This window comes from Miniopterus natalensis, chromosome 1 (genome assembly GCF_054644295.1).
Source record: "Miniopterus natalensis isolate mMinNat1 chromosome 1, mMinNat1.hap1, whole genome shotgun sequence".
Classification (NCBI taxonomy): domain Eukaryota; kingdom Metazoa; phylum Chordata; class Mammalia; order Chiroptera; family Miniopteridae; genus Miniopterus; species Miniopterus natalensis.
In genome coordinates this window covers 2,356,953-2,424,738 of record NC_142081.1, presented here as the reverse complement: position 1 = coordinate 2,424,738, position 67,786 = coordinate 2,356,953, and the positions used below count along the sequence as shown (strand labels likewise).

The window sequence follows — 67,786 nt, the reverse complement described above, 5'->3', positions numbered from 1 at the left end:
GATGCTGGGCGTCAGGCTTGGGCGAGAGCGGTGCCCCTGGAGGCTGTGCACCTACCCCCATAACTGGCCTTACGCACCTGGCAGCCGGCAGCAGTGTGGGTGGTGGAGCCTTGATGAGCTGGTGCCCCCACTGGCACTGGCCCCTGGGCGGGGGGCAGCCCTTGGGCACTTGCCCTCTGCTGCCTGCCCCAGGGGCTTGGCCCAAGGTGACAGCTTTCTCACCTGTGTCTGTCGCCCTCTTTCCTCTATCTGTATTCCTTTCTGGGTCTGTCTCTGTCTTCTCTCTGTGTCTCTTTCCCCAGCTGTTTCATCTGCTGTGTCTGTGGCCAGCAGGTTTCCTGTCTCTCCGTCTCTTTCTCACCTCGTCTTGGTCTCTGTCTGGGCTGCCCTGGGCTCCAGCCGAGGTTCTGGGTGCCTGGGATGAGATCCAGAAGGGGCTCATTTGGAGGGACAGACCTGGGAGCAGTGGGCAGGGGTGGGGCTGCCTTTCACGTGCCCTGGCATGGGGAGGGGGCACGGTGGGTATGGCTTGGTTGCCCACTGCCCCAGGATGCCCAGTGCAGCGTGTGCCCCCATCCCACCTCCCCAGGTTCTCAGTGGGGACTGAGCTGGCCTGAGCTGGGTGTTTGGTGAAGGAAACCTCATTTCCCAGAATAGCAGCCCTCCTCTTTTGCTGGGTGCCCACAGGGCCCCCTCCCCACAACCAGCAGGCCTCACAGACGGTCACCCTGCTGATCACCGCTCTCCCTCTGCCCAGCCCCCACCCAGCACTCCTGCCCTTGCCCGTGGCCCTGGCTGCCTCCCAAGCAGTGCCAAAGGGAGGTGTCCCCTGCCAGACCCCACCCCCATCTCTGCCTCTGGCCTAATGCAGGTGGAGAGGCTGAGGCTGGTGCGCCCTCTTCCCGGAGCCCCTGCTGTGTGGTCTCTGGCCAGTCCCCTGCCCTGGTGCCCGGCCTGAGTGGGCGAGACCAAGTGCAGGCAGGATGTCGGTTTCCCTTCAGCTCTGGGTTGAGGGCCGGGCTCTGGGTGTGTTGGGGGGTGTCTGTGCTCAGGAGGGGCCTCAGGAACTGGGCGCCTTTGCCTCCAGCTGACTTGAGCCTGGCTCCTGCTACTCCCAGCCTCCAGGGTCAGAAGCCGATTTGGGTCCCTCCACTCTCTGTGTCCCTCCCGCCCTGTTTTCTGACTCAGAACATCTTCTCTCCTCCTACCGGGCTGGCTGCCTCTTGCTCCCCCCCCCCCCCCCCCCGGGGCCTCAGATCAGCTGACCCTCTTCCAGAAAGCCTCTGTGGGCCTTAAGGCCGGGTCAGCCTCACCCACTCCCGCCCCTGCCCTCTGCAGTGCTGGGCACACTGCGTGGTGCCCGCCCAGGGCCCTCCGATGGCGGGCCGGGGCAGGGATTAGCAGTGACAGAGGTCCAGCTGGGCTGTGGGCGCTGGGCCCAGGCCTGGGTGCGCTGGATGTGGCTGGAGCAGTGTGAGGCCTCCGGGAGGAGGGTGGGACCCAGCATCCGGCCCGCAGCGGACCTGTCCTCACGTCTGTCTGTTCGCCGTCTCCGCGCAGCCCCCGTGGCAGAAGCATGAGTGGCGCCCCCCCCGCCATGCCAGGGCCATGCCCAGCCGAAGAGGCGGGAGGCCGAGCAGGAAAGGTATGTCGTTGGGGCCCTGGCGTTAGTGCCCGTCCTCAGCCTTGAGGGACAGGAGGGAACCAGACTCGTGGCCCAGCTCATGACTTGGGGATGCCTCAGTGCACCCACCTGCGCCGGGGAGGCGGCTGCTCCTGTAGAGAAGCCTGACAGAGAAAGTGACAGAAGGCCGAGCCGCCCCGGCTTCCTCAGCACCCCTTCGGGACCTCAGGGACCCCAGGGCAACCTTCTCCCTGCTGGGCGAGGCGAAGCCAGGGTCCTCTGCCCTCGGCTCTAGTTTTCGCAGGGGGGCAGGGTATCGATGAAGCTAAAGAGTGAGCTCCTTACACAAGGACCACGGTCTTTTCTTTTTTAATTTTTATTTTATTTTATTTTAAAATATATCTTTATTGAACTTAGAGAGAGGAAGGGAGAGAGAGGGAGAGAGATAGAAACATCAACAATGAGAGATGAGAGAGTCGTCATTGATCGGCTGCCTCCTGCACGCCCCTGACTGGGGATCGAGCCCGCAAGCAACCCGGGCACGGGCCCTGACCGGGAATCGAACCCTTGATCTCCTGGATCAACCGCTGAGCCACGCCCGGCCGGCCAAGGAGCACAGTCTTAAGGTTCTGAGTTCTTGTTGCTGACGTTGTTGGGGGGAGCAGGGCAGAGAGGCGAAGAGGTAGCCTGCAGCCTGTGGGTGCAGACACGGCTTCCCTTCCTGCAGGGCAGAGAGGGAGACCCAGGCCCTGGAGCTCCAAGCTCTGCTGGCGTGGACCTCCCTCACCCGAGTGGCACACTCCGGGTAGAGTGACACCCCTGGCCCCTTCTCCAGGCACTCGCGCCATTGGGGGGAGGTGGGCAGGGCACCAACCAGCCATCCTGCTAAGTAAAAGAGGAAGGGACCAGCCCGAGCAAAGGCACGGAGGCGGAGGCGGGGCCCGCAGGCCAGTCCGGGCTGCGGGGCGCTGGGGCCAGGCGGGAGGGCCGGGCAGTGACACTGGCAGCTGGAACCTCTGCCTCCGAAGGCCTTGAATGGAGGTGGAGGCGCTGAGGGCACCAGCAGGGCTTGAGGAGGCCCCCGCACTGTGGGCTCTGAACAAAGAGCCCAGGGCAAGCCGCTCAGGTGGCCATGGCAACAGCTTCCCAGCTCCTCTGAGCGGGTGGGAGACCAAGGACACAGCAGGGAAGACCCCAAGAAGGGGCCCTGCAGGGTACCGGTGGGGGGTGCACACTGACCGTGTGACCTCAGCCTCTCCAGCCTCAGGCTCCCGTCTGTGAAATGGGCCTAAAGGGGAAGCCCAAGTGGGTCCTACGGTGCCCCAACCCCTGGGGTGGGGTGGAGGACAGGCTGGGACCCTCTCAAAGACGTGTGTGTGAGGGCCCCAGGACAGGAGCAGGAGGGAGTGGGGAGCCCAGGGCCCGGCATTGCCCTGACCCCTGCCCACCCTTCCGCAGGCTGCAGCGGGTGCCCAGGAGAAGGGCCCTCGGCTGGGCCAGCGGCTGCCCTCTATCGTGGTGGAGCCCAGCGAGGTGGGTGCTGTGGAGAGTGGGGAGCTGCGTTGGCCCCCAGAGGGCACCCAGAGGGGTGCTCCCCAGAGCCAGGCTGCTGCTGGTGAGTGAGGGCTGCCGGTGGGGGTTCCCCCCCAAAGGAAGGAGTCAGAAGCAGGGTCTCCTTCCTGCCCACCCCTGCAAGCAGGGCCCTGCTCGCCAGCCCCCATCAGTCCACCCTTAAGCCTCTGCTTGGTGCCTAGGCACTGCCTGGCCTTGCCCGCTTCCTGCCACCATCCCCTCTCACCTGCACACGAGGTCCCTTTAGTCACTGTCACCCCGGGTCTGGCGCAGGGAGGTGAGCAGCAAGCCTTCGTTGGATGAGTGACTGCACTTCTCACCCCTCACCATCCTGTCCCGCCTCTTGCCTCTTCCCCCCTCCTGCATTGTCCACTAGGGCCTGGAAGGGGTGAGGGCATGGGCGCTGAGCAGGCCAGCCAGGTGCCACAGGTGGGGAGATGGGCCAGCCCACAGGTGCCCTGGTTAAAGGCCAAGGGGCTGCTGAGGCCGGGGAGCTTCCTGGAGGAGGTGTGGGTAGGAGGGGTCAGCAGGAGCCAGGGCTGAGGCAGAAGAGACAGCTGGCTGGGCTGTGGGGCTCTGTGGAGGGCACATGAGGGGCATTCTGTCCCCTGGTGAGATGAATTTGGCCTTAGCTGGAGTGGCTTAGCGCCCTGCCTGCCCTCTCCCCCTCCTCAGGTGTTACCCCTCCCACAGCGGCCCTTGCTGGTCAGCCACCCCCTGAAGCTTGGGCTCAGAAGGGCCTGTTCATGCCATATCTCACCCATGCCCCCAAAGCCGCCTCGCCCTCTGTCAGGTTTCACTCAGAACAGGGTGGGACTTGGGTTCCAGGGCCTCCCCATGTCTGCCCTGGAGCTCCCCCAGTCTGCCTGGTGGGTATGCCAGGGCAAGGGGTGCTCCTTCTCCCAGAGCTGGGCCTCATCCTTCCTCCCTGACCCAGATACGTGCACCCAGCACCCCCCTTTCACCTGTGGGGAACTTGTGGCCAGAGCCCCCAGGCTGCAGTCCCCCACCCCCACGCGTGTTCTTGCAAACCTGTCAGAAACGCAGCTCCACCCACAAGGAGGCCTCCGTGTTTCCACAGCCCCCTCCCCGAGCCTGCCAGGAGCACCCGGGGAGGCCCCAGACGACACTGGGAGCAAGTGTGCGAGCTCCGAGGACCAGGTCCCCACCGCCCAGTAACAGGACAAGGGCCAGGTTCTGCTGTCCCTGCCATTGCCCTCTGACAGCCGAGTGGCTCAGCCCCGGGGGGGCCGGGCCGGTGCGCGGGGGACAGAGCTGGGCCACCGCCGCCGGCCTCACGGAGGCTGGCCAGGCCCGTAGCCCCTGCGCTCTCCTGCCCACGGTCAGGGTTGGGATCACACCCCTGTGTTCCAGGGTTTGAAGCAGAAATAAAGGCTTTTCTTGATAGTGGGCGCGCTTGGTGGGGACTCGAGGGGCTGAGAGCCATACTGGTTCTGCCAGTGCCCTTCCAGACAGCTGGGAGCCCAAGCTGACCAGCCAGGCACTGAGAGACCGCTTGGCTGTTCTGTGTGGGGCGGAGGTCAGGGCAGCTGGGGGGCTCCCCAGGGGCGCTAGTGTTTGCCCTTTGGGCCCCCTACTCTGCCTCAGCCAGGGTTGCCCAGGCAGGACCAGCTTCCTGGAGGTCCCCTCGCCACCCCTCCTGCAGCCCTGGCTGGACCTGAGGGCAGGAGTCTTGCTATCATCTCCCTCTCCCCTGGGTACATAGGGCATAGGAATGGTATAGGGGGAGGGTGCCCTGTTCCAAACTGGATCTCATTAATACCTACAAAAGTCCCATTTTACAGGTGAGGTAACTGAGGTGTGAAAGGAAGTGCCCAAGGCTATAACGGGATCCCTGAGGCTGGGAATCCCCCAAACTAGACACAGAGCCCACGTGGGAGATTAGGTGGCACCTTTTCCTGGGCCACGTGAGGGTCCTGTCTCTCCATAGGGCCCGGCGACATTGTCTCTTGGCCCTGCCCCACTGCTGCAGGACAGGGGAGCCCTGCTGCCTGGTCAGGTTGGCATGGGGGCAGAAACCTGATCGCTGGCTCGGCCCACTCCCCAGGTGTGCCATCCTCCCACCCTGGCAAGCCTGACCATGAGGCCTGAGGAACCTGAGGGCCTAGCAGGGGGCAGAGTGGCATAAATGTTAGCTCAACAAAGCACACAGGCCCAGGCAGGGTGGGACCAGGCCCGGGGAGCACAAACGGGGAGGCAGGAGACAGAGGCCCTCTGTTCCTTCCTGCAGGCCTTGCTAACCTCCTGGATACATAAGGCACCTTCTCCAACCCTCCTTTCTTGTGAAAATAGCTCCCCCTGCTCCCCACATAGGGGAGGTGGGAGGCCGAGGCGCCCAAGTGTGCTGGCAGCCTGGGAGTCGGCTTTAACTTTAGCCTGGTGACCCCTGGGCACCACACACAGGCCCAGGGCGTCTCCGTGGGCCTTCCCCAGGTCTGCAGCTTGGGGAGGTGTCGGACTGTCCTTCAAGGCCCCTCCTGTCTGGTCCCCAGGCGGTAGGAAAAGGGGGGGCATTTTACAGGAAATGCTGTCAGGACTTGCCCACACCTGGAATGAAGGGCAAGGCGCCTGAGTGAGCAGGTGCGACTTCCAGGTGCCCACTGTGGAACGCTGGGTGGGCAACCGAGCCACGCACAGACGTTTCATCTGCACCCCTCCCAGGCAGCGAGTGCGACACCCGCGTAAACACAACTTTCCAAGGTCCCACAGCTGACAAACAGCTGAGCTAGGAATCCCAGGTGTGCCCAAGACCCAAGCGTGGCAGTGCCCACGATGCCACCCTGGAGCTCACCATGTGACAGGGCAGGTGTTGGGTGGAGGCCACTCAATCTGAGGTGCCAGGACCTGGATGTGCCCCTGAGCTGGAAGGAGGTGGGTGAGACCCAGGGAGGGAGCCCCGTGGGGGCGGGCAGAGCATCTCGACCCCATCCTGGAACAGCTCAGGAACCTGCAGTCACCAACCCCGAGCCTTAAACCCAGCACGGCCCCAGCCCACCACGGACACTCGCCCACATTGACGGTAATGGTCCTCTGGTGCCAGAGACAGACGCCCACCCGGGGTTAAGCCCTGCCCCTTCCCCCTCACTGCCCAATGGGCTTCCGGGATGGGTCACCCCTTCTTGGCAGTACTCACCTTGGAGCGACTGAGGCTCAGACGGGGGCACTGTCTCCTGCCAGGCCCACAGCCGGTTAGGGGCACAGGATGGAGCCCAGGCCCCCTGCCCTCAGACCCCTCTGTCCTGGAGCCAGCCGCAGTATAGGTGGGATTTGCCACCTCTGGCCTCTGCATTCGGGGTGAGAGGGCCTGGCCCCCCAGGAATGTTGAGGACAGGCAAGCATCTAGCGATCAGGGTCCTTGTCCTGCCTTCCCGACCTGGGACCAGGTCCTCCACTGAGGTGAACCCACGGATCCCACAGCAGCCCTATTTGGCAGAGGAGTCAACGGGCTCAGAGTCAGAGGTGTCTCTCTCAAGATTGTGCAGCCAAGCTCCTGGCAGCCACCTCCAGTCCGCCTTCCCCTGGCCCAGGCCAGACCAGCCCTTGCCCCAGGCTCCTCTGAGAGGCAGGGGCTTTTCCAAAGGGATTTACCAGAATGTTGGAGGGAAACAACATGGAGATAGAATAAAGGAAACATTTCAGCCCCTTGCTGAAGGGTGGTCACAGGCTTAGGCAGATGTGGGGTGCTGGGACTCAGGGAGATGTCCAGGAGCAATCCCCAGGCCCTGGGCACCACCAACTTTTCAGGGACCTGCCTCTTGAGTGGAGATGGCCCACAATTGGAGGTTCCAGGATGTGCCCTGTGAGCTGGGGTGCAGGAGAGTCAGACTGAGGGTCCCCCAGGTCCTGCCACCCCAGAATAACTCCATCTTCAGAGGCAGAAAACTGGGCTGGAGGCCTGGTCTCTCTCTCTCTCTCGCCAGCTGTGTGGTCATGAGTAGGTTCCTGCTTTTCTCTGAGTCAGTGTCCCAATGCAACCTGGATAGAGATCATCTACCCCACAGGTCTCCCGGCAGGACAGAGGTGCCCCAGGACCTCCACTCAGTAGCCCTGGGAGGTCATCTCGTGGGGATGGGCCCTCTGTCTCTTGAATTGTGCTTGCCCCTCCCATCTGTCAGTCTCTGACTGTTAGTGACACACGGAATGGGGGCCAGCGAGCAGGCCAGCCTGAGCGAAGAGGAAAGGCCCACCCAACCAGCTGGGTGTCTCATGGGCTTGAACTGGGACTCTCATGACCCCACTTCACAGAGGGGAGCCCGGAGCTCAGGGGGCTAATGGCTCAGGTGGTAAACCAGAGGGCTTCCTGGAGGAGGTGCTGGCATCTCTGAGGTCAACTTGGCCCACCTGCAGATGGCAGTGGGGTGCTACAGCATCTCAGGTGCCTTACAATCTGTTATGGGCTGGATTTTGTTCTCATAAAATTCTTATGTTGAAGTCCTAACTCCCAGTAACTCAGAATGTGACTATTTGGAGATAGGGTCTTTAAGCACGGTTAAGATGAGGCCAGGAGGTGGGTCCTAATCCAATATGACCGGTGTCCTTATAAGAAGAAGGCACCAACACACACAGAAGGAATTCCATGTGAAGACACAGGAAGAAGACAGCTACCTACAAGCCGAGGAGAGAGGGCTCAGGAGAAGGCTGCCCTGCAGGCCCCTGGATCTCCGACTTCCAGCCTCCAGGACTGTGAGAATAAATGTCTGTTGCTTAAGCCGCCCAGCCTGTGGTTCTGTGCTTGGCAGCCTTCGGGCACCAACCCACAAGTTTGTCTCTGTTCTCCCAGCACCCAGCCCAGGGCACCTCCCCTGCTTCGCCCCCCCCCCCCCCCCCCCAGTGACATCAGCCCAGGTGGAACAGGCCTGGATCTGCCCTCTTTGGATTTTCCCTAAGTTTTTTTCCTAAGATGCCAGCTGCGGAATCCCCCCACAACAGTGTAGAGTCTCCCTCTTCTGGGAAGTCTCAGTGACACTCGCCACAAAATTCTCCATCCTGATCCATGGGGGAGGAGCAGGCTGTGTTCCCACCCATCCAGCCCAGGTCCCCCCGCAACACCTGTGCTGACAGGCTGACCTTGCCCAGAAGCCATCCCTCCTCAGCCGTGAGTGGAACCCTGTCGGTCCGTTAGGGCCTCCCCGTCTAGCTCCTGAAGCCCTCTGCAGTGGCGCGTGTCTCACAGTGTTTCCTTTGCTGTCACTGTGTCCCCCCCACCGCTGCCAACCAAGGCCCGTGTTCCTGCTCTCCTGGCTCTTGGTACTAGGCAGGGGCTCTCAGAGTGAGCTTGGAGGACAGGCCTGGGGCTGGCACCTCTGTCCTGGAGGGAGGGGTGTCCTTCCAGGCTGCAGAGCAGTGGGCTGGGTGGCCCCCCACAGGCCTGGGTCTGACTACAGGAGGAGCTGGCAGTCAGATCAGTATCCAGCAGGGTCACCACACCGCTTCAGAGTCCACTCTCCTGATCCTTGAACCTCCGCCTGAGCCTTGGGCTGTCAGGCACCAAAGGTTGGAGAGATTGCAGCTGGAATGGAAAGGGTGGGAATGTTTCCTGAAATCGAAAGTATGGGGTCAGGGAAGGAGGGTGGGGCTGGGGGTGGGGCCGGTGGTCAAGGCAGTTGCTGGTGGCTGCCGGCAGCTGGGAAGTCCCAGCTGTTGGTCACTTGCTTTGGCTCCACCAGAGGCCTCACCGCCTGGGCTGGCTCTGAGGGCCCTCCTTGGGCCTTTCCTGGTGGCCCTGCTCTGTCAGGGCCCCGTGTCTCCCTACTCAGCAGGTATGTTCCATGCAGGTGGAGCAGGAGGGCCACGGGGTGCTGTAGTCAGTGGGCGGTGACTCAAGGGACTGAGGACCATTCCAGTTCTATTAGTGGCCTTCCGGGCCAAGGGCTTCCGCTCGGATCCCAGGCCAGAAGACCAGCTAAATCGCAGTGGACACATACACACACACACATGCGGAAAGTAGACAGACAGACACAGACATAAAGATATGTGTGCAGGGGCAGACAGACACACAGACTCAGAGACAACCACTCGCAGAGCCTCTGAGGCACGTACATTCTAGATCAGACACACACACAAGCAGACACAGGCCAACACACAGAGGTGCAGAGCCCCCACACACAGAAGTGTGGACACGCCCTGAGGCTTGCACTCCTATATTAGGTTGCTTATCCGTTTTCCTTGGGTACCTGCTGTGTACTAGCCCCTGAGGGGGTCCTGGGCAAAGGGGAGATGCCCCAGAGCCTGTAACTGTCCCTTAGTCATGGGAGAAGCTATGCCCAGGGCCAGACTCAGAGCAGGAGGTGCTGACCGTGCTCTGGGGTTCAGCTGGTCAAGGAAGGCTTCTTGGAGGAGGAACCACTTGTGCTGAGCCTTGAAGGAGCTGGTGGCTGGAGAAGGTGGTGCAACTGTTGGCAGAGGCAAGAGCCTGGGCAAATATGTGGGGGAGAGGTGAGTGCTTCTGAGTGGTTAGAGGTGGTGAGTGAGAGGCGCCCTGAACGCCCAGCTAAGGAGGAGTCTGTGCTCCTCTGAGAGTGATGGCAGCCCCGAGGGCTTTATGTTTTTGTTGCTATCGAAGGGGAGTCTTTTATGTGCTTTTGTCTAATAGGCTTTTCTGGGGTATATAAGCAGACAATCATCTCTCCTATGAATAATGACAGTTTTATCATGTCCTTCCCAATATTTCTACCTCTTATTTTTCTTGCCTTATTGCCTTATCAGGAATAATAACCATATTATTATTATTGGTTATAGGAGAACACACCTACCTTGTTCCTTATTTTTAGGAGAAGGCTCTTAGCTTGTAAGGAAGGGTTTCAAGGGAGGTTTATGTTTTGGCAAACTCCCCCCCCCCGCCCCCCCAACTGCTTGCTCCGAGGAGACAGGATCCAAAGGGTCCAGGAAGGAGTACAGTTAGGACCTGTGATCAGGTGATGGGGGACGGCAGGTGGCAGGTAAGAGGGAGACACAGGCTACCTGGGGTACGGCCCAGGGTGCAAGTAGTCACCTGCTTGAAGTGGCTAGTGTGGAGCTTTCAAGGATGGGGAGATGGCTCAGGCCCAGGGTAAGTGGGGGGGTTAGGGGTGCAGTGGGCACAGAGAGATGCCTGGGAAGATGAAGAGGATGGGAGGCCAGGTCTAGGAACAGGGAGTGGAAGCTGAGACTGAAGGTAGGAAGGGGAGGAAGCCCAGCCCTGACTTCTTGGTCATAGGTAGGGTGGCACCAGATGGGAGCTCCCAATGACCACGTCTTCTAGGTGGCATTCCCACCCCTCCTGCTGGCTCTGCAGCTGTGTTGGCCTAACTGGGGAGTGTGGGACCCAGGGCTTAGGCAAGGGCTGGGTATTCTGGGCCTTGAAGTTCAGCTAGTGCTGAGCCCCAGAAACAGAAGCCAGGGCCTCTGGACACTCAGGGCAATGGGGCCAGAGAGCCAGAGAGAGACCCTATGGATGTGGGGAGGCAAGTATGGGGCAGGGGCCAAGGTGGAGTCAGCAGAGAGCCCCCCCCCCCCAGCAGACCCAACCATGGAGCCCAGTCAGGCCAGACAGGGACAACTCTGAAAACTGCTAGTTCACTCCTCCAGGCTGGCTCTGGGGTTACGGGGAGGCAGCAGATGATCAGAGGCTCTCCAGCCAGGAGGAGAGCCCCATCACAACGGGGACAGTCCCAGGTGTCCCTGAGCAGGCAGGTGGTGCAGCACAGTCCAAGGACTCCTCTGATGGAGGTGGGGGCACCGGCACCTGGGTCCTGAAATCCAGGTCAGATTTGGAGACCGGAGAGAAGGCGGCCAAGAGAGGGGGCAGCCTGGGCAGAAACGGGGACGTGGGACACGCTGGGGGACTGAGAGGCACCGGAGCTGGATGGGTGCAGGTGAGGGAGGCCCCAAGGGAGGCTGGAGAATGTTTGCTCCTGGATGGTGGGCTTGGAACGCCAGGCTGTGGGCTCGGGCGTGGCCTGAGGGCTGTGTGAGTGTGTGACCGGCTGACTCGTGCTTTGGGAAGGTCAAGAATGGCTTGGGGCCCTGGCTGGTTTGGCTCAGTGGTTAGAGCGTTGGCCCGTGGACTGAAGGGTCTCAGGTTCAATTCAGGCCAGGGGCATGTATCTCGGTTGCAGGCTTGATCCTGGGGCGTGCGGGAGGCAAACCAATCGATGTGTCTTTTTCACATCAATGTTTCTCTCCCTCCCTCCCTCCCTCCCTCCCTCCCTCCCTCCCTCCCTCCCTCCCTCCCTCCCTCTCTCCCTTCCATTCTCTCTGAAAAGCAATGGAAAAAATATCCTCGGGTGAGACTTAAAAAAAAAAGAATGGCTTGGGAGGCTACAGGAGCAGGGTCACAGGGGCTGGGGGTACCAGCTGGGCCCCGATGGACCCTCACTGCAGTTCTGGTTTGGGACAAGGGTGGTCGAGCAGGCTAGGTGGGCTCCAATAACCTCCCATGAGACTCAGCCACCAGCTGCCCCTTTTCCCCCAGAATCTGCCTCTGGATTTCCGGGGACACCTTCAAGTCTGCCCCTACTCCTGGCAGCTGGGAGCTGCCCCGCCTTGGGTCCCTCCACCTGGACAAAGTTTCCTTGGTCAGCAACCCCGACTCCCTAGTTCTGGGACACAGGGGAGTCCAGCCTCTGCTCCCAGGTTTCTAGACAGACATGGGCTGGTCAAGGCTCCCCTTCCCTGAGCTGTGTGGCCTAAGGCAAGACCCTGCCGCTCTCTGAGCCTGTTCATCTATGAAATGGGGTGAATGACATCCTGCGGCTTTGTTCTCACAGGGATGTGATGTGTGCCAGGCATTCGACATTAGGCACTTACTAAGTGTGAGCTCTTCCCAACCAAAACAGGGCCCAGCTTGTCCTTCCCCCACATTCCCCTGGTGACAGCTGGAGCACAGGTGGGCACAGCTGGAATGATTCTCTTCATCACCACTCCTGCCCCTGCTGGGTGCTGAGGGGCACCAGGGAGCCGGGAATGCAGGGGACACCGGCTCCTGTGACAATGATCCCATCCCCACCTTGTGTGAGTCCGTCGGAGTCAGGGCAGGGTCCCTGAGTCCTTGCACCTGGGGAGGACAATGACCTGTGGCCAGGGTGGAGCTGATAAGGCCCCATCAATCACCTGGGCCTGCCTCTGCCTCAGCCGGGCCTCCTCCCAGCTGTGCGGTCGCCTCTGGGAGAGGAAGGTAAGCCTCCGATGACCCCCTGCATGTCCAGCCCCTGGAGAGACATTTCACTGGATGGAGGTGGGTGGGTGAGGGTCTGGGCCCTGCCCACCCAAGCAAACCAAGGCCTGGGGGGAGGCTGTCCCTGCCCAGTGTTGTGTAAGGATCAGGTGTTGGCTCCTGGCTGGTCTTTGTCCTGGGGACGGGAGCGCTGGGAATGAGCTGGGGTTCAGTCTCTTGGTCAATGACTTCAGCAGGTCCTGCCCTTCCTCTGGACCCAGTTTCTCCAAGGCCAAGGTGAAACCTTGTAGGCCTAAACCCCTACACCCACCCCTGCTGGGACCTCCTGCCCAGGAGACAGAAAAGGCCATCTCCTCCCTCCCACCTGTAGCTTAACCTAAAGCCAAAGAGTCAGGCTCAGCCATGCCGGGCTGAAAAGGAATGTGGGCAGAGCCTGGGGGGCTGCGTGGGGACAACTCAAGCTCTGGGTGGAGCAGGGCCAGCCTCTGATCTGTACCTCCATAACTGGGGGACCCCCTCCTCAGCCCAAATGGGATTGGGGCTAGAGCACAAGGTAGGGGGGTGGGGACAAGATGTCATGGGTGAGAACCTGCCTTGGGCACCCTCAGCCCCAGGTTAAATATAGACCAGTGGCTCCTCCCCCATCTCTCCCAGGCTGACTGCAAGTCCGAGATAAGCTAGCCTCCTCCAAGGCCCTCAAGCCTGACCCCTCCTCCCTCTAGTTCTGATATACCCTGGGGAGGGAGTGGCCCAGGAAGTCCTGGATGTGGTTGCTGGGTCCAGGGAACTGTGGGCTGTGGGGTGGGCTGGGCACCAGAAACTGCATGCCCAGCTCCCCTCTCCAATTCTGATGGAAGGTCTAGCCTGGCAGAGCCCGTGAGGATGGACACCTAGGGGAGGCTCTTGGAAGGTGGTGTCAGGGAAGGCTTCCTGGAGGAAGTAGCTGTCTGCATCTCAGTGCTGGCTATAGCCTGGCTACATCACTGGCCGTGAGAGCTGCCTGGTGACACTCCATTTTCACAGCTCGGGGATCACCTCCTGGGGGAAGCTTCCCTGGCCAAGCCACTGGGCCCCCACCAGGCCCAGCAGGACTCTCATGGGTTTCTGTCCTGCCCCCCAGGGCTGGGCACCCTCCAGGCCTCCTGACCCTCCTTTTCGCCCCCAGCTTTCCTGTGGCTAAGATGCCGACACCTCGGACATTGACCTTTGGGCTGGAGCTGCACAGACCCAAGGAGCCCATGGAGCCACAAACCCCAGTGCAGAGCACTCAGCAGACAAGCAGTGGGGAAGCGCCCAGCGCCCACCATGAGGACTTGAGGCTGGGCCTGGGCACCTTCCGGCGAGCCTTCTCCCGAGTGAGCCAGCGGGCCTCGGGCCGGGCCGTGGAGGAGGACCCCGGCCTGCTCAGGCGCAGCTCCCGCTTCCTGTTCCGGTCCTTACGACGCTCCCTGGACGACAGGCCGGCTGCTGACCAGTGCCAGGCCACCGCTGTGCCAGGGGCAGGACATGGCCCGGAGGTGCCCTCCAGGGTCACTGATGGTGTCAGCCGGCAGTTGTCCACCAGGGTGGAATCTGAGGAACTGGAACCCGAGGCAGGTGAGGGCTTCACAAACAACACTAAGCATGGGAGTAAACTAAGGCCAGAGGGTGGGAGAGCAGAGCCCAGGCTTCCCGACAGGCTCTCCTCCCAGCTCCCCAAACCCCCGCCCCCTGCACAATTGCATTTTAAATTCTTCCATATCTCTGCAAAGGGAGTTCCCACTGGGGACATGAGAAAAGTGAGGGTCAGAGAGATTAAGCGACTTGCCTTATCTGACAGCTGGGAAGTGGAGAAATGGAATTTGAATCCAGATTTGCACAGCTCAAGAACCTGGCCTCTCCACAGCCTTCCTGGCTCCTGGCTGCACTAGGTGCACAAGGCATTGGCCCTCTTAGGTCACAGGCTCACGGAGCTTGCATAGGAGCCATGGCTGCCTGGAGGGGAGGTCGGGGGCTGCCCAGGAGAGGACACGCAGGAGCTGGGCCCTGAAGGGGGGGTGCAGGGGGAGGTAGAGGGCTCCCAGGGATGGGCTGGCTCAGAGCAGGGAGCAGCACAGAGTGCTGGGGCAGGAGCCTGGGCATTGTGTGACTCACTGGGCCTTCGCTCTGACCCCCTGAGCCTGCAGTAAGGACTGCACTTGAGGCCACCAGGTCGGGCGCACAGAGTTGGGGGCGATGGGGGAGCAGGGGCTGAGCCACACTGCTGTCTTCAGCCAGGCTTGGGGTCTGTCTGGGGTTCTGCCTCTTCAGACGTCATTCTGAGGACAGTTCCCAGCAGTTGAGGATGTTGCTCTAGAGCCAGGCTGGGTCAGACTGGTGGCCTCCAGGCCTCCTGGGGCGGTCCCCTCACTGCCCCTCCCCTTGCCTGTCCTCGCAAAAAGGCAAATCTGTGGCAGACCTCATCACCGAGAGGCAGCTGCTGGCCGCCTTTGAGCAGCTGCAGCGCCTGGAGACGGCGCTAGTGGCCGAGAAGGCCTCGCACACCTTCGAGGGGGACCCCACGGGCTTCGCGCGGCGCGCCATGGACGTGTGCCTGCACTACGACGGGCTGGCCGCGGAGATCCGCGCCATGGTGCGCGAGACGCTGGGCCCCGACGGCGTGGACGCGGACGCGCTGGCCGAGCTGGCGGGCGTGGTGCGCGCCGAGGAGGAGGCGCACCCCGCGTCCCCCGCCGACGGCGACTTCCTGCGCACCCCGCGCCGCTGGCGCCAGCTCTGGGAGGACGCGGTGCGGGGGAGCGCGCGGGAGCGCGTGCAGGGCGCGGGCGCCGGCGAGGCCCCGGAGGCGGCCGAGCGCGCGTCGGACCTCGCCAGGGTCCTGGCCGAGCTCGGCGGCTTGGTTCGCGGGGACCTGCAGAAAGTGCAGCTGCAGGTGCAGCCCGCGTATGCGGCCGCGGGCTTCCCCGCGTGGGAGACCTACCTGCGCGCCTACCACGGCGCCGTGGCGCAGCGCCTTCAGGAGCTCGCGCAGGACGCCCGCGGCTGCGAGCAGCTCTACATCCTGCTGGACTGGGCCGCCAACGTCTACGGCAGGTGAGCCGGCCGGGCACTGCCCACGCCCAGGCCTGGGGAGCCCGCCCTGAGGAGCGCGGGGCACCGGTCCTCGCCCGGAGGGGCCGCCGATTGGGCGTGGGCATTCCCGGGGCCAGCCCCGGGTGGGCCAGGCTGGGGGCCTACAGGCCTTCCACATTCTTTCCTCCGCGTCCGAGGCCACACTGCGCTCTAGCCGGGCTTTCACAGGGGGCCACCCGTGCGCCGGCTCTTGAACCTGGGATGCGTCGGAGGGGACGTTCCCACCGAGGCGGGGAACCCAGTTAGAGGGCCCACGCTAGTCCACAGGGTGCCTTTAAGTGAATTAGGAAAGGGCCCCCCTCCAGGCAGGACACAACCGCGGGCTCAGGGCGGCGTGGCCTGGGTTGGATTTCACCCCCACTCTCGCTCGTCTCTGGATGGCCACCTAGGAGCAGGGCACAGGCGGACCCACCTCCCGCCCTGCGGCTCTGCGCAGGGCGACGGGCTGAGCGCTCCCGGCCCCACAGGCAGGAGAGCGTGTGTGTGTGTGTGTGTGTGTGGGGGGGTGCCTGGAGTCCTGGGCACGTTAACTTGCTGTGTGTCCTCAGGTAGATACTCGGCCCTCTCTGGGCTTCCCTGGTGGGCGGGAGAGTGGCAGTTTCCTGAGACGTGTGGTACTGGGGCGCTTAGAGCTCAGACCGTGAGGGCAGAGAGGTCCCTTCTGAGGAAGCCTGGCCGAGGTCCGCCGGGGCAGCCGTTCTATGCATTCTCGCACAGGGGTGATTGCTGGTGCCAGGAAACCCAGCAGTGAGAAGCTTGGGGGGGGGGGGAGTGTGATCAGAGACCGGGGTTCGGGACCCTGCGGTGATGGTGATAGTGGTACCCGCTGAGCCCGGTCAGAGGGTCGGGGAGTCAGCCGCTGCCTCATCAGCCCCCGCCCTGCCTTCCAGTCCTAACTTCCTGGGCGCCCCGGATCTGACCCTGTCCACGGAGCCGCTGCCCCCGCTCCTGGCACCCGACGTGTGGGCCCAGCTGGAGAGCGACTACACCCGCTTCCTGGAGGTCAGGCGGGGGCGGGGCCGGGGGCGGGGCCAAGGGCGGGGCCAAAAGAGTGGGCGGGGCCAGGAGGGAGGGGTCAGGGTGGAGGGGCGGGGCCAGGGGCGGGCGGGGCCAAGAGGCGGGGCCAAGAGGGTGGGGCGGGGCCAGGAGGGAGGGACCAGGGTGGAGGGGCGGGGCCAAGAGGGCGGGGCGGGGTCAGGAGGGAGGGGTCAGGGCGGGGCGGGGTCAGGGAGGGGAGGGGCCAGGCGGGAGGGGCGGAGCCTACGTTGAGCGCCCGGGGGTCCCGGGATCCCCGCAGAGTGGTATCCGTGGCTCGAGCCCCGCCTGGGTGGCCCTTGTCGCCGAGGGCGAGAGACGGGGCTCGGGAAGTCGGGGGCACCCGGACCTGCTCCCCGGGGGTCTGATGCGCCCTGTTCCCCGCCGCGCGCAGACCAAGATCGCCAGCTGCTTCGACGGCATCCTGCAGCTGGAGCAGAGCCGCTGGGCAGCCGCCCAGGCCCCCGACGTGCTGCAGGGCCGCTACCACACGCCGCTGTCCATCGACATCCACATGGTGCGGCCCGGGAGGGGCGCTGAGGAGGGGGCGTAGGTTTGGTCTCCCTCGAAGTGGTGACGCCCAAAGCTATAAGACCCAGGACTCCCCTCCCCCTTAGGTGGGAGCGTGAAGACCCACGTGGGGCGGGATGGGGGACCCCGGGTCTCATGGCCAGGCAGGGGACGCCAGGGCACAGCTCCAAGGTGGGTAGCTGGCCGCGGGTGTCGGGAGTTGGGAGGGTTGACCCCCCCACGTTGAGGCCGCTGGAAGCTGGGGCGGAGACCCTGAGACAGGAGCGGGGCGGGCTGGAGACGTCGCTGGGGGACCAGGTGGGGGCCCAGGGGCCTCGGGGCCCAGGGCTCGGCGGCGGGCTCAGCGCGCGGCCTCGCTCGCAGCTGGTGGCGGAGCACGTGAAGGCGGCGGGGGCCATCTCCGCGGAGCTGGAGGCCACCACCTTGCGGATCTGCGCGCGCGCGCTCGGCCTCTTCGTGCCCAGGTGCGGGCGCATCCTCGGCCGGGGTGGGGCGGGAGGGCGGCCCGGCCAGGGGGTGGATGGTAGTGGGCCCCGGAGGGGGGCCCATCCCCTTTGCTCGGAGTCGGGGATCCGCGACGCGCGGGAGGGAGGGGCCGCGTCCCGACGCCCCAGGTCTGCGGAGGGGGGTCCCGACGGGAGGGAGGCCTCGGGGTCCTCGCGCGGCCCGGAAGGCTCCTCAAGGCCTCGGCGTCCCCCGCCCCAGGTTCGAGAAGGCGTTTCTGGAGTCGCAGGCGGTGAGCGAGCCGCACCTGGGCGCCTACATCAACGCCTGCGAGGAGCTCAGGTGGGTCTCGGGCCGCCCCGCGCGGCGCCCGGCGCGGCCAGCAGGGGGCGCGCGAGCTCCAGAGCGCGGGCCGCGGAAGGCTTCCCGGGCCGCAGGCGCGCGCTAACCGGACAAATTTGGACCCGGGCGTCAGCGGGAATTCCCAGGAGGCCTCCAGGAGCGCCCCTCACCCCCCTTCCCGCTGTGGGGTCCCCCCTCCGCCCCCGGAGCCGAGGCCAGGGAACGGAGGCGGTGCAGAGGCCGAGCTGCTCCAGCTGCCCCAGGGTCTGCTGCCAGCCCAGCCCATCCGTGCCAATGCGGGTTCAGTTTCTTTCCTCCCTCATCCCAGCCAGCCTTCTCTCTTTTCAGGACACTCCCCTTTCCCGGAAAGCGGGGCTATGCTGGGAATGGGGCATGTGTGGCTCTGCTCCCAGGACCCAGAAGCCCTATCCTGTGGCCTGGCAGTGCCTTCAACCCCAGGCCAAGCCTCGGTGTCCCTCCTTGTGGATGCAGGACAGCAACTATGGGCACAGACTCTGAGCCACCCCGGGTTCAGATCGCAGCTCTGCCACTTGCTGGCTGTGTGCCTTGACATAAGTCACTTCCCCTTCCTGTGCCTCCTTTCCTTACCTGTCCATTGGGGATCAGAGCACCTGTGCCCTAGGACTCAGGGCCTTAGAGGACCGCATTCACACAGGCTCTTCGTGAGCACCTGTGATGTGCCAGGCACTGCTCGTGCCTTGCCCACCCGATGCATGTCATCCCAAGTGTGGTGTCCTCACGTACAGATGGGAAAGTAGAGTCTCAGAAAAGAAATGCCTCTTGTCCGCGGTCACACAGCCAGTACGGGCTGGACATGGAATCTGAGCCAGGCCTGTCTGAATCCAAAGCATGACCAGGATGAGAACACTGTCTTGTCCCTAATCTGTGTCAGGCTTGTCCGTTCGGGCCCAGGGAACATTCTCCACCCCTTGGTAGGCAGGCAGGCTCTGGACCAGCCCCTGATGGAACTTTAGCCTGCCCTTCTGTGTCCCTGTACTGGGGACTGGGCATAGCCTAGCCCTCAATTTCCTCAGCATTGAAATGGGGACATTGTCATCCTCAGGGAGGCAGTCATGACACTCAAAGAAGGGCCCCCTGTGCCAGCCTGGGCTGGGCTGCACTATGCAGGAGGGATGGAGGTTTGGCCTAGAGCTGCCACAGGGGAGCTACGTTACACAGTGGGGCCACCACCATATCCCACTGACCTACCCTCCCATGCTTGGCTCCTGGGGCTTTGATTCTGTCCCCTCCCTTGACTCTGCTCCCAGGGCTACTCCATTGTGTGGTTCCAGGCCCTTCGTGGTATAGTCCAGGTGAATAAAGTTGGTGTGGCACCTAGCCTGCATGACTGCATGCCAGGTGTTGTCCCCCAGCCCACTTTGTCACCTGTCCTGGCCCCTCCCCAGGACCAGTCTTCTGGTCAGGTTCCCAGGAGCCTTTACAGAGCTGGAGAAGCCCCTGGTGGCTACCACCTGCATCTTCCAGAAGCGACTGCTCCAGGGTTTGCAGCGTGATATGCAGGTGAGTGGCTCGGGTCCTTCTCTCCCTGCTTTCCACACCCAGCAGGTGCCCCGTGCCCTGGAGTCTGGGGGCCCAAGTCACAGCATTTGTTTACTCCAAGGGCAGTTTCAGGGGTGGTGTGTTGGGGGTGGGCAGGGGACCCAGACAAGTCCCCAGCTGGGCAGGGACAGTCAGTCTCCACTTCTTGGAGATGGCAGGGCCTAGTGACATAATTTGTAGGAAAGATGTAACCAGGGCACTATGTGGGGAAGGGGGTCAGCTAGACCCCCTGAATTTCTCCTATTGACATTGTCCCTAGACCTGAAGCACCCCTGTCAGGAGCATGCACTGGGCTCTGAGGGGAAGCCCTAGTGGATGGGGGGACAGAGTTAGAAGATTCCCACCCCTCATCCTTGCTCCCAGCCGCTCTTCAGGGTCCTGTGCACCAAGGCCTGGCTGACACAGGATGCACTGCAGCCCCTCATGGACAAGGTGATAACCTTTGCCCGCCACCTGGAGCACGTGGCCCCACTTCCTGCACAGGTATTTGGAAGGGGCATGGCCCTGGTGGGTTCATGCCCAAGGCTGGGCCGTTGACCCTGACCCTGACCCTGACCCCCCATCTCAATCCTGATCCCAACGGCCCAGGAGACTCTGCAGGAGGCGCACCGGTATGTGGTCCGCGAGTACCTGGCGCAGGCGCTGAGGCCACGCGAGCGGTTACGGGGCGTTGAGCGCTTGACTGGCTCCCAGAAGATGGGCCTCGATGCCCAGGCCATTGGAGACACCTTCCAGGGCTTGGTAGGAACATTGTCTGACTGCCTCCGAGCACTTGCTTCTGCGGGGTTCTGGGGCCAGCGGGCCCTTCACTAAATTCAGCTGTGAGAGCTCCTGACGTTGGTGGAAACGCCCCCCCCCACCCAAGGCTGCTACGGGGAGAGGGGCAGGGCAGTGCATTGCGCATATTTGCATATATTTGTATACATTTGCATACATTTGTGGGGTTCAAAGAGCGAGCGTCACAACTGCATCTAATGGGCCTGGCTGTGGGAGGCCTTTCCTCCACCCCTCCTCCCTGCACACACATCCCTCATGGGGCGCAGGTCCCCCACTCTCCAACTCCAGGCAGAACTTCCCAGCTGGGACCTCAGTTTATCCATCTGAGCAGAGGTGGGGAGACACTGAACTGTACCTCCGGCCGAGGCCGGGGCTGCAGGAGGGCCACGGGTGCACTAATGGGGGTATTGCAGGCAGGGTGGCAAGGGGGCTCCTGGGGAGGTGGCCAGCCCTGCACCATCCTGTCTCCCTGCCTCGCAGGGTTCGGAGGCCACGTGGCTGGACCAAGCAATCCTGTGCGTGGCTAACATACTGGGTGAGACCTGCAAAGACGACATCCAGCGGCACCTGGAGGCGCTCATCCAGAGCTACCCCGACATCAGGTCCGTGCTCCACCTGCTAACCCGGTTCCAAGGGAGCGTTGCGGGCCTTGGGGTCTGGGGGTCTGATGGTGGAGACATGTACCCCTCCCTGCCCGGGGGAGTTTGTGGGGAGACCTGGCCCCACCTCGGAGACAAAGTCCTCTCTGGAAGCCCTGCCAGGAGGAAAGAGCTTTGCTGGGGGGGGGGGGGGGGGCTGGGGGATGAGTCATCGAACCCCTGGAAATCCCAGTTGGAATCTCTTCCTGATCTTGGAGATTTCAAAAACCCCTTCCCGGTGCCCTCCCCAATTCCCTACCCCCAGCCTGTACTGTCTCTGACTAATTCAGAATGACCACCCCCTCAGCACTCTGGGGCTCCCCTCCTGACCCCTTGGGATTCCCCTGCCCTCAGTGGCCCGGCCCTCCCAGGCTCGTGGGTGCTCCAGCAGAGAAAGGGTAACTGAGGGTGCCTCTGGGTGTGGACCTCCCGCTTCCACGCTGCCTTTCTCCCTGTTGCCTTGCTGAGGATCCCTGCCCAGTGCTCTCAGGAGGGGGCCCCGGCACCTTTCCCAGGCCCATGGTGCTCTAGGCCAACCGCCCTCTGTACCACCACGTTGCCTCCCCCCTCACTCCCCCGTGGTTCCTGAACCCCTGCATAGGCTGTTTCCCCAGTCCAGTGGCCCCTTCTCTCCACCCTGCCGGCACCCTTCAAGGCCCAGCCAGCCCCTCCGGGAGTGCTGCGCCTCCTGGCCTCGCTCAGACCAGGCTCCGGGAATGTGGGTGCACTCATGCCTCCAGCCTGAGCCGGGGCTTCCCCTCTCCCAGGGTTCAGGGTGTCGCTGGGGGTGCTGGGTCTGCACTGAGGGCCCTGTGTCTCCGCAGGCGCGACCACGTGCTGGCCATTCTGGCGCTGCGCCGCCTGGGCCGCCAGCGGAACCAGCGCCTCCTGCAGCGCGCCCAGGACCTGCTGAGGGCCGCAGCCAAGGCAGGGGGCTCCGGGAGCACTGGGGGCCGCGTGCTCTTTGAGGAGATCGAGGTACCCACCTCCATGGACGTGTTCATCACTTGTATCTAGTGCTCCTGGGCCTGAGCAGAGCTGACCTGAGGTGGGGGCTGCCATAGGTGGATGCTCATCCACCGTCCCCCAGGCCCTGAGCCCCAAGCGAGGAGTCCAGGGAGGCACTCAGCCCAGCCCTCAGCCTGAAGCCGAAAGCCCTGACACTGTCATCCTCAGCTAAGCATGGCTGCTGGGCCAGAAGGAATGGTAATGATAGAGGCATTTCAGGCATCTGCGGGGGAGTCTTGGGGGCAGAGGCTCCCTTCCATACTCCCCACTGGGAAGGCCTCCCTGCGTAAGTGTCCAGCACCACCCCCAGTCTGAAATTGAGAAACGGACGGAGTTTTTGAAAAATAAACAAATTTAAATGGTGCTCCCCTAAGTAGGGGCAGGGCCAAGCTGGCTGGGAGCAGGAGGTCTGGGTCCCCATGTACCAAGAGGCAGAGCTGGAAGGTCCTGTGGTTACCCCATTTAGTGGTTGGCCCTTTCCTAACCATTGTACGGAAGTGGAAACTAAGGCACACCCAGAGCTGGGAAGGCCCACGCCAGTGGCTATGGAACAAAATAGGTTTCGGCCCTGGAATTTGGAGTCCACCGGCCTCATGTGCCAAGTGAGCCCCGCCCAGCAGGGGTGGGGGGCCACTGCTCTGTCCTTTCTAAGCATGCCTGGGTCCCTGGGAGACAAGAAAACGCCAAGGATTGTTCTGCAGCTTAAGGTGTTTGGGTTCGATATGAGAGAAACTGCAAGGTTGTGGGGCTACTGCCAAGCAAGCGAAACCCACGGAGAGTGTGTATGGGGGGCTGAGCCTACAGGCCTCAGCTCTGGAGGTGGGGCTGCAAGGAGATCTGCCTAGCGAGCACCAGCACCCCTCCCCACCCCATCTTCTGTGAAAAGCTGTCACTGAAATTTGACTCCAGCCTTGGGTCAAAGCTGCTGGGAAAACCCATTTGCATTGGCAACCTCAGGCTTGGCAGGGACCTGGGTGCTGAGATGAGGCTGTTTACAAGGAGACACCAAGACTGGCAACAGTAGGGGCCTCCCCCCACACCCCTCCACGAAAGGCCCCCACTGCTCCTCTGGGCCTGGCCCTGACCATGGCAGAGCTAGGGAGCAGGTAACTGCCAGTGAGCCAGGGTTCAAAGAGCCCAAGGAAGTTGAATCTCCCAAGCGCAGGGCGAGCGAGGGTCCTGAAGGGCTGCAGGGCTGGGCAGGCGGGGGACGTGTCTCCGGCTCCTCCTGGGCCCACCTCTTGACACTGCTGCAGGTCTGTCCTGCTCCCCACACCGAGGCCGGAGCACGGAGCCAGGGCTGAGTCCTGTTGGGGTCCCTGAGGGGCAGGGGCTGCCCCCTCCATGGGTGCGTGGGGGCTAGAGGCTGGTGGTGGGGGAAGTGAGGGAGTGTTCAGTCCTCCCTGAGTGGGGAACCTGGGGGGTGAGGGGGGGCAGGAATGAGGAAGAGGTGAGGCTGGAGTTCCCAGGCCCCAGGGTTGGGCAGAGGGCAGGGTGTGCCTGAGAGCTGCCACCAACAGTGGAGAAACCTGGGCCAGCACCGGTGGCCTGGGACCTTCAGCCACGGAGGGGAGCCATCAGTGGGGCACCTCTTTCATTAGGGAGGGGCAGGTGATGGACAGGTCAGTGGCCTGGGTGGGCTGGGGAATAGGAAACCTTGGTCTGGTCTGTTCTGGTCCAGGCCAGGTTCTCTCCAGGGAGCCCCTGCCACCCTACCCCATGTTTGAGTCGCAGGCCCCGGACAGAGGCCCCCTCCTGCAGCCCCTGGCCCTGACCATGACCATCCTGGCCCTGCCTCAGCCCCTTGGTTGGAGTCTGAGGGTCTTGGGGCTAGGTTTCCAAGTCAGGCTGCAGAGGTGAGTCAGGGTTCAGTCCTAGCTCTGCCACTTTCCAGCCATGAGACTGTAGGCAAGTTCCTTCACCTCTCTGTGCCTCAGTTTTTCCAGCTGTGAAATGGGGGCACTCTCTGTGACTCCCAGGCTGGGGAGGGTGAAGTAAGTGCCAGCCATAAAGCCAGGCCCCTGTCCCGCCCCATGACTCCATGTTCCCAGGGGCCTGGCCAGGCCAGGGTCTGCTAGAAAAACCTGGGAAGACCCTGGGTGCGAGGGTGGGGAACTCTAGCGGCAGCACAGCCCGAGGTGAGTGGGTCAGCACATGGGGGAGGCCCCGAGGAGGGGGCCGAGCAGCCTCCTTCATGATGCAGTGGGAAGGCCTTAGGCTGAGACCCAGACTGTCTCCCTGAGTGTTTCTAGGCCCAGAAACAGGAAATCAGGTTTCCTGGCAGGAACCTCCATGCCCAGGCCGGTTTGTGTGCCCTGGTGTATGTTCCTGTGAGCCCAGCAGTGTCTGGGGGCTGGAGTCAGCTTTTCGAGGACAAGCCGGGATGAGCAGCTCCTAATGAGGGTGCAGTCAAGGAGACTGGGGACCACAGGGCTGGCTGAGAGGTGGGGGACACCCTGGGAGGGTTCAAGCCCAGGGCTCTGGCCATTGGCCATTCTGCCCCGGGGGGTGAGAGCTGTGCCAGGACCCTGCCACCTCCCTGTCCACCAGGTCCTCTGAGACCTTGCAAAGAGCCCAGGGTACTTGGCCACCCTGTTGTTCATACCAAGCCTGGGGAGGGGAACTGGCTCTCAGAGCTGCTTCCGGACATGTTGACCAGGTTGTCTGGCTAGTAAGGAAGTGTGTTTGTGTGTGTTCCTGGAATGTGCCAGCCCCGGCCAGCGCCTGGAGAATGGAGGGATCTTGCCCAGTGTCTGTGGTCCTCTAGTGGAGCAGGACAGCCTGGGAGCCTCTTATCTGGCCCTCGAGCTGGGGGCTCCACCTGCTGATTCCTGGCCCTGCCCCTGCCTGGCCACCCTCCACCCCTGCAGGGCTCCCTTGCTTCCCTCTCCGCTCAGCTTGTCCTCCCGCAGTGCCCATACTCCCGGGCTCCTCCATGGACCGGGGGCGGTCTCTGCTCTCTGTCCCTGAGCCTGTGGGTTCTTGAGTCAGGGCTTGCTCCATAAAGTTTGGGGCTCCAGCCTGGGCTTGTCTGGGAGGGCAATGAGAAGGGGCAGAGGGCCGGCCTGCCAGGTCCAGGGACATGATGAACTACAGCCTGCCAGCCCAAGGGCAGCCATGGAGTGACAGGAGGGGACTTGAGTGCCCACCCTAACTCAGCCTGGAGCTTGCACCCTCTGCAGGCACCTCTCCCTGCTGGTCCCAGCCCTGCTTGAGTGGGTCGTGGTGGATGAGCCCACAGAGCCACACCACGGAGGAGTGAGGTCAGGCCTCAGCTCCACCCTCCTATAGCTGGTGACGGGTGCTTTTCTGTCTGGGGTTCCTTGAACACTTGTCTGCAGCACTCAGCAGGTGAGGGAGCTCGGGCGAATGACACGCCAGTACCCAGGCAGGGTATGCTGCGAGGGCCAGTCAGTGTCACTTCCCTGCCTGGACAGCCTCTCCTGGCCCTGGACCTCATGAGCTCCCTGTACATGGGGACAGCCCCCTCAGCAGGATCTGGTCCTTGGAGGGCCCTTAGCAACTGCCCAGGAGGGGAGAAGAAGCTGCTTGGTTCCCAGAGCCACCTGATGTCCCCAGTCTCACTTCCGTCCTTTGCTACCACAAAGTCCCTTTGGAAACCCCAGCAAGACCAGAGGGCCCCCCGCGGGGGTCAGTCCACAATCTATGCTCAGGCCTGGGAGAAAGAACAGGGACCTGGCTCCCCCTGCTCACTGTCCTTCCCTGGCCAGTCCGTGTGGAGTGCTCGGCAGTGAATCTGTCCTGGGCACTAGGGAAACATGAAGCATAGCTCCGGGTCTGGGGGATCCAGTCCCGCTAGTGGCAGTGCAGGCCCCCCTTCCTGGGCCTCGGGGGGGGGGGGGATGTGCTGTGAGTCAGAGCCCCATGGGTGGGTGCCACCAGGGTTACAGCCTGGCCTCCCCGGACCCTGCTCTACTTGGACAAGTCAGGCCACACCTGGGCCCACTCCTCCCCTGGGATCCTCGGGGCCGGGCCCCTCATCACAGAGGCCCCTCCTCCTTCCCGGGCTGTCTGTGATGTGCCCACACACCTATTAGCGGCTTGTGAAATGTGTTGTTTTCATTTATAACTTTGATAGTGTTTTGGATAGTGACTTGTTCACTGAGTTCAAAATTAAAAAGGACATAAGGTGAAAAGTCTCCTTATTTCCATCTCCTCTGGGTCCTTCCCTGGAGCAACCAGGGCTCCTTTCAGGACCACTGAGCCTGCAGAAAGTGATGACGGGGGACCACCTGGATGGTGGAGCCTCGGGCGGGCGTGGGGAGCCTGCTTTTGCTGTGGCGGTTGGGTTGGGGGTGAGGCGGTCCCTCTTGAACCCCGTGAGAACTAAGTCCCCAAATAACGAGGTCTCAGGACCTTAAGAGGGATCCCGCGGACAGTCCTGCGGTGTCGGGGGCACCGCCCTGTGCGGGGCTCTGCGAGCTGCTGTAAGCTTTCCTCCCCAGGCAGGGCTGGGAGCCAGCTCTGGATTCACATGCCTCTGGGCTGGGACCCCAGCGCTGCACCTTCTTAGCTGTGTGACTTTGGGCAAGTTACTCCACCTCTCTGTGCTCAGGGCCTGGCTTACAGCGCGTGCTCCCGAGGGGAGCAGGTGCTGCTGTTTACACACAGTCCACTGTAAGCCTTCGCTGGCCCCAAGAGCAGTGCCAGCTCCATTTCCAGCAGGGAAGACTGAGGCCCCGGTGTAGGTGATGGAGCTCCCAGGGGCCAGGTGGGCCCCGTGCCGAGCCCCCATCCTTTTGCCTTCCTTCTCCCAAGTCCGGACGCCCAGAGCCTGTGGGTGTCGGCTGAGGGGCGCCCGGCGCTTGAGCTCCAGGAGCGGGCAGGCCCTTTGGTGGCTTGGGCAGCCTCCCTGCCCCCGCCCCGGCCCGGGGATGCTCAGCACTGGGATTCCCAGGAGGGTTCCCCTGCTGTCACTGGGTGGGACCCAGTGGAGAGCAAGGCTCCAGGGACGCTTTCCTGGAAATCACGCCGACTAGAAGGCTCCGAGGGCAGCTCCAGGCCTAAAGGGACAGAGGTGGAACTTGCCCATCTTGCGTCACCACCAAAAGCTGTTGTGAAAGGCCAGGCCCTTTTAGGAGAGAGAGGTCAGGCGACTGGGGCCGGCATGGAGAGCCCCTGATACCCTGGGAGGGTGATTCCTCCAGGAAGCCCTCCTGCACTACACTCCTTGGAAGGCCACCAGTATTGTGGGTCCTGTTGCCCCATGAACCCTGCAGCAGCCATCTCCCCTTAGGCCTCAGTTTCCCCATCTGCCAGGCAAAAAAGGAAGTGGAGGAAGGGGAGGGGCTGTTCAGAAGTAAACATCTTCACGTGGGGGCAAGTGTCCTTGAGGGAGAGATTGCCTGGGAGGGTGCTTCTGCTCAGCTGTCCAGTCCATCCCGTGTTCCCCGGGGCAAATCAGCTGACTCCAGCCCAGGATTGCAAATGACCCCGAGCAAGTGACTTCTCTGAGGGAAAGCCCCGGACCCTAGAGGCCTCAACCTGTGAGCTTGCTTACCCTTCTGAGACTCAGTTTCCTCATCTGTGAACAAGACACAATGGCTCTACCCAGTGCAGTTAGTGAGTGGGGCATCCCCGGGAACAAGAGGCCCCAGGAAGGGTCCCTGCAGGTCAGGTGGTGGCCTGAGAAGTAAAGGGAGGAGCGGGACTGAGGAGCCGGGCAGCGGGAAATGCAAGTCATCTCACAGAGGGAAGTGGGCCCAGGCCGGGGGGAGGGCTGGGCGACATCCCCGAGCGCCCTGGTCCCTGGTCCTGGGGAGCCCACCCCACCGGCAGCACCGCCCTGTGACCAGGGCCACCGGCCAGGTCCCCTGGGTGCCGCCAGGCCCAGAGACTCCCCCTCAGCCTGTGCACCTGCTGCCCCACCTGAATGTGCCCCTTCTGCTTTCCATTCCCCTCTTCCCAGGCGCTTGTCCCCAGCAAGGCCCCGGGACAGTCCCAACAAGGCATAGAGGGAGGACCCGTGGTCAAGCACCACCCCATGAGGCTGGGGGCCCCCCAAGGATGAAGGTGAAGACTCAATTCATGAACAAGGTTATAAAATGTTAGGAAATATCCCCCCCCCCCCCAAAGATAAAAGCAGAGTGGAGGACAGTTAAACCTCCCATGTCAGCATCTAAGCCGTCTGGCCTGGCAGTCCCTCCTTGTGTCTGACTTAAACACATAAAACTGCATTTCCACACTGATCAACATCGGGGTGGAGCAATGCGTAGCGGGGCCCCCAGCTCCGCCACTGACTGACCCAGGACAGGACCTCTCTGTGCCTCAGTTTTCTCATCTGTGAAAAGGGGAGAGTGAAGGAGGGCCCATTTCATAAGACTGTCCGGTGAAGACAGGCAATGCACGCAGAGCGCTTAGAAGGGAGCCGGCACCTGCGGAGTTCCACCAACAGCCGCCGGTCACCCGAAGGACTGAGAGCGGCGTCGGGAAGAGGTCTGCAGCCCCTTACTTACAGCCACGGTATCCACAGCGGCCAAGAGGCTGCAGGCCAAGGGCCCCCGGTGGGCGGGAGGGAAACAATGGACTCTTCAGTCTTGTGAAGGAAGGGACGTCTGGCACCCGGTCTAACACGGTGAGCCTTGGGGACCTTATGCTAAGAGAAATCAGCCGGTTGCAAAAGGACAAATACTGTCCTGTGTGTGATTCCACTTCCATGAGGTGCTCAGAATAGTCGAATGTAGGAAAACAGAAAGAACGGTGGTCGCCAGGGGCTGGGTGGAAGGGGGAGAGGGGCGTTGGTGTCCAATGAGCTTCAGTTTTGCAAGGTGAAAAACGCTCTGGAGATGGCGGTGGTGACACCTGCACATCAGTGTGAATGTACCTAATGCCACCGAGCTGTGCCCGTAGATGGTCAAAACGGTCCGCTTTGTTATGCATATTTTACCACAGTTTTTTTTAAAAAGCCAGCTGTCGCTTCTGAGCAGAGGGAGGGGAGGCAGAGCCTCACGTGTGTGGCCTCTGCGTGCGGTGGGTCCAAGGCCCTGCGTTGCACGCGAGAAGCCGGCTGCGGCTCCTGGCCAGGTGCTGGCACACTTGGCCTCTGGGCATGCCCGCAGGCCCGTTGCCAGGCCGCTTCTGGCTGCTGCCCTCCTGCCCGGTGGAGCCGCCCGCTGCCCTGCGGGGGGTGGACAGCAGCTGGCCAGGAGCACTCCCACCAGCATACGATGCTCTTTCCTGCTGAGCGTGGAAGTCTTGGCTGCCTCTCCTGTTAAGGACACTTTCCTCCTATGTCAGAGGGGTAAGAAATCTCCTCCCTGTCATCCCCCCCCCAAGCTGTCATCTGCGGCCCTCTGCAGCCCACTTTGAGAGAATTTCCCTCGCGTTGAGGGCTTCACATGCATGCCCTGACCCCCTGGGAGGTGACCGATGCAACACACAAGGGCAGGGCAGCTTTTCCCACGCCCTGGCCCTGGCCGCCGCTCAGGTGAGGCCCTGGAGAGGGCTATGGGTGGCCTGGGCAGCTGGGGGGCAGGTCGACCGCCCAGTACTTGCCCTGCGAAGTGTCATCCCTGCCCCTGCTGATCAGGGTCCCGGGCTCTGCTGGACAGTGGGATCTGTGGGCCTGGGAGCCTCCGCCTCCCCTCATGACCCAGAAAGCTTCAGTTTCCCAATGTGTTTGCTCTTAGGAGTGGCAGCCTGACAGGAAAGAACCGTTTGCACAAGGAGGCTGCAGCCTGCAGCCGGCAGCCAGCCAGGACCCCCGTGGCTCATTCCCGTGGCCTCTGCTGGCCGGCTGAATTTGGGGTGCCTGGCCTTTAGTCTCCTCCTTCATCTGGGGAGCAGATGGAATGACCCACCCAGCCCCTGGGGACTGTGGCCCTGTTGGCTGATCCCCCAGCCCTCAGGGATTGAAGGGTGGAGTCCATCTCACTTCACCTCCTGAAGCCCCCTCACTCTCCCACAGTCTCCTCAGGGACAGGATCCATGTCCAAACCCAAACCTGGCACTGACCACCAGTCCCAAGGACTAAGAGGAAGTTCTCAGTTCCAGGGGGCCACCCCAGCTCCGAGACCACGCCCACCCGGCCAAAGGTCCCTCTCAGGCCCACGGGGCAGTGGAGGAGTCAGGGAGCCAACAAAAGAGGGGAGGAGCAGAGGCTGGGGCTAGAAGCGGAAGGGAAGCTGGTGCTCAGCCGGGGAAATTCCTGAATGACTAGGCCTTTCCAGGGGGCAGGAATTCCTGGGATGTGAAACAGCCCAGGGGGTGAGCTGCTGGGGTGCTCTAGACCAGCGCCCCTCCCCATCCCATAACAGACCCGGAGAAACAGGGCTTAGAGGGGGAAACTGAGGCGCAGACAGGGCTGTGTCCTGCTCAAGGCTGCACCGCGGGAGAACAAAGCTGGGCTGAAGGGTGATCACGTTGGGGTCCTGCCTTTGTGCCCCCAGGAGCTTGTCCTGGCCCAGCCCGGGTCCCAGAAAAGGGAAGTGTCCCAGGAGGAGTCCTCGGGGCCTGGGTGTGAATTCCAACTCCGCCATTGCCCTGCCTGTGTGATCACTGCCACTTCCCCATTTCAAGCCAGGCCTGATGAGAGCCTATGAAGGCACCCGGCCAGGGGCTCTGTCAATAGCTGACCACCCTACAGCCAGCCCCCTTTCCCTTAGGACACCTCCTCCAGGAAGGCCCCCTCCCCATGCCTCTATGAGGCCACAGTGATACCCAGAGTGGGAACGGCTCTCCCCACAGGTGGCGATCCTCTTATTAGGGTGGGACTGTCCTGGCACCCCTGGTGGTGGGGAAGGGGCTCCCGGAGCTGGGGTGGGTGCCGGCTCTGTGACGAAGAAACGTGATCCTGAGCTGCGGGGCTGGGGGCGCGGCGGAGTGGGAGGACTTCCAGTTAGCCAATCAGAAGCCGTCGGTGAACAATGGGTCAGCTCCCCGTGGATCCAGGTCAGTCTTGGGTGAGGGTCCCCGCGCCCCAGGCGATGCTCCAGCAGTCGGGGCACCGGCAGGGTGCACAGGCCAACCCGCCCCGCTGGGTGGGAGGTGGTCACACACGCGCGCACACACACACACATGCACACACGCGCGCACACACACGCACGCACACACGCGCACACACACGCACACACGCGCACACACACACATGCACACAATCGCACGCGTGCACACACACGCACGCACACACACACGCACCAGCACCGCCTTGGGTGGTTCGCTTGAGACCCGTGGCTCAGGGACTTGGGCAGCCCCGCCAGGCTCGCCTGGGCCTCGGCCCGCGGATTTTCCACGGTTGCTGCGGACGGGGCGGAGCGGGGCGGGGCGGGGCGGGGCCGGGGGTTGGGCCCGGGGGTGGAGCGGAGGCCGAGGCTTTTTCAGGCAGCGCCAGGCTCTGCGGGGACAGCGGAGGCCGGCGGACGCAGTAAGTGACCTCCCCTCTCCAGGCGTCCGTCCCCACCGCTCCGCGCGGCTGCGGGTCCTCCCGACCCCGGCGCCCCGCCCGACCCCCGAGGGAGCGGCCTGCGCCGCGGGGGGATCGAGGGGGCGGACGATCGTAGGGCCCCGGGCCACCCCGTAGCCGCACTTTTAGGAAACTGAGGCCCGGGCCCCGAGGGGCTGCGCGCGCGGGCACAGAGGATGGGGGCTCGGCCCGGGGAGGGGCGCGGGGGAGGGAGGCTGGCTTTGTGACCCAGGCGAAGGCGCTTCACCCGCTGCGCCTGGGCTCCCCTTCTGGGCGCTGGGCACGCGCTCCCCTGCGGGCCCAGAGGAGCGGGAGCCTTGGCCCGGGGAGGTTGCGGCGACCTCGCCAGACCCTGAGGGAAGGAAAGTGAAACGGAACTGGGAGGTCTGGCCCGAGTGCCTGTTGGCCAGTCTGTGCCGAGCAATGTGACTCAGGGCAGCCCCTTCTTATCTTGGCGCACCTAACAAAAGGCCGCCGGTTAACGGAATGGGCACCGCGGCTGCACTGGGCACCAGGATTAGCCTGACACACAGCGACACGGGACACACCCCCTTCCTGAGCCCCAGCTCTGGGCTGGTACTTGGCTGTGCGGGCTTGCAGCTCCGTCGGGGCCTGGCATGGGCCAGGGGGCTGCAGGGCCACAAGAAGGAGCCCCGGGCGAGGGGGCGGCCATGCCACGCGGGGACCTGCCAGAGCAAGGTCTGGAGGCCAGGTGGAGCCTAGCATGTGTGGGGACAGAGCAGGTGGGGGTCAGCGAGGGCAGAGGAGGCTGGTGGCAGCCCTACTGCTCAGGATGGCTTCTCCCTAGCTCCAGCAGGCGGGCAGAGGTGGGCCAGGCCCCCAGGGCGGAGCGGAGCAGCCCCCGCCCCCCGCTGGCCAGACCAGCTCCTACGGGTGGGTGCGTGGCCTGAAAATGGGATGGATTGGGAGGGGATGCTGGGGGGCAGTGGGTGGGGAGGCAGAAGTGCCCAGTGGCCTTACACCGAGGGACCTTGGTTTGGGGGCTCCCTAGAGCACCCCCTGCTTGATTCTGGAGTGGAACTGCCAGACCAGACTGCACAGAAAGCAACTGTAGGACCCTGCCCAGGGCACCTGGTAAAGCCGGTGGGAGTGGGAACAACCCAGGCTTCCTGGCCCCAAGCGGCCCTGGCCAAGCTGGGGAGTGTGGGATGAGCAGCCAGGGGATGGGACTAGGGGGGCGGGCTGATGGGGAGGCAGCGGGGCTCTGGAAATCCGACAGGCCTAATGGGAGCCCGCACGCCCACCCGCCGCGTTTGGGGCAAGCATGCCCCCCTCTATCACACACACTTCAGTTTCTTCTGGATGGTGGGTCACCCCATCTGCTTGGCGGGGCTGTTGCAGGGGTGACTCCGTCACCCTGTTGCGTGCATCATGACTTGGTATATTTACTCTTGGGGGTGGGGCAGGCACTATGGCTATGGGTCACCCCAGTTACCAGGGAGGCCTGGCCCTGACTGCTCCCCATTCCCAGCTCTGCCCTGTTCATTCAGCTTGGGGCCAGCCATGCTCCCCTCCACTGATCCTGGCCCTGCACTGACAGTGGTCAGTCAAGGCGCTCGGAGGGTGCTGCCGGGCACGAGGGGGTCCTGCCTTTCTGAATGCAGCTTGCAGGGTGATGGGGGACCCAGAGGCAGGCGATGAGCTCTGAGTTCACGCCGTTGGAGACAGGGGCACTTCAAGCCTCCTTGTGTCAGCTTTGTGAGATGAGGAAAACACCCTCCTGGATGGGCACCCAGGAGGAGCACAGAAAGTGGAAGCTGTTGTGATGATATCACCCCATTTGGGAGCAGGCAGGGAGAAGCAGGAAGCCTGGGTCCCAGTCCGAGTTACTGTGTGACCTCGGGCAGCCCTGGGTCTCATTGTCCCCACCACGTGGGAAAGGCTCTCCAAAGTCCTTTCCCACCCACTGGAGTCGGAGGGGGTGCTATGGCTTCTGTGGACAGAGCCCCAAGGCCAGAGTAGGGGGCTCAGGCTCTGCTTGCCTCGTGGTCCCAGCAGCCAGACAAGACCAGGGAAGAGCTGGGCGAGATGCAGGGTGGGACTGGGCTGCTCTCTGCCTCCGCCAGCCTTCGTTCTCCGTGCCTTTCTGGACCTCTGTTCCTGCTCCGCGCAATGGGACGCAGCCCACGCTCTGTCCCTTGCCCAGGGCCTCACGGGATCCAGGGGGCCCTGCAGCCCCCTGCCCAGAGGGTGGGTTGTCAAAGAAACATTTGCCAAAACGCAGCCGAGGCCCCTCCATCTGGGAGGTGTGGCTTCCTCAGCTGCTTCCCTGCTCTGGTGATGCTGGGAGGGGCCGGAGGGGAACAGGAACTTCGGGTGCTGAGCAACCAGTGTCCAGGGAGAGAGGGGGGGAGGGAGCTGAGTCCTTGGTGCCCCTGTGGGTCAGCAGAAGGCCAGAGCCCTGGTGATCCTGAGGGTGACAAGTGGTCAAGCACACTCAGAGCTGCCACCAGGCCCGCCTGCTGTGTGCTGTGAGCTGTGACCCGACCAGGCACCCGCCTCCCCTTGCCCACCCGCAGGCCTCAGCCAGGGCGATGCTGAAGATAATGACCTTCGAGAGCCTTGGGGGCCAGCAGCCGAGGCCGCTGGGGGCCCTTGACTTCCCCGAGGGAAGCCCCCTGAAGTTTCGCTCCACCTCAGAGGCGGAGTCCGAGGCCTCCGCGTCCGAGGCCTCCTCGGAGGACCTGGTGCCAGCCCTGGAGGCCGAGGCGGCGCCGGAGAGGGCAGGGGAAGAGCCTTCGGGGAAGAAGAAGCCCAAAGGCCTGGCCGGCATGCTCAGCATCTTCACCAAAGGCAGGAAGAAAAAGAAGGGCCAGCCCAGCCCCGCGGAGCAGGAGGGCCGGCCGCAGGCCCCGCCAGGGCGGCCGCCCACAGGTAGGGGCGCCGCGCGGGGCTGGGGTCCGGGTCAGAGCCTGCCGGGGCTCGCCGAGGGGCCTGCGCGCGCCCCGGGACGCAGAGAGCGCGGGCAGGATGATGGGCTTGGGGGTGTGCGCCCTCCCGGTGTCCACCTGCGCGCCCACCTACTGGGGAGGCAGGGAGGGGGCGGACCAGGTGTCAGTCCCGTCGGGGGACGCCGGCCGGCCCGGCCGGGTGCCTCCCTTCGCCTGTTGGGCTCCCAGCCGCCCCTCCAGCGGACGCCCCGGGGGTGCGTGCGGGGTGGGGGGCGCCCGCGTCCCCTCGGCCGCGGCTGGCGCGCTCACGCGGTGTCCGCCCCGCAGTGGAGGAGCTGATGGCGGACCTGGAGCGCGGGCGGCTGGAGGCGGCGGCGCCGCTGCTGCAGCTGGAGCGCGAGCTGCGGGCGGCGGCGGCGGCGGGCGGCGCGAGCGCGGAGGAGCTGCTGCGGCGCCAGAGCAAGGTGGAGGCGCTGTACGTCCTGCTGCGCGACCAGGTGCTGCGGGCGCTGCGCCGGCCGCTGGACGCGGCGCCCGAGCGGCTGCGCCAGGCGCTGGCCGTGCTGGCCGAGCAGGAGCGCGAGGACCGGCGCGCGGCCGCGGAGCCCGCGCCCTCGGCGCTCGCGGCCACCCGCCCGCGGCGCTGGCTGCAGCTCTGGCGGCGCGCGGTGGCGCAGGAGGCGGCCGAGCGCCTGGGCCGGCCGGCCGCGGGCGCCGAGGGCCTGTCGGAGGCGGAGCGCGCCTTCCTGCACATGGGCCGCACCATGAAGGAGGACCTGGAGGCCGTGGCCGAGCGCCTGAAGCCGCTGTTCCCCGCCGAGTTCGCCGTCGTGGCGGCCTACGCCGAGGGCTACCACGCGCACTTCGCGGCCCAGCTGGAGGCCCTGGCGCAGTTCGAGCTGTGCGAGCGCGACACCTACATGCTGCTGCTGTGGGTGCAGAACCTGTACCCCAAGTGAGTGCTGGGGGGGGCTGGTCCGCGGGCGGAGGCGTCTCTCCACGCGCGGGGGCCCTGAGCCAGGGGGGCGCAGGCGGAGTCCTGCCCTGCGCGCCCGCTTGGCGCTCGGAAGCCTTCCTTCCCGGGGCCTCAGCCACACTCCGCAGCTGGGGAAACAGGTGCAGAGGAAGGCCGGGACTTCACTCATTCATGGACTGGGGTGGGGCAGGCAGCGACAATCCAGAGCTGGCGGAGGGGGGCTGTGGGAGCCCAGAGCAGGGGCCTAACCTGGCCTGGTCAGCGCAGGAGGCGCCAGATGGGGTTCTGCCTGGAGCAGGGGCCAGTCCCTGCGCTGGGCAAGCTCCCAGGCTAATAGAGGGAAGGGGGGAAGAAGGCTGGGCCAGGACAGGGCTCCCCGGAGAGGGAGTCACCCTCCAGGGCCTGACGCTGAGCCCAGAGGCATTCTCAATGTTTGGATTTATCCACAGGCTACTGGGGGCCCTCCCAGGAAGCACAGAGAGCAGGGGCGGGGTTGGGCCATGAGGCCCACTGGAAAGACACCTGTTGTGCGGGGTCCCTACGGAACCCACAGCTGATTTGGGTTCTGGCCAAGAGGCCTGGAGCTCCTGCGGTGGGAGGTGGCTGTGCCAGCGGAAGGGTCCCTGGTAGCCGTGGGTACAGCCTCAGGCGTCCCCTGATTTTCCCAGATTCCACGAGTCTCTGAGCACAAGCTGGCTGGGGACAGACTGAGTGTGGAAATGCCCAACACGGGAGGCCAGGGGGTCCTCAAGGGCTGGCCCAGCCCTAAGTGTAAAACCTGCAGGAAGCCTGGAGGAGTAGACAGTCAAAGCAGCATCTGAGGGTCTCGGGGACACATCTGGTGGCCAGTGGGCTCGGTTGGTGCCTCCAGCAGGTCCGGCGGGTGAAGCGTCAGCAGGGCACAGGGCACAGGGAAGTGGCACAGGGCAGGGGCTGTGGGAGAGCCAGGCCAGCCCTGAAACAGTTCCTTCTTGCTTGTCCTGACTCACCAGGAAACAGCTGGTCTCCCGAACCTCTGCAGGTAGGGGAAACGGTGGTTAGCCCGGGGCCCAACACAGCAGGAAACGGAGGCCAGCGGGCGTGGAGCCCTGAGGAGGGGAGCTCAGGGAGGCCTTGTTGAGGCCTGTGTGGCCAGAAGTACAGGGAGCAAAGGGATGTAGTGTCCAGGTTTTGAAGGGGGCAGAAAGGGTCCCTCCTGGGCCTCCTGGCAGACAAAGGCCCCTGAGGGAGTGCCAGGGCTGGGCCGTCCTGGGGTCCTGAACCCTGCAGAGGCTCCAGAAGGGCAAGTGGAGCCGCCTCTGTGGAGCCTGTGGGCAGCTCTTCCTGTTTGGACTCGCCCAGCCTCTGCAGGCAGCAGGACTGGCCTGGGGGAAGGGGGGACCACAGGGCTGGGGCGCAGTGAGGAGACAGGGTGGGAGGGAGGCGGAGAGCGGGTGGCTGGTCTCAGGGCTGCTGCCAGAGGGAGTTGGCTTTCCTGTGTGTGAGAGGGGAGATCAGATTTGCAGGAGATGGTGAGCAGGTTCTGCCCGCTGGGTGGATGGTTGTTGGGAACAAGGGCCGAAGCTGGGAGGCCTGGGAGGAGGCTCCCGCAATGAGCCAAGCGAGAGATGGGGGTGGCTGGGCATTGGGCCTGGGTGGCTGCAGGCTGATCAGTGGGGGAGATGGTTTGAAGCCCGAGTAGATGAGGGAAAGAGAGAGTAAAAGGAGGCACGATGATTCCAAGGTTTTTGACCCGAACCAAACTGAACAGATGGAGGACCCGTCATCTGAGATGGGATGACAGGGATGTGGGGACAGTGGGGGCCAGACAGTGGAGTTCAGGGCCCACAGAGACTCAGGCTGAGGAGGTGGGCTCTCGCCTCAGGGATGGTGCTGGGTGGGCGCAGTTTTCCTCACTCCAGCCCCCCTCTGCCCACAGTGACATCATCAACAGCCCCAAGCTGGCAGGTGAGCTGCAGGGGATCAAGCTGGGGAGCCTCCTGCCCCCCAAGCAGATCCGAATGCTAGAGGCCTCGTTCCTGTCCAATGAGGTGGTAAGTCCAGTGACAGTTCCAGGGCCAGGGCGAGGGAGGGGCAGGAAGGAAACGGAGGGGAGGCTCAGGGACAAACAGGACATGGACAGGGCGCTTGACAGGGACTTCCATGTGGGCAGAGCTGATGGGTTCCTTGCTACCTTGACCTGACTCTCTCCCCGCCAGACCAGTGTGAAGGAGCTGATGGCCCGAGCCCTGGAACTGGAGTCAAATCACTGGGCCCAGGATGTGGCCCCCCAGAGGCTAAACGGCCGCTGCCACAGCGAGCTCGCCATCGATATCATGCAGGTAGCACAGCCCACCCCTCGCACACTCGGACAGCCCCGTGTGAGCAAGCCGTGCACGGTGCAGATCCCACCCTGTGCATCCCTGTGTGCGCACACGCGCCACCTCTGAGCATGCCCCCTCATTCCAGCATGCCTCCCACCCCTACCCAACCCTCGTTCAGCTCATTCCCTCCCTGCAGATCATCTCCCAGGGCCAGGCCAAGGCCGAGAGCATCACGCTTGACCTGGGCATGCAGATAAAGCAGGTGCTGCTGGCGGTGCTGGCTGCATTTCTGAGGAGGTGGGTGTGTTTATGGGCAGGCCCAGACGGGGCCCTACAGCCTCCTCCCTGTGCCCCAACTGGGGATCCAAGCTAGATCAGTGTCCCCTCCCGGCCCCTAGAGTGCCTGTCATTATGAGCAGGAGTCCTCTCCCCCTGCATCCCCCAACCGGGCACTGAGTGCCTCCGCTCTGCTGGGCAGAGCTCCCAGCAGAGCCCTCTCCAGCTGCAAGGAGGATGCCTCACAAGGGCATCCCCTTCAGGTGACACCCCCCAGTGACACCCCCCAGTCTCTACCCCACAAGTCTCTTGGCTGCCTCCCTCCCCACCTCTGAGGACTCCTCCATTTACCTACCCCCCCCCCCATCTCCCAGATGCACAGGGGTACACCAGAGCCAGGAAGTCAGTCACGGGATGCTCAGGGGTTAGCTGCCGTCCTGAGCTGTGGGGGACCAATAGCCCTCGGGAAAAGTGCTGGGTAAACCCAGGCGGCTGCCATTGTCCCAGTGTTTGTGCTGGTCTTGCAAGTGCCCCTTCCTATTTCACCAGCTACCAGGGAGCCTTTGATGAATTTCTGGAGAGGTGCACACAGCTGGGAAATTACAGGGCCAATGTCATGGCCAACATCAACAACTGTCTGTCCTTCCGGTGAGGTGGGAGCTGGGAGGGGGGGTGGGAGCAGAGCATGGGCCCTGCCTGTTGGAGAGAAGGGGTAGCTGGTAGGAGGAGGCGAGGGAGGGAGGGAGGTGAGGAGCAGCTTAAGCACAGATGTGGAATTAAAATGAGGAAGGCCTGTGGGGAAATGAGCAGGGCTGGCCACAGCAGGAAGCATTTAAGTGCTGGTGGGTCAAGCACTCAGGCAGAGAATTAACTGGTTGTCTTATCCTTAAACAACCCTATTAGGTAGGTGCACTGATTATGTCCATTAAGCAGATGAGCACACTGAGGCGTGCAGAGGCTGAGCCATGTGCCCTAAGTTATAAGAGGATGGGAATGGGTGTGTGCTGGGGGTGAGCAGGCTGGGGCCTACCTGGGGAGTATGGATGGGGCAACTTGGGCTTGCTTCCACAGGGAGTGGGGAGCCACTGAGGGTTCGAGAGAGAGGAGGTGGTTTAGGAAGATTCGCCCTGGGCTAATGGCTCTCTGGGTGTGGGCTGTAAGCTAGGCAGGGCTGATATGACCTCCCTGCCTCCATGTCCTTCCAGGACATCCGTGGAACAGAAGTGGCAGACATCACAGGATATCCTGGGCCCCCTGAGAGAGCTCAAGAGCCACGGCTTTGACACCCTGCTCCACGGCCTGTTCTCGAAACTGAAGGTAGCTGAAGCCTCCTTCCCTGGGCCGTGCTGAGCCTAGTGCTGCAGGGACACGAGGAGGGGTGGGGAAGAATGGCAGGAGCCAAGACTGGCATGTGGAAGGCACTGTGTGGGGCTGGATGTGGAGAGGCTGGTGCTGCCCAGGTGAGGGTGTCATGGAGTCTGTGACCTCACCCCCGCCACTTCAGCCTGGGGCTTGGCCTCAGAGGGGCCTCCTGGGGCTGAGAGGGCACCGAAAAGCTTCAGTGTGTCCCCCCCACCCATTTAGACTCGGCCCAGTCCCCAAGCTTGCACACAGTTTGCCTCCCTTCCCCCCCAGTCCTCCTTCCCCCACCTGTCCCCATGCCTGACTCCCAGCTGTGATACTCAGAGCCTTTGGCAGCCACCACCACGTCTGCTGGGACCAAGAAATCCACAGAAAGCCCTTAGTTACTTTAGCAGAGGGTGAGGGTCCCTGGAGAAAAACAGGAGGGGTTCCATGCCTGCCCTCCCTGGGGGCCCACCTCGTACCCAGTGACCAGAGTGGGAGGCTGTGGGTGGCCTGCTGGTGGTGAAGGCCAGACCATGACCCTGGATGACTTGGCACCAGTCAAGCACAAGGCCTTGTTTATGCAGGACTTTATTTAAGAGGGGGCAGTGGACAATGCCTCAGGGCAGGCAGGCTGCTTCTTAGGAGCCATAGCTGGGTGTCCTTGGAGAAGGGTACACAGACCCCGCCTCCACTTCCTGTCTGTGACCTGCCCTGGTCCTCTGGCAGCCCTTGAGTCCCCTGGCCCCTGGGCCACCCCGCATGTCAGCGTGCGTGTCTGTGTGTGCATGTCTGCGGCTGGCAGCCCTTCCCCTGCAGGGCGGGCCCAGACATCCTGCCTTTCTCCCGTCTCAGCCGCTGTTCAAGAGGCTCACGCAGACCCGCTGGGCCGCCTCTGTGCAGACCCTGGAGGAAATTGTCTCCATCATGGAAAAAAGTCTGCCCGAGTTCTCGGAACTGCACGACTGTTTCCAGGAGGTGAGGAGCCGCTGGGCTGGGGGCTGGGCCTGGCTGGGGGTGCAGCCTGGGCACGCATGCTGACGGGTCTGTGCACACCCAGTGAACACACGCACACACACGTATACACTCCTCTGCCCTGGCATCTGCCCCTTCGTTAACTCCTGGCTTTGAGGCTTCGCGGGAGGCGGGAGCTCCCCAGCAGGGGCTGGCTCACACACCACCGCCCCCCGGCCCACGCAGGAGCTCATGGAGCTTGTCCACGTGTACCTGGTGAAGGAATACATCGTGCAGCTCAGTAAGCGGCAAGTGGTCCTCAAGACTGCAGAGCAGCAGCAGCAACTAGCCAGGCAGGTTCTGGCCAATGCCAACCTCATCGAACATTTCTGCGCGCAGAACGTAAGCCCCGGCCACCTGGGATGGCTGCCCTCGCTCCTCTGGGCCTCTCCAGACTTGATCAGTTCTGATCTGAACCTCTCTGGGCCCCTGGGTGCCCTTCTGGAGAAGGGGCAGCCTCCCTCCAACCAGGCCTGTGCTTGCAGGGCTCCCGGGCCACCTGGCTGCACCAAGCCCTCCCTACACTCGCCGAGATCATCCGCCTGCAAGACCCCAGCGCCATCAAGATTGAGGTGGCCACTTACGCCACCTGCTACCCCGACTTCAGGTGAGAACAGGGCACCACAGGACCTGGGCAGTCGGTATGGCCCTGCCGGCCCCCACCGCGGTCGGCCTGGCGTGGCTGCACTCAGCCCCTTTGGGTGCGTGGAGCTCAGGCGCTGGCCACGCAGTGCAGCCCTGGCGCTGACCTTTGTTGGCAGCTGCTGCCGGTACCAGCTGCCACGCGAGGCTCTTCGGTGGCTCATGCATTTTGATCCTCACTGTGGCCCTACGAGGCCGATGCTTTTCATCCCTGATTTACACATGAGGCCTGGAGAGCTAAAGGCCTGTGTCCAGGGTGACACAGAGCTAAGATGACAAATACAGGCAGTCTGGCTCCATCGTCGCCACTCTTAGCCTATATGATGTTGCCTCTCGTAAGGGAAACTGAGACCAGAGAGACCAGGGGCTTGCTAGAGGCCGTGGCAAGTCCGTGATGAGCTGAGGTCCACCACGCAGCCTAGGGATCCTCGGGGCTTGGACCTATGCCCTGGGCCCTGGGTCCCTGTTCCAGGCTGGAGGCTGCCTGAGGATCTTGTGAGCCAAGGAAGTGGTTTTTCTGGGCTGAGTCCTCTGACATGGAAGAGAAAGTCTGAATGGGCCTTGAGTTGGATTGATAGCTGAGCCTAGTCTAGCCCCTGGCTGATCCACTGCACTCACCCACCTAGCCACCCATTCACCTACACACTCAGCCATTTATTCAGCCACCCATACAAGCAGCCATCTCCCCATCTAACCACCCATCTAGCATTCCAGCTATCTACTCATCTACCCACCCACATGTCTATCCATCTAGCCACTCATTCATCTACCCATCCATCCATCCACCCACCTACCCATTCATGCACCCATCCATCATCCAGCTCCACCCATCCATCTATTCATCCATCCATCCATCCATCCATCCATCCATCCATCCATCATCCACCCAACTATGCATCCATCTATTCACCTCCCCATCCGTCTACCCACTCATCCACCCACCCACTCATCTATCCATCCACCCACTCACTCCTTCCATCTGTCCATTCATTCATCCATCCATCCATTTACCCACTCATTCCTTATCCATCCACCCCACCCATCCATCCATCCACTCACCCACCCTCCCATCCATCCATCCACCCCCCCATCCATCCATCCATCCATCCATCCATCCATCCATCCATCCAACCATCCATCCATCACCCACTCACACCCATCAACTCACTCATCCATCCACCCACCCACCCATCCCACCAACAATTAGTTACTGAGTGGTCTGTCAGGTGCCAGGCTCTGTTCTAGGCACCGGGATGCAATGAAGTACAAGACAGAGCAGGTGTCAGTTCTCCCTCCTGTAGTAATAATGAGGTGATGGGGCAAAGAAATACAATCGCAACTTGTGAAGATTATTTAACCAACAGGAGGTTCTGACTTGTAGAGATGGAAAAGCCTTCTGGGGGAGGTGACATTTTAGCTGAGACCTAAAGGGTGGGAGGAGCTGGTCATCTCAAGGGCGTGTGGAAGGGCATTCCAGGAGGAACAGCCAGTTAGAGGCCTGAGGTGGGCAGGACCTCGGAGCGCTGTAGGGCCGGACAGGTGGCCAGAGCTGCTGGAGCTCAGTAGGAGGAGAGAGAGTACCCTCGTAGGAGGGAGTTGGCAACAGGGTGCTGTGGCTCAGGCCAGGAGGCTGGGGAGCTGGGAAGGGGTGTGAGCAGGGGTGTTGGTGACCAGGCTCAACTGATGGGACATTCTCCTTGCCAGCAAAGGCCACCTGAGCTCCATCTTGGCCATCAAGGGGAACCTGTCAAGCAGTGAAGTCAAGAGCATCCGGAGCATCCTGGACATCAGCACGAGAACACAGGAGCCCTTCAAGTCCCTATTTTCACTTATAAAGGTTGGGTAGCTTTTCCTATGGCCTGGCCTGCTGGGGGGACCCAGCAAGCATCGGACACACCCGCTTTGGGCCAGTCACCCCACTTGGGGGCCGTTCAGACCAGCACTGGCTTTGCGGGCCCTCACGGGTGCCCCATCTTCTGCAGCTGCTTTTGCCCAGCCCTGGCCATGGTGCAGGCCCACGGGCAGCTGGAATTGGACAGGCCCCAGTTTGTTACCAGTCCAGTGGGGTGGGAGCACCACTGTGAGGAGCCAAAGAGGCCACACCTGAGAAACGACAGTTGCTAGTGCCTGCGCTAAGGAGGTAGAGTGGTGAGGGGTCAGCAGTCCTGGGACACCTTGCGTCCGTGGGCCCTTTCGCACTCTGTCTCAGAACCGCCCTTCTCGTGGCCAGGCCTGAGTGTCTGGGGCCAGGGGCCGGGCCTTACCTACCCTGCCTCCTTCACCCGGGGCTGCGCTGTGCTCGGCTCAGGAAGTCTGCGGAATGAAGGCAGCTGGGAGAGAAAAGGGAAGGATTAGCTTGTATCTAGGGCCTGGAAAAAGAGGCAGGGGAGTCACACCGCAAGCTGGGGCCAGAGCCAGCGTCATAGCCACGTCCAGATTGCCCCACTACCCCTGCCGCTCAGACCCTGGGCACTCTCTGATTGCCCACAGGCATCCCCTGAGGATGGGCCCAGGCCCAGGGGCTGCCTTCATGGTTCTTCCACCTGGGAGTCCGGCTGAGGTCTGGGCCGGGTAAGCTTGACCTCTGACCTCTTTGTCCCGATATGAGTGTCTTACTGCTGCTGTAACAAATTTCCACAAGCTTAGTAGCTTAAAACAAGACATTCTTCAGTTCTAGAGGTCAGAGTTCTCATGCAGGTCTAGCGGGCTGAAGTCAAGGTGTGGGCAGGCCGGGTTCCTCCTGGAGGCCCCGGGGAGAATTTCCTGCCTTTTCCAGCTTCTAGAAGCCACCTTCCCATAAACCTTGGCTCATGGCCCCATCCATTTCAAAGCCTTTTCACATGATAGCACTTCTCTCCTGCCTCCCTCGTCCACTTGTAAGGACCCCCTGCCTACCTTTGGCCCACCCACATGGATAACCCAGGACCCTCTCCCTATTTGTAAGGCCAGCTGATTAGCAACCTTAATTTCACCCGCAACCTTAATGCACCTTCGCATGGAACCTCATACAGTCACAGGCTCCAGAGATTAGGACGTGCGCATCTTTGGGGGATCATAATTTTGCCCACCACAGTTTCTCCATTCGTCCCCTGGCCTGGAGGGCACCTTGTCCTACCCCAGGAAGGCAGGAGTTCAGTCACCCTCCTGGCCTCTGTCCACCCTATAGACCCTCTCAGCGCAAGAGGGTGCGGTTCTGATTCAGGTGTGACTCAGCCGCTGAGGGTGCCACCAGGGTCAGGCCAGCTCTCTGGGTCTGTCCCCCTCTTTCCAGGTACTTGGCCAGGAACTGGCCCGTGTAAATGGTGCACAAAAGCCTTTGTACATTTGTAGGAGTTTGCGTCCCGATGTAATTAATTTTATTTTTGATAGTATTGCTTTTGTATGTGTACACTCAGGACAGGATCTGGGTTTTGAGAGCTTGATATAAAGATGACTTCGGAAGTGGCTGTGGAGTGGTTTATTTGGGGGGGCAGGGCTAGGTATCTTGGGGTCTGGGCAGACCTGTCCTCCTGGCTCTGTGTCAAGTCCCCAATGAGTCCCACCCCACAGCACCGCCTGCCCCTCCTCACCGGTGAGCATGAGTTTTGGGAGGGCCTGCTGTGGGCACTGCCACTCACTCCACCCTCTGTGCCTCAGTTTCCTCACCTGTAAGGATCTCCCCACAGTCTTTTAATGAGGATGATGCGGAACAGAGATATCAGGACTCTAGGCAATCATTTCAACTCCACACATAGGGCTCAGTGGGAACTATGTTTATATTTCTGGAGTCGACCTTGAAAGCTACGTCTGTGAACAGAGGAGCCCACAGCCTGTGAACGGAAGGCCCAGCTCACCAGGGAGGGTGCTGCTAAACTAAAAGGGTCTGTTTGCCTGCACACATCGGAGCCCAGAAAGACACAAAGAGTTTGCAGCCAAGAAAGTAAGGACTGGTTAGGGAGATGGATGGTGCCCGGAGCCACAGGGAGCTCGTGCGCAGAGACCTGGCCCGCGATGGCTGGAGTACGGCGCAGCCGACCAGTGCACCTGGTCCCGACACCAGCCGTGGCGTGTCTTGAGCTGGTTTTGCAAGAATGCACTCAGTGGGGTTGCCCTGGGGCTGAAACACAGCTAGATGTTTTCTCCGGTTCAACCAATACTCTGGCTCTGTGGTCACCAGCCCCGAGGCTTGGTTTTTAAGACTACTGGAGGCTGACCGGGACCATTGTCTTGAGACTTAATGATTAAGAAAGGGGGAGGCGGGTGGGTGAGTCAGGATGCTAGGTGAGGCCAGTGTGAGTAAAAAAATAAAATAAAAAATAAAGGGCAGATCATCGCCAGCCGGTTTAGCTCAGTGATCAGAGCGTCAGCCTGCAGACTGAAGGGTCCCAGGTTTGATTCCGGCCAAGAGCGTGTCCCTCGGCTGCAGGCTCGATCCCTGGCCAAGGTCAGAGCGCGTGCTGGAGGCAACCAATTGATGTGTCTCTCTCCCCCGCCTTCACTCTCTGAAAAGCAATGGAAAAATATCCTCAGGTGAGGGTAACAAAGCAAAACAAAAACACACACACACAAAAGATTTCCTAACTAAAAGGGAGCCATGGAAGGCAGTCATGTCCTAGACCAGTGTCTTTCTTAACAAGGGTCTGTCTTCACCTTGCCTTTTTTCAATAACATTCCTTTGAAATGTCAGAGTGATCTTTCCCAGACCCTCAGGGCTCAGCCTCCCACCAGAGCAGAGGCCACAGAACCCGCCTGCTGTTCCTCACGCACCATCTCCACGCCCCGAAAATGTTACCCATCCGTCCCCACCAACGTACAAGAAGAGTGTCTCTCATAAACTCATAAAAATCCTTACAGTTTGGGAAAAAATTCTTACGTGGACATTTTAAACGGGGGCCGATGGGTAGGGACCGAGAGGGTGGATTTAAACCGGAGAGTTTAAATTTGCTGAGGCCCAGCGGGCGGGGTCCTCAGAGCCCTGTGAGCAGCAGTGGGTCCCCAGGGTGGGTGACTCTCCCTCCGGGTGGGGAGGAGCGGGATGTGGGCGGCTCCTCAAGGTTCCTGCAGTTCCTGCTGTTCCTGCCACCAGGGTGGAGGGAAAGGGCTTGAGGTCCCACCCTAGTCACCAGTTCCGGCCACTGACAAGCGTTCCACATCAGTGACTTTCCTGACCCTGTCGCCGTCTCAGCCGGAAAATTTGCTTGAGTGGAGGAGTGACTCATGGCACGGGACAGGAGAACCTGGACTGGGGCCCTCTGAGGTCACCTGCTCCCCTGTACAAGGACATGGGGTCCTCTGACCCTGACCCTTCCTGGGGGGGGGGGCAGTGGGAAGGCGGCCGGGCCCTCTCTGCGGGGCTGACGTTCCCCAGGGGCTAGGCCCTGGAGAAATGGGGCGTGAGTAGATTAGCAGTTCAGGCCCAAGTTCATGGGGTCGTGGGGGGGAGGCAGCAGAGTTAACGGGCAGCTCTGTGGCCATGGGGAGCGCTCACTGGGGAGGGGACAATTGGTTGGGGACCCCAGACTGGAAGGAACAGCGCAGGGGAGGAAACTGCCAGGGCCAAGGCCAGGATGGGGTCTGGGAAGGGTTCCTGTTTTAGGAAGAGAGAGAGAGAGCTCAGGGGCTGGGATGGGTGAAGGCAGGGACAGGAGCAAGGGTCCACCAAAGGGGACAGGGCTCACAGGGCAGGGCTTGAGGGCAGGGCTGCCAGGGCCTTGGTTGGGGCAGGAGTTGGGATTCCCTTCAGCTGTAAAGGAAAAGCATTGGGGGGCTTTGAAGAGGCAATTGGGGGCTGATAAAATATATGATTATGACTTAGAAAGATCCTCTGGCTGCTGCGTGGAGAACTGAGGGCAGAGGGAAGGCCGGGAGACCACGTTGGGGGCTGGGGCTGCCCAGGGGACAGATGGTGGTGGAGGGAGAGGGGCTAGATCCAGGGCAGGGGCAAGGGAAAAACAATCCCCCGGGCCGTCGACAAGACCCGAACCCGTTGTGCTCACGGGACACGAAGAAAACTCGAGACATGGAGAATGTAGAATTTAGGTGGAGATGCGGAGGGCTGAGGCTCTGGAGGAGCTGGAGCCACCCTCCTCACCACCCAGCGCTTTTTACTGTGAGCCACGGAAAGGCAGGCGTGAGAGGCAGTGATCAGGAGGAGCCAGAACATGCGCAAGAGCAGGTGGCCTTGCTCTGTGCCGATGCTTCACGTTTGTTCTTAGGGACGCAACGCTCCTGGGGGCGAGCTTTCCGGAAAGATAAGGGCCTGTTTTCAATTCCTGGCAGAAATGTCTCCCTTGTTTTCTTTTTTTTTAAATAAATCTTTATTGATTTCATAGAGAGGAAAGGAGAGGGGGGGAGAGAGAGAAACATCCATGATGAGAGTCATTGATCGGCTGCCTCCTGCATGCCCCCGACTGGGGGTGGAGCCCGCAGCCCGGGCCTGTGCCCTGACCGGGACTCGAACCCCGATCGCCTGGATCCTGGGTCGACGCTCATCCGCTGAGCCTCGCCGGCCAGGCTGCCTCCCTCATTTTCAAGGGGATTCCTGCGATCCTGGGGAAGCTTGCTGCCCAACCCCTTCAGAGCTTGTTTGCTGTTTGCTGGCCGTTTCCTACACTCACCCAGCCAAGGGGACTGAGCCAGGGGAGCCGGGTGCGATTCCTGACAGGATGGCCTGGGAGGAGGGGGGAGAGAAATTTGGGGAGTTAAAGTTCGAGGGGCCTGCAGACAGGGACTGTGGCTCATCAGATTGTCCACACTCAAGGGGGTGGCAACACTGTCCTGAGGGGCTGGGGACCCCCCGGCGCTCTCACTCGGCTCAGGGGGCACCTGGGCACAGCCCCTGTGCAGGACCGTTCACAATACGCAAAAGCCTGCAACCAGCCGGCCCTTCTGGGGACGTGTCTCAGCGACACTCTGACATCCATGCACGATGACACGGGTGCCAGGCCGCTTACTCTGACGCAGCAGCGGGATATTGGAAACTCCCTAGGTGTCCGTCAGTGGCCCCAGGGACACAGGGCAGGGGCTGAACAATGGAGACCTATGCAGCTGTGAGCCGGGAGGAGGTGCTCTTTGCTCTGACGTGGGAATTGCTCCAACAGGTGATGTCCAGGGGAGAAAAGCAGACTGCAGGCCAGAGTGTGCAGGGCGCGGCCGTCAGATAAACTAGGGTGGAAAAGCCTACACTGTGCCCGCCGCGCTCACCCCGAGGCGGCCGGGAGGGCGCCCGGAACCCGCAGCATTACCTGCGAGGGTGCACGCGGGCGCTGGGCCGGGCGGGCGGGGCAGGGAGGCCCATGCGACGGAGGAGCTGCTTCGCTGTGTATCCTGCGGTTTTCATTCCCACCTGAGGATATTCTTTCCATTGCTTTTCAGAGAGTGGAAGGGGGGGAGAGAGAGAGAGAAACATCGATGTGAGAGGGACGCATCTATTGGGGGGCTGGGAATGGAGCCTGAAACCGAGATATATGCTCTTGGTGGTAATTGAACCCAGAACCCTTCAGTTCCCGGGCTGACGCTCTAACCACTGAGCCAAACCCGCTAGGGCTGTATATCCTGTTTTGATTTTTTATTATTTTTATATTTATTATTAATAAATAATAATTTATTCTTATTTTACTTTATTCTTTTTCTTAATAATTTATTATTAATAATAAATAGTATTAATAAATAATAGATATAAATTTGTTATTATGTGAATGTGTCACATATTGACACTTTGTACCCTAATATTTCCCTGAGAAATGGAAGCAAGTGTCGCTGGAGGTTGGAGGAGAGGAGGTGAGGCCTGCGTGGCTCGGGTGGGGGCCATCGGCGATGTCCAGCACCTGTTCAAAGTGGGTTCCGGCCAAGCTCGGGCTCAGGTGCGAGCCTGGAGTCCCAGCTGGATTCCATGGAGAGCAAGGTTTCAGTCAGGAGGTCACGTCAGGGCAGGAGGGGCTCAGGTAAGGCTGCAGAAATGGACACAGGTCACAGCAGGAGGGGGCTGTGACTGGGCGCAGGGCGGAGGACTGCTGGGCACAGCCTGGGTGAGCCAGCGCAGGGACCTGAGCCTCCCGCAGATGGGAAGGCTGCACTGGGGAGGCCCCGGGAAGGAGGGGGCCCGTGGTGCCCTGATTCGTGGCTCTGCCCTCTCGGGGTCCTTCCTCTGCCGGGCCCACATTTGTAGCTGAGCAACTTTCTGGGCCTTGGTAACATTCGTGGCCCAATCGAGGGGCGGAACTCCGCGGTCATTGGACAGGGAACGCTTACAGGGCTGGGCCGGAGTAACGAGGGATTGGCTGCCGCAGAAAGAAGCGAACCCCGGACCAGGCGCAGCAGGTGCCCGGTGCAGGTGGCCCGGGGCTGAGGCGAGCGCCAGGGAAGGAGCAAGCCCGATGTCTCCGCCCCGAACCCGCACTGGGGTTCCGGTCCCACCGGAGGGGCTGCGGCTGCCAGCAGAGCTTGCTGGAAAGTCACTCTCTGCGGTGAGCCACGCAGGCAGTGCCACGCTCAGAACCTGCCGCGAGGCCGCCTGAGGAGGTGCTGGGGACACGTCCCAGGCGGCCAGCCGGCAAACACCTGTGAAGTCCTTCCTCCCGGGTTGTCCTTCCAGCTCCCTCTCCTGACCGAGCGCCCCGCCAGCGGGTGGGGGAGAAAGTTCCAGAATCCCCCCAGCAGGGCCACGAACGGTTAGCGTGGAGTAGATTAAATCCGTTTCAGCTTCCAGGTAAACGTCAGCACACAGCTAACCTTTTCTAAAAATTTCCACTAAACTCGATACATCTCCCCTCCCCCCCCCATCTCCAAAACAGAACAAAACCGCAGCGACGGTCCCAAGAGCCGCTGTATCCATCGCCGGCTGCGTTCATCGCGCTGCAGATTCAGTCCTGGTCCACCAAGCGTCCCGTCACCCCAAGGCGGGATTGTGACCTAACCTCCAGCGGACTGTAGGCACAATGAGAATGTCAAGGGGAGAACAGAGGACAGAGGAGACGGGTCAGCACCCACGAGCCAACACAGTGAGCGGGCAAAGGAAGTGAAATGATCGCCTGGTCCCTGCGGTGGCTCAGGAGGCCACGCTCCCCGCCGGCGCCTTCCTCCGGCCACTCACCCGGGCTCCCCTCCCCTCAGCCAGGCCCTCGGCTAGTTGGGGACCTGCCCCTGATGGAACGGCCCGAACCTGCGTCCCCGAAGGGTCTGCCCGCAGTGCCGCTCCCTCTCCCGGGGGACGTGGTTTCTGTCTGTCCTTGCCCTCGACCCTGGAAGCCGGAAGCGGGGCTGGCCTCGGGCGTCAACGCCGTTTCCCCTGAGTGGTCGCGCTCGACCACGCGGCCACGGCAGCCGCCCCTTCCTGGGCCTTTGGCTCAGGGGCATGAGGAGCCCCAAGGGGCCAGGTGGCAGTGTCACCTTTCAACCCGTGAAAGCACTGTGCGTCCCTGGGGGCTGAGGCCCTGACATTAGCAGAGGTCAAGGCTGGGTGTACAAGGGGGAGGGCCTCCCCACTGCCCCTCCTTGCTTCCTGGCCCAGGTGACAGAATCTGGTGAGTCAGGGCCCTGCCCTCCCTGGACGCTGTTTCCCAAGGGGCACCCCATGAGCCTGCGGTCGGTCACCCCTCGCTCCTGGTGACAGGCTCTGCGGGGAGGCCGGCGCGTTCCGGGCCTCTGAGCCCACGTCACCGCCCTCCCGGGGCAGTGAAATGAGCTCGTGGGTCAGAAGCAGTGCTGTGTGGAGCACCCTGGTGACAAGGCACTCGGTGAGCCCGTGAACCGTGGTCCCGGCAGGAGCACTGTGGGCAAGGAAGCCAACTCCACGTCCAGAATGACCCCCTCCGGGGAGGCTGCATCCCTGCCGCTCCGCGATGGAAGACGTCCGGAGTCGTGCACCTGCTACCAGGTGTGGGCCGGGGACGGGTGCCAACGGAAGCTAAGTGTCTGCCAATGTCGGGTAAGACACAGGGCGGGAGCCAGAGCGGCCTGGTAAGAGGAAACCCAGGCCCCTGAGCCCATGCATCGCCCGCGCCCCCGTCACCATAGCTACCGTGTGGGTGAGCCCATTGAGAAAGCACTGGGGCGGCTGGGGAAAGAGGCTGTTGTGGGTCGGGTTCTGTCCCCCAAATTCATATTGAAGTCCTACAGCCCAGCCCGGAAGAATGTGACCTTATTTGGAGATAGGATCTTCACAGAGGTAATCGAGTTAAAATGAGGTCGTTAGGGTGGGTCCTAATTAGAGGTGACTGATGTCCTGATAGAAAGCGGGAATTTGGAGGGAGACACACACCTGGGAAAACACCAGGGGAAGGCGGAGGCAGAGCTTGGGGTGACGCTTCCGCAAGCCGGGGCACAGCAAGGATTTCCAGAGAACCCCGGGGCTAGGGGAGGAGCGCGGAACCGATGCTTCTGAGGCCTCAGAAGGGAGCAGCCCCCCCGCAGCGCCACCTCGGACGTGGAGCCTTGAGAACTGCGACAGGTACGTTTCCATTGCGTTTTGTGTTTTGTTGTTTTTAATCCTTGCGCGAGGATATTTTTTCCATTGCTTTTCAGAGAAAGTGGGAGAGAGGGAGGGAGGGGAGGAGAGAAAGAGAAGCATCGATGTGAGAGACACATGGATCGGCTGCCCCCCCCCCAGGGCCGGATGGAACCACAACCCAGGCACGTGCCTTTGACTGGGAATTGAACCCACGACCCTTCCCTTCTCTCTAAAAAATCAACGGAAAAATATCTCTCTGAAAATCAATAAAAGCACATCCTTGGGCGAGGATTTTTTTTAAAAAAGATGAAATGAAAGAACACTAGAGAGTAACTTGAAGCCGCGTGAGAAATGGAGATCTGGGTAAAGGTAAAGACAGACCGCTGTAAACACTGGTGTTGTTGCAACAATGGTTTGTAACGGTGCTTTTGCTTCTTTCCTACGTGACTAAAGCATTTAAAGAAAAAAAATTATGAGTGTAAAAGCTGGTCTTACTGTAACGTGGGTGGATAACTCCAAATCTTGTTTTCTACATAGTTAAGGAGACTAAGTGTAGCGTAGCGTAAGTGCCCGGCATTCAGCTTATGGTTGCTGAGGCCTCCATTTAGAAAGACACACATTTTAAATAAACATAGGAGCCTGGCCATGGTTGAGCATTGACCTACGATCCAGGAGACCCTGGTTCAATTCCCAGTCGGGGCACATGCCCGGGTTGCCGGCTTCATCTCCAGTGAGGGGCCTGCAGCAGGCAGCCGATCAATGACTCTCTCATCATTGATGTTTCTCTATCTCTATCCCTCTCCCTTCCTCTCTCTGAAACCAATAAAGATATATATTTTTTTAAAGTAAAATAAATAAATAAATAAATAAACAAACATATGACACGGCTACTAGTAAATCAACCAGTTAAGAAACTAGGCCACCCACACCCATGAAGTTCCCCTTTCAGAAAACCCTGGGTGACCTGAAAAGCTGATCACTTAAGTGATCCTACCTCCACGCTCCCACACCCTAATTCCCACTCTTCTGCTTCGAATTAGCTAATAATAAGTGACCCTGAAAAATCCCAAACACCCCACCCTCAGGCCCTAATGGAGGCAAACCCCCAAGTCCATGTTCTCTCTCTCTCCTCACCGCCTTGCTATGTGACCCTTGGGTGTGCTGTGTACTCTCCAGGACCTGTGAGTCATAAAGCTAGTTCTTCAAGTTCCCTGTTAATTTTTTGCTGAAGTGCATCCCACAGTCATAATAAGAAACACAAGAGCCAGTCCAGCCACAACATTGGCCCTCGTAAGAGAAATGCCTGTGGATTCACTGTGAGTAATATGGGCCCAGGCCAGTGCCTCTGACGCTCCAGCTGAGAGCATCACCATCAAAAGGCTGGGACAATAATTCGTACAGATGTAATTTTGTATATCAACAACAGAAAGGGGTGGGCTAGAGCTGTAAAGGAATGTCTGTGAAGTTAAGCTCATGTAAATTCCAATTAGGGTGTTGTAATGTTAGGATGTTAAATGTAATGCCCATGGTAGCCACAAAGAAAATAGCTATAGAATATACACAAAAGGAAATTAGAAAGGAATTTAAATGTTTCACTACAAAAAACCCCCAATGAATCACAAAAGATAGTAAAGCAGGAAATGAGAAACAAAAAAGCTATAAGGCATATAGAAAACAGAAAAGCACAATGACAGAATTGAATCTCTCCTTATCAGTGATTACTTTAAATGTAAATGGATTACACTCTCCAATCAAAAGACAGAGATTGGTAAAAGGGATTAAAACATGATCTAATTATATGCTGTCCACAAGAGACTCACTTGAGATCCAAAGACACAAACTGATTGAAAGTAAAAGGATGGAAAAATGATATTCCATGCAAATACTAATCAACAGAGATCATGGGTGACTATACTCATATCAGACAAAATAGGCTTTAAATCAATAAAGAGACAAAGAAGGACATTACGTGTTAATTAAAGTTTTAATACAGCAAGAAGATATAACAACTATAAATATTTACACACCTAATCACAGACTTATCAAAGTATTTTTAGCAAAAACTAACAGAATGGAAGAGAGAAATGGACAGTTCTACAACCATAGTCAGAGACTTCAATACCTCACTCACAATAATGGATAGAACAACTAGACAGAAGACAAGTAGGGAAACAGAGGACTTAAACAACGTAACAAACCAACTAAATCTAACAGACAGTCTATCCACCAGCAGCAAACACATTCTTCTCAAGTGCACGTGGACCACTAATTATGTCTCAACACAGTTTGAAAGACAAACATCAAATATCAAAAACAAGAAAATTTATACAATTGTGAAAATTAAACACTGCACTTTTAAACAACCAAGGGATCAAAGAAAAAAGTTACAAGGGAAATTAGAAAATACGTAGAGATGAATAAAATTGAAAACACAACGTACCAAAACTTATGGGATGCAGCAAAAGCAGTGCTAACGGGGAAATTTATAGCTATAAATGCTTACATTAAGAAACAAGAACAGCCCGGCCAGTGGGGTTCAGTGGTTGAGCATCGGCCCATGAACCAAGAGGTCACCGGTTCAATTCCCGGTCAGGGCACATGCCCGGGTTGCAGGCTTTATCCCCAGTAGGGGGCGTGCAGGAGGCAGCCCATCAAAGACTCTCATCATTGACGTTTCTATCTCTCTCTCCCTCTCTCTTCCTCTCTCTGAAATCAATAATAAATAATAAATAATAAATAAATAAATAAAATGCACATGGAATCTCAAGGGACCATGAACACGGGAGCCAAAACAATCTTGAGAAAGAACAAACCTGGGGGACTTCCTGATTTCAAAACTACTGCGAAGCTGAAGTAATCAAACAGCGTAGTTTTGCCATAAAGACAGACACGGCCAAATGATTTTTGTCAAGGACGCCAAGGCCATTCAATGAGGAGGGAACGGTTCTTTCAGCACGTGGTGCTGGGAAACTGGACATCCACGGGCGGAAGAATGAAACTGCACCTGTCTACAGTACTACGTACAGAAAGGAACTCAAAACAGATCCAGGACCACCCTGGCCGGGCAGCTCCGTGGGTTAGAGGCTTTCCCCGGTGCACCAAGGTTTCGGGTCCCGTCCCCAGTCAGGGCACACACAAGAATCAACCAAGGATGCGTCAGTAAGGGAACAACACGTCCGTGTTTCTCTCTCTCTCTCCCTCACATCAGTCAATCACTCAATAAAAAAGGGAGGAAGCCCTGGCTGGTCTGGCCCAGTGGTTGGCGCGGGTCCACCCTCGGACAGAAAGGTCATAGCTTTGATTCCCGGTCAGGGGCACATACCTGGGCTGCAGGTTCGGTGCCCAGGCCCAGTTGGGGCACGACAGGGTCCCACGACAGGGTCCCACTGAGATGAGGCACTTACAGTTACCAAGTCCATGAAGACAGAAGGCGCACTGGTGGTTGCGGGGGGGGGGGGGCAGTTATTTACCAGGTGCAGTTTCAGGTTATAAGATGGAGGGGATTATAGGGATGGATGTGGTGGCTGTGCAACAGTGGGAATGTACTTAACACCACTGAGCGGTAACCAAAAAGAGGTTAAGATGGCAAATTTTGCCCGGCCGGGCGTGGCTCAGCGGTTGAGCGTTGACCTGGGATCCAGGCGATCGGGGTTCGATCCCTGGTCAGGGCACATGCCCGGGTTGCGGGCTCGATCAATGACTCTCTCATCATTGATGTTTCTATCTCTTTCTCCCTCTCCTTTCCTCTCTCTGAAATCAATAAAGATATATTTTAAAAAAAAACAAAACATGGCAAATTTTATGTTATGCGTGTGTTTTGACACGAAAATATACGCATACCTTGTATCGCGCATGCATAACATGTGGATAAACTGTTAGCATACGATCACATGGCTGGGGAATAAAATTACCTGCCTAGGTGCAACCTGAGATGCCAGGCGAAGGCGACCAAGCCGTCCCGGGACGAGCGGTGTGCGGAGGCGGCTTTCCCCCGCAGCCTGGCACTGCTCCCTGCGGGCACCGCCGCCGGGCAGACGGCCCTGGAGGGGGGCAGCGGCCGTTACCTCGGGCAGATCCCCCACTCGGAGACCTAAGGAGAAAAGCCGAACAAATTTAACGTATCAAAGCAAAGGGAAAGGGGCTGAATATCTCCACCAAACTGCCAGTTATTGAGCGCTTGGGGACCAAGGGCTGGGGGGAGACAGGGCGGGCAAGGCCAGGGCCATGAGTGCCCCCCAGTAGGGAAGAGGCACGCAGGCCCCCTCTGCGGGTACACGCCCTCCCCTTTACGTCACACCTGCTCCGCTTCGGAGCAGAGGGAACCTCCTCCTCCTTGCTCACAGCTGCATAGGTCTCCATTGTTCAGACGCCGTGGTCGTGTCCCCGGGGTCACTGGCGGGCACCTAGGGAGTTTCCAACATCCTGCGGCTGCGGTCAGCGTAAGTGGCCTGCAACCTGCGTGGCTGTGCGTGGATGTTAGAGCGTCACTAAGACACACCCCTAGAATTTACCAAACGGTATGCTTCAAATACAGGGTGTCCCCCAAACCCGAATATGCACTTTAACAGCTGATAGCTCAATTTTGAAAATGGATTTTAATAAACACTGACTTTATAATTCTTCAAAGTGTGTGTACACATTTTTGGGAGGGACACCCTATATATGCAACTAATTGCACGCTAATTATACCTGACAGCTGTTCCTTTAAAGTCGTGGAGACATGCTCATTTCTTTCTCCCATTGTGACCGGCAGTTAGACGGCTGTGAGCAGAGCAAGGACCATGGGCCAGGTACAGAAGGGACCTGACCTTTCCTCCCTGGAGGCAGCATCTAGGCCTCAGTTGTGTTTCAGCTCCAGGCCCAGAAAGGCAGCAAATCCAGACAAGTGGCCCCACACCTAACCCCAGGGCCAGCTGCATTGACCGATGGGCCCTGCCCTGGTGCCGACCAATCAGTCAGTGGAGACCTAGACACCGAGCGGACCGACACACCTGGAAAGCTGCTGAATATTCTATGGGGATTCTCCCCTGGCACCGCCCCTAAGATTTCCACCCTTAAACGCTTGTAGGACCCAGTGTGCTCCCCCTGGGGCACCTTCCCCCTCCTGCTCGCCCCCCTCCCCCCAGGTGCCTCGCCCGGGTCTTCTTCACTTCTGAGCTCCAAGGGCCCTTCCTTTGCCTCTATAACTTGTTTCCTAAGCCCATTTCTTCTGCAAATTGCTTCTTCCACCTCTGTAATTTTATAAATAGATGCTCTCTTACAGTTTGAGTCCCTCCCAGCCAGACCTCAAGTGCCAGGGTTGCTGAACCCAGGGCCGGTCTGACCCCACCTGTCTATCACCTGGTGTGGTTCCGGCCACAGCCAACACCATCGCTGTGAAAAAACAAACTATTTAATTGTCTCCTGGTCTGGCAACATTGTGAGGAAATTGTCTTATCCTTGGAAGACTGAATTGGCATTAGTCTTTTTGGAATTAATTTAAGCAGCATCCATCAAAAAGTGTTTCTATCCTGGGGGGGGGGAGTATATGTGTTCCTTATTTGGCTCTTATTAAGATCTTATTAATTTTTTTCTCTTTTTGTCTCAGTAAAATTGACCTCCACAGGTCTGTTTTGTATTTTGTTTTTTTGCTTCTGTGGCCAACTAGAGAGTTTCCAGAGCTGGGCCTTTAAAAACAAAAGTCTACATAATTAACAAAAGGAACCTACAAAAGTCAAAGATGTCTCCTTCCCCTGAAATCAGGGGGAAAAAAGATACCATCCTGCGCTATAAAACTCAAAGGATTCGGTTTGATAAGGTGTTGAATCTGACCGTTTACCAGAGCAGAAATCGACTTTTTCTCTGCAAAACCGGGACTCGTCTGAACATTCCCAGCGATCGCCAACCTGTTCCTCTCTCGTTACAATGAATCTGTTATTTAAACAGCAGGGTTTACAATGTTTCTAAGACTTTAAAAAGCTGCCATGGCCTCTGAAGGTAACTCCAGGCAGAAACCTGGACCTCGGCTTGCTGGTCTCAGTTGACGACTGTCACCCTGTCACATCCCGGAATGACGCTTCCGGATTCCCAAACAGTCAGGCACCGGGGAGATTTCTCAGACAGACAGGGGACAGACAGGGGACAGACAGGGGACAGACAGGAGACGCGCTGCCTCGGGTGGATTTCTCAACCGAATGAAGAGCTGGGGAGCTCCAGGGTCGCCTTGAGCAGGATCTCCAAGGAAATGACTCTACTTGCAGGGAACGCACGTGTCAGGAATAACAGGGCAAGTACACGTCCCATATCTACAAGGGCTCTCATTGTAGGGAAAACCAGAAAATCCCAAAATATCCAGCAAACAATTAACATTTCACATGGCAGGGTGGCCATCCAAAGAGGAGCCGGGTCATTGTCAGTGATGGGGGTGAGGGTGGGGCTGGGGGTGTCCATGACCTGACGCAAAGTGGAAAATGCAGATTCGCAGAACAGTGTCCAGAGCAGGCTTGCTACGTAAATATCCACATGTTTGCACCAAATTGATGGCATGGCGAACGCCTGGGGAGGGACTGGATGGGCTGAGAGGAAAGGGGTGGCATCGGCCTGTACCCACATAATTCTTACAATCTAAGGGAGGGGGTGACTCTTCTTTGTTCATATTTTTAAAAAGAATACATGACTTCATACAAACAGGGTGGGGAAAGGCATTGAAGACCCACCCATGTCTGTAGCGCTTGAGCCTATTGGGATTATGAGTAATTTTAAATTTCTTACTTTGATATTTTACTTAGTTTGGACACTTTCTCCAATGAAGTGCTTTTGAAGTAGAAAATAATTTTTTTTGAAGCCTATACAATAGAGGGAAGGACGCATAGGATCTTGCATAAAAATGGGACTTGTCACGCTGGCATCTTGTGCGAGGGGCAGGAGGGAGGGGCGAGTCCCCGAAGGCCGGGCTGGGACTCCTCCCAGCAGGATTGGCCGATTCTTCTGCAAGTTATTCCAGAGGAGTTCAGTCCAGGTCAAGGACGGAGGGGCTGGTGGGCCTGGATTTAGTCTGGGGAAGGAGGAGGCAGGGTGGGCAGTCTTGACCCTTCCGGAAAAGCCAGGGCTGACCTCACGCTTTGGCCAGGCCCCAGCCTGGAGCCTTGCAGAGCACAGCCAGGAAGGGGGGAGGGAGGAGCAGTTGTGGACCCCAAGACCGGCAGTAAAATCTCACCACTCTCACTGCCTGTTTCACCCGGTTAAGAGGAGCTAGTCTTGGTTTCGGGCAGCGCCACCCAGAGGAGGAGACCATGCTGGGGCTGCCAAGTACCCACGGGGTGTCTGCCCAGGAAGCTGTCATTGGGGTTACAGGGTGAAAGGGCAGCTGGGTCTGGTTTGGTCAGCAGAGGGGCAGCTGTTTCTTAGGGGTGGGCAAAGGCTGGAACTTCAAGGGCAGGAACTGTCTCCCAGGACCAGCCTTCCCATGCCCTCTAGTTGCCCTGACCTTCGCCCTGGGAATAGAGACCGGGCCCCGTGTGTCCTCGGTCCTTCTCCAGCCCAATGAGGCTGCAGAGGCCCACTTTAGCCAAAGGGGCTCTGCCTCAGCCCCCCACAACCCTCCGCTCCCAGTCTCCCCCGAGTGCCCGAGCTCTGCAGTCTGTACCACTTTACACAGAGGTGGGATTTGGAAAAACAGGAGAAAGGGGAACTCTCATTTCTCCAAAGCAACCCGAGGATTGTTCCAGAATCCTTAAGCAAGGGTGGGCTGCCTTGCCAACTTCGAGATCAGCTCTAAGGAGAAGCCATCCCGCTGACACACGCCCTGGCCGCCCTGTCCACATCCCTCGCCCCTCAGACCCCTGGCGTGGGGATAGGGCACAGGGTCCAGACTGCTGCGCCTTCCCTGCGTGCTCCCTGCCGGTGGCAGCCCAGGGCCCTCCAAAGGCCGCAATCTCCCCCACATCCTGGGAAAGGCGTGCCAGCCTTGGGGCAGGCACTTCCACGGACAGGCGTGGCCACCGCCAGAAGGGCCTCAGTCAGGCAGTGGTCCCAGGCATCGCGCAGGACTGTGGGTGGGACACTCAGCCTCACAGAGTGAGTGTCCTGGGCACTGTGGGCACAGAAACCATGGCCATGGAGAAAGCTCGGGGGGGGGGGGTCCCTGCCCCCAGGGGGCCTTCAGAGAACAGGTTCCCTGGGACATGGGACACCCAGGCTTTGCAGGAGGTTCTCTGGGGGGTTGCAGGCCCTGTCTGGACACCTTGACGGGAGGATCCCAGAGGCCGCAGCTTCTCTTCCCCTGAGCTGGTTCTGCCCCTTAGTGGTGGCGAGAGGGATGTGCCTGCCCTGGGCACCTTTTCAGGCCTCCCCAGTGCGTGGCCCATGACCCAGGTCTCCCTGCAGAGCAGTCCCCACGCCCCTCAACACCCAGGACACTGAAAAGCCACCCAAGACAAAGCAGGGATGGACAGGAGCACTTCGTGCTGAAGTGCAGCTGAAACAACCTTGAAATCTGTGAGCATATAACGTTTAAAAATGTAAGTTTAAATTGTCGCTAAGGATGTAATTTCTGGGCATTGCCAGAATTTTAACATTGACATTTTATTTATTTATTTTTAAAAATATAAGTTTTTATTGATTTTCTTAGAGAGAAAGGAAGGAAGAGGGAGAGAAACATTGCTGTGAGAGAGACGTACGGATCAGCAGGGATCGAACCCGAAACCCGGGCATGTGCCCTGACCAGGAATCAAGCCAGTGACCTTCCGGTGCAGGGGACGCCGCCCAACCCACCGAGCCACACGGGCCAGGGCTAACATTGACATTTTAAAACGAAACTGCTGCCCTGGCCGGTTTTGCTCAGTGGTTAGAGCATCAGCCCATGGACTGAAGAGTCCTGGGTTCGATTCTGGCCAAGGGCACGCACCTTGGTTGCAGGCTCAAACCCTAGCCCCTGGTCAAGGCGTGTGCAAGAGGCAGCCAATCAATGTGTCGCTCACATGGATGTCTCTCTCCTCCCCCCTTCCACTTTCTCTGAAAAGCAATGGGAAAAATATCCTCAGGTGAGAATTAATAAAATAAAATAATAAAATAAAATAAAATAAAAAATAAAATAAATTAAATTAAATCAAATCAAATTAAAAAAATAAAATAATAAAACAAAACAAAATAAAATAAAATAAAATAAAATAAAATAAAAAAATAAAACTGCCACATCGCTCTTGCAAATGTATCTAACGGAATCTAAACACCATAGCGATGTAAACAAATGCATTGAGATATAACGTACATCAGGGGAGTGCGCACATCTTGAGTGTAACCTACAGCTGTAGAACTGATAGGACCAGATCAAGACGGGGACAGTCCCCGACCCCTCTGCTCCTTCGTGCGCTTCCCCGGGCAGGCCTTCTTGTGACGCCTGTCACCGTGCATTAACTTTGTCTGTCTTTGAACTTCATATAAACAGAATCACACATGTTCTCTTTTGTGTCTGACGTCTTTCACCTAACACTGTGTCTGCATTTGGAGCTGGGGTCTTGAGAGAGGTCATCAAGTTCCAATATGGACATTCAGGCGGGCCCCAATGCACTGTGACTGGTGTGTTTCTAAGGAGAGATTGGGGCGGAGAGGGAAGACATGTGAAGACACAGGGAGGAGACAGATGTGACAGGAGGAGAGAGGCCCGACGAGCCAGCTCTGATCTCAGCACCTGGCGAACGGCTTTTCCCAGAACTGGGGCCGTGGGGGGACCCCAAGGGCGAGCGACGCAGGGATCGGCGCTTTGGGGATGTAACCTCGGCAGTGACATGCGTCACCTTTGTCAGTTGTAGCCCTTAGAAGAGAATCACTAGGTCCTGCCCATCCCTGAGGGGAGGGAGTCACACGAGGAGGAGGCAGGGTCTTCGGGGGGGGGGTCTCAGAGGCTGCCCCCCAGGGACCGAGTGAGACCTCAGGAACCACCAAGACAGGGACAGCACACAATTTTAAAAGGTGGCAAATCGTGCAGGCACTTCACAGAAGAGGAAATTAAATGTCATTGAAAACCCTACAAATGGACCCTCAACAGCACCGGCCGTCTGAGTAACACAAACGGAAACCACAGCCCACGGGCAGGAGAAGCATCTGGCCGCGCACCTGAGTCTCGAGGCATCAGAAGGGCACCTTGCTTGTGGGTGTGTGAGCGTCATGCCCCTTAGGGACCCTGCGCCCTCCTGGTTACACTGAGCACGCACACAGCCTACCACCCGGGGGCCACCTGCGGGTGACGAGATCTCAACAGCACCTGCTGACAAACAGCCTGCCCGGTTCACGGGTCCCTCCCCTGGGCCCAGGGCTCCAGGTCCCACAGCCACGCCTGCTGCTTGCATTTAGGACTCACATGACTCCAGAGGAACTGCAGACAACTCATGTGTGACGTGTGTAAGTTAGAAATTAAAAACTTCAGAAGAGAAAGAAAACACAGTGTGCAGGCCTGTGATTTTATGCGTATTTGTGTGTGTGTGCGCGCGAGTGTGCATGCATGTGTGTGTGCGTGTGCATGCACACTCAGAGGGCTCCTGAGGTCACAGGAGCCGAGCAGGGGGACTGAGCGTTCCTCACACTGCCCGGTCAGCCAGGAACAGCCCTGGGCCCTAATCTGAAATCTGGATCTGAGTGGGAGTGACCGAGGTGCTCCGTAGGAACAGAAAGGGAGAAATAGCCCCTTGTAAATTTTTTCCTGCATCGAGCCTGATACCCAGAGGGCCCCAAGCCCTCTCCCCCTCCCGGAGGCCTCAGCGCAGGCAGGTGGCCAGTCAGAAAGGCAGGGCAGGCAGGGTGGGCTGAGGGCCAGGGGCCGGGGGAGGGCTCACCCAGCTTGCAGGTCTTGGGGCCCAGCTCTCAATGCTGGGGACGGACGCTGGTCACTCCCTGCGGGCTTGCTCTGCACAGCCCAACACCAGCCCAGGATCAGTCTCGGGCGCGTGTCTGGGCTGCGACAGAGGAAGGGGCAGCTCTGGACAGAACAGCTGAGGCCAGGAGGGTGCTTCTCCCGCCCTCCACCTGCAGCCCCCTCCCCTCCTCCCTCTGTTTGAAATGTCCCCTTTAAGAAATGATGGCCCCAGAAGGGGGTTTGAGGGGACACTGCGAGGAGAAGTGACCCCAGAAGACAGAGGGCTAGAGAGGGGAGTGAGTTAGCTGGGTTCTAACCCCCACCCCATGTCCTGGGGAGAAAGGAAGAGATAAAAGACAGGGGATGTCCCAGCCTAGCCCTGTCCTGTGGCAAACTGTCAGGCCCTCCCTAGCTTAAAATATTTATGTTTTTTTCAATGTTACAATAAAATCCTTCCTCTATTCAAGCATCACATACAATATATGCAAAACTCCCAGAGCCGTGTACAACCATCACTTTATAATGTTCCTTTCACAAAAAGAACTATTTCCGATCACAGGCACCGTTTTAAGCTTTCTTGTTTATTTATTTTAGAAGGGTGTTCAAATGGTAAAGTTAGGTTTTTAAATGTGAAAAATGTGTTGCAGCGGGCGGGCGAGGTAAAATTGTTTCCTTGTGCAAATAAACACAAGCCACTCACATCAAAGACACATTGTTAAAACTAAGAAACAATATTTTTAAACCAGGGCAAGAAAAGTCTCCTGTGTCGTTATGTGAGGACCAGAGTCACACTGTTTTGAATCTTATAGGGTCCCCCCCAAAAATGTATACACACACTTTGAATAATTATAAAGGCCAATGTATATTAAAATGCATTTCAGTTTCAAAACTGAGCTATCAGTTGTTACAATGTACATACATTGTACTTGGGCGTCCAGTGTCCCTGTTAAATCACACAGGTATTCACACAAAATGTCCCGCTCGGCCAAACGAGAGAAAAGCCACTGACCGCCGAGGGCACGTTTGCAAAAACACGCAGGGACTCGAGGTGCCCTTTTCCCTCCAGTTACCAACCTGTTTCCTGGAAAGTACCTGAAAAGCAAAGCGACAGTGTAGACAGTGTAGGGAAACTCCCCAAGTTGTAGCTTTAAGTACTCGAAAGACAAATAGTAAAAAGTATCAACTTCTAAAGTCGTTTTATTTCCATTCAATGTACAGATGCAGAAAGCAACCGGGTGTCCAGGATGGAAAGGCAGGCAGAGCTGAGCCCTTTGTGTGAGGACAGCTGTCCCTCCCGCAGGGTTACAGTATCCCCTCCAAACCAGCCCTCCCGTGTCAGAGCTATATTTAGAGAAACAAGAGGAAAATGTTCCTGCCGCCATTCAAGGGGTGAGCAGAGGGGAGCCCACGGAAACCCAGGCTCCAGTCCATGTTCCTCCATCGATGGCAAGTGTCCGATGGTGGCATGGGAAGGTGTCGATTTATTTATTTTTTTAAATCCTCTGTAACAAATTCGACTCGAAGAGAGGGGTCGGGAAATACTCGGTTTTCCGCCTCATAAAGCACCGTCAGAGGAAAAGAGTTGCAAAGCTTTCGCCAAGGATTTAGGGAGCCCCGCGGAGTTTGAAGCACAGGTTTGGGTTAATGCGCAGAAGTCACCACCCATTTCCAGCTGGGTAACTTTCTTTAAAAAAGGCGGACAGGAATGCTGAGCTCGGGGCCCATGAAGAGGAGAACTGCCCCGCTGGGCGTCAGCCGATGAATCTCTCCGAGGGCCACGCGACCTGGGCGCTGGTGGGCGCGGGCCGGGCCTCCTCCTCGGGCGGGGCCAGGGCCTCCATCTCGCGCACCACCTGCGTGAACACCTGGTCCACCATCAGTTTGCTCTTGGCCGTGACCTCCAGGAACGGGCAGCGCCACTCGCGGGCCAGCGCGCGGCCGCGCGCCGTCAGCACCTGGCGCTCGGCGTCCAGGTCGGCCTTGGTGCCCACCAGCACCAGCGGCACGGCCTTGGGCCCCCGCAGCCGGCCCATGCGCTCCCGCAGCGGCCGCACCGCCTCGAAGGAGGCCTCGCTGCACACGCTGTAGAGCACCACGAAGCCGTCGCTGTTCTTGATGTACAGGTCCTTGAGGGTGACCAGGTGCTCGGCGCCCACCGTGTCCACGATCTCCAGCAGCGCGGGCGCCGCGTTCACCTCGATCACCTTGCTGAAGAGGTCCTCCACCGACGGCTCGCACTGCTCGGGGAAGCGGCCGCAGGCGAACTGCGTGGCCAGCGCCGTCTTGCCCACGTTCACGCTGCCCAGCAGCACCACCCGGTAGCCCTTGGCGGGGCGCAGCACCAGGCCGGCCATGGCGGGACCGCGGGGAATGGCGCGCGGGGCGGGGCGGGGCGGGGCGGGGCGGGGCGGGGGGCGCGCGGGCGGGGAGGAGGGAGGGGCCGAGCGCGGGGAGGGGCCCCCGCTGGGCGCGCGGGCAGGGGCGCGGGGCCGGGTGGGCGTCTTTGCGCGCAGGGCCAGGGTCTGCACCCCGCCGCCGAGACGGGGTCCCGCAGCCTGGGCCCCGCGCGCCTCTCCGCCCTCCCCGGTGTGCGCCCCGGCGGAGGCTCGGGTCCCCGCCGCCCCTCAACCCCGACTCCGATCCCCGCGCGGCCAGCCCCGGCTCGGCCCCTCTCCCAGCCTCCCCGGGACGCGCAGCCCGGCCCCTCCGCCCGCCCCCGCCCCGCGCTCACCCTCCCGAGCTGAGCCCCTGGTCCGCCGCCCAGGAGGTAACCCGATCCTTCCACGTCAACCCGGGAAATGCGCGGGTCCCCACCCTTTCTGAGCCAGCCCCGTGGCCGGAAGCCAGGCCGGCCTCCTCCAGGTCAGGCCTGACTGGCTGCGCAGCTGGGGCCCCTCTCCAGGCCGGGAGGACCCCAGAAAGGGGGACCTGGGAGGGAGCTGCAGACCCAGAGTCTCAGGTGACTCCTGGGCCCTTCTGGGCCCGGGGTCCCTCCTGTCTGGCGTCGCTGCGCTCCCTGTGGTCCCCTCTTGTCGTGGAGCCCGAGGGAACTTTATAAAATGTGAGCCACACTCCACCGCCCACGGAAACCGGCCCAGCTCTGCACCGCGCGCTCCTAACCCAGAGGGCAGCGACCGCGGGACTCGCCACCCACACCTGCAACTTTCCACCGGGGAGCCCGGGGGAGAGGCTTGGGGCCCCCTACTTATAAAAAGGGGCCTCCAGGCCTGACTCCCCTGACACCGGGCTCTCCCCAGCTCCCGGCTACTCGGCCTTCTCACTACTCCCTGGTTTCAGAGGAGAAAGGCTGGGGACCTGGGGGGCTGGGGGCTGGGACAGTGGGGCCTGGGCAGAGAGTCCTGGAATCATCCAAATGAGGGAACAAGGCCACCCTCTGTCCCAGGCACAAGCCGATGCCTTAGGGCTTTAGGCGACCTTGGGGCCTGGGCGGCGGGTGGAGGTGTCCCCGCTTTCCCTTTCCCTGGTGGGGTATCCCTGGCCCTCCCTCCCTCTGACCCTGACCCAGCCGGGATTTCCTGCCTCTGGCAGCATCGGTCGGAGATGAAATTTAAGTGACAAGAGTCTTGCACATGCCTGTCTGTGGCCCATCACGGGATGTGCCTTCTACCATCAGTGCGGAGGTGTCCTTAATACAGAATATTAACTATGTATTGAACAGCACAGACAACTCGATTTCTAAATAGAGAAATCCTACAAGACATTCTCTGGCTGCCAAGTAACAACACTGAAAATCACCTTTAAAAAACGGGAACCGCAGATGTCCTCCAGAGACCTGCAAGTTCAACCCAGGTTTCCACAGATAACTTCTGAGGGAACATGGGCAACTCGCTCTCGAAAAAGTCACAGAACACGCGAGGAAAAACGCCCCCCTGAGAGCCGGTGGAGACCCCAGGCCACAGGAGCGCATCCAGAAAGCCGCAGGTGTTGGCACTAACCAGACATGTAAAATAATTACACTGTGTGTGTTCAAAGGAATTTTTTGTAAACGCTTAAACAACGTGATCAAGGAACAAGAGGCTATAAAGTGTGGTCAAGTAATTTGAGAGCCCCCCCCCCCCGTAAAAAAAATCTAAATATGGGAAACGTAATTTACTATTTAATTAACATAAAGCACCCGCTGAGAGGTTAAACAGTAGATTAAACACAGCTGTGAGAAAACTAAGACCAACGTTATTCAGAGACGTGAAGAGTCCTGGGCTTGTCTTTCATCTAAGTGCCCTGTGCCTGCAGGAGACAGGGCTCTTCACGTGGCCATGAGGCTGCCCGACTCTCGTGCCGAATCTTAAATTGATAGTTGGCTAATTTGAGCCTGTGATTAATATTATTATGATGACTTTTAAAGCCATTACCAAAGCTCAGACAACCCCACAGTCCTATTACCATCGCCTCAATGCAATGAAAACACACCATAAAAACCCACGCTCACCTTCCACCTGCACCACACCCTGACCCGCGCCTGGTGAGTCATTGTAACGGTCACAGGCCAGGCTCACCACCAGCTCACTCAGCTCCTGCAGTAAGGGTCTCACAAGCGGGTCTGAAGGGCCCGTGATCCATCTTAAAATCCTACCCTGAAGCTCTCTTTCTAGAGCCACTCTGGTACTAATTCTCTTAACTCAAGTTTCCTCCAAAAGCGGAACCTGTGACATGAGAGATGATCTTACAGGCAAACAGTTTATTTTTGGAAGTGATGTCAGGGATCAGGAATGGGGGCCCCGGAAGGGAGACACAGGGAGGAGAAAGTCCCTCGCCAGAGCGTACTCTCGAGTTATCGGGACTGCGGGAGCACTCTGAGGGCCAGCGTAGAAGGCACCCCAGAATCGCCCACGGATGGCACAGGGCGAGGGAGCAGGCGCCCGCTGGCACCCGATCCTCAGGGCTCCAGGGCTGCCAGCAGACTGCCTCACTCTTCCAGGTGTGCACAAGTGCCAGCTGGGCTGAGTGCTCTCCAGGTGCATCCCAGGCAGCGGCCGTGGGGAGCCCAGGGTGGAAACCAAAGGGTACGCAGTACAACTGAGGCAAGGGGCAGCCGCTCCACCTGCACAGCCAGCTGGCTGCCGGAGGCGTGCCTAGAGCACAAAGGTGGGCCCAGAGTTTGTGGGGTGATGGCTGACATATGGCTGGCTCAGGTCTAATAGCCTGAAAATACTTAAGGGGGGGGGGGTAGGAGCATATTACCTACAGTGATCAGTATATCACTTATTTCCTTTTCTTTAAATATATCTTTATTGATTTCAGAGAGAGGAAGGGAGAGGGAGAGAGAGAGAGAAACATCAGTGATGAGAGTCATTGATCGGCTGCCTCCTGCACGCCCCCTGCTGGGGATCAAGCCCAGCGACCCGGGCATGTGCCCTGACCGGGAACCGAACCACGATCACTAGGACCATAGGTCGATGCTCAACCGCTGAGCCACGCCAGCCAGGCCACTTATTTCCTTTCTTTTATCTTATTGCTTTATCGAGTCTCAAAAAATAGCAATGTTGAGCCATCGAGGTAATAACTGATCTCTCTCTTCATTTCTAACAGAAAGGCCTTTACATCGCACCATTAATATGATGTAGACTTTTGCTCTCTAACCTATATTCTTTATTTTGAGAGGAAATTTTAGTCTATTTACACCTTACAATTTTCATTGGGAATCTCTGCTGGGTTTTTTGGTTGCTGATAAATTCATAAGGTTTTTCTCCTTTAATTTTGTGATTCATGGTTGATGGATTTGCTGCTGATAAATCCTTCTGTTTCTCACCTCATCTCCTACCACTCTTCTCGCTGCCTTCTGGACATA

The 67,786-nt window shown here is 59.7% G+C and overlaps 3 protein-coding genes and 1 pseudogene across 4 annotated transcripts; 3 read left to right on the top strand and 1 right to left on the bottom strand.

Moving 5' to 3' along the window:
- Positions 1-1,576: 1,576 nt before the first annotated feature.
- On the top strand, positions 1,577-4,375 carry LBHD2 (LBH domain containing 2). Its single transcript, XM_087818072.1, has 3 exons — positions 1,577-1,645; positions 3,083-3,239; positions 4,278-4,375. Exons 1-3 carry the CDS (start codon positions 1,577-1,579, stop codon positions 4,373-4,375), a joined length of 324 nt encoding a protein of 107 aa, XP_087674198.1.
- A 9,177-nt stretch (positions 4,376-13,552) lies between these two features.
- On the top strand, positions 13,553-21,847 carry EXOC3L4 (exocyst complex component 3 like 4). 2 transcript variants are annotated; one of them, XM_087818052.1, is made up of 12 exons: positions 13,553-13,967; positions 14,016-14,018; positions 14,792-15,443; positions 16,373-16,484; positions 16,912-17,034; positions 17,412-17,512; positions 17,754-17,834; positions 19,262-19,376; positions 19,779-19,898; positions 20,004-20,156; positions 20,673-20,794; positions 21,655-21,847. In XM_087818052.1, the coding sequence occupies exons 1-12, from the start codon at positions 13,553-13,555 to the stop codon at positions 21,845-21,847; spliced, it is 2,190 nt and encodes a 729-aa protein (XP_087674178.1). The 2 variants fall into 2 exon arrangements, with proteins under 2 accessions (XP_087674178.1, XP_087674172.1); XM_087818046.1 differs by lacking the exon at positions 14,016-14,018.
- An 11,952-nt stretch (positions 21,848-33,799) lies between these two features.
- TNFAIP2 (TNF alpha induced protein 2) lies at positions 33,800-44,167 on the top strand. Its single transcript, XM_087818061.1, has 11 exons — positions 33,800-34,154; positions 34,499-35,126; positions 37,066-37,180; positions 37,346-37,468; positions 37,647-37,747; positions 38,276-38,374; positions 38,932-39,043; positions 39,926-40,048; positions 40,271-40,426; positions 40,570-40,691; positions 42,431-44,167. Exons 1-11 carry the CDS (start codon positions 33,815-33,817, stop codon positions 42,570-42,572), a joined length of 2,061 nt encoding a protein of 686 aa, XP_087674187.1. The 5' UTR covers positions 33,800-33,814; the 3' UTR covers positions 42,573-44,167.
- Positions 44,168-63,150: 18,983 nt separating this feature from the next.
- Positions 63,151-64,334, bottom strand: LOC148093976 (ras-related protein Rap-2c pseudogene; annotated as a pseudogene).
- Positions 64,335-67,786: the final 3,452 nt, after the last annotated feature.

Excerpts from the sequence above, each read along its gene's own strand:
- EXOC3L4 (XM_087818052.1), top strand. The coding sequence starts at position 13,553 with ATGCCGACACCTCGGACATTGACCTTTGGGCTGGAGCTGCACAGACCC. Across the intron at positions 16,485-16,911 it reads ACTACACCCGCTTCCTGGAG|ACCAAGATCGCCAGCTGCTT; the intron begins GTCAGGCGGGGG and ends CGCCGCGCGCAG. Across the intron at positions 17,035-17,411 it reads TGTCCATCGACATCCACATG|CTGGTGGCGGAGCACGTGAA; the intron begins GTGCGGCCCGGG and ends CCTCGCTCGCAG.
- TNFAIP2 (XM_087818061.1), top strand. The coding sequence starts at position 33,815 with ATGCTGAAGATAATGACCTTCGAGAGCCTTGGGGGCCAGCAGCCGAGG. Across the intron at positions 35,127-37,065 it reads GTGCAGAACCTGTACCCCAA|TGACATCATCAACAGCCCCA; the intron begins GTGAGTGCTGGG and ends CTCTGCCCACAG. Across the intron at positions 37,469-37,646 it reads TCGCCATCGATATCATGCAG|ATCATCTCCCAGGGCCAGGC; the intron begins GTAGCACAGCCC and ends CCCTCCCTGCAG.
- LBHD2 (XM_087818072.1), top strand. The coding sequence starts at position 1,577 with ATGAGTGGCGCCCCCCCCGCCATGCCAGGGCCATGCCCAGCCGAAGAG. Across the intron at positions 1,646-3,082 it reads CGGGAGGCCGAGCAGGAAAG|GCTGCAGCGGGTGCCCAGGA; the intron begins GTATGTCGTTGG and ends ACCCTTCCGCAG. Across the intron at positions 3,240-4,277 it reads CCAGAGCCAGGCTGCTGCTG|CCCCCTCCCCGAGCCTGCCA; the intron begins GTGAGTGAGGGC and ends GTGTTTCCACAG.